Source organism: Pseudochaenichthys georgianus, chromosome 22 (assembly GCF_902827115.2).
Source record: "Pseudochaenichthys georgianus chromosome 22, fPseGeo1.2, whole genome shotgun sequence".
In the NCBI taxonomy this organism is placed as follows: Eukaryota; Metazoa; Chordata; class Actinopteri; order Perciformes; family Channichthyidae; genus Pseudochaenichthys; species Pseudochaenichthys georgianus.
Window position 1 is genome coordinate 22,930,768 of NC_047524.1, and position 71,925 is coordinate 23,002,692.

The 71,925-nt window shown below is 41.3% G+C and overlaps 3 protein-coding genes and 4 long non-coding RNA genes across 10 annotated transcripts in view; 1 reads left to right on the forward strand and 6 right to left on the reverse strand.

Annotated features, from left to right (window-relative positions):
- Positions 1-5,726: 5,726 nt before the first annotated feature.
- On the reverse strand, positions 5,727-6,571 carry LOC139436069 (uncharacterized). Its single transcript, XR_011645280.1, has 3 exons — positions 6,430-6,571; positions 5,980-6,040; positions 5,727-5,860 (listed from the first exon to the last, which is right to left on the reverse strand). It is a non-coding gene; the product is annotated as an uncharacterized lncRNA (long non-coding RNA).
- A 2,031-nt stretch (positions 6,572-8,602) lies between these two features.
- On the reverse strand, positions 8,603-13,504 carry LOC117467502 (tubulin beta-1 chain-like). The gene is made up of 7 exons (XM_034111142.2): positions 13,367-13,504; positions 13,052-13,160; positions 11,896-12,006; positions 10,465-10,709; positions 10,048-10,370; positions 9,330-9,674; positions 8,603-9,224 (listed from the first exon to the last, which is right to left on the reverse strand). Exons 1-7 carry the CDS (start codon positions 13,421-13,423, stop codon positions 9,077-9,079), a joined length of 1,338 nt encoding a protein of 445 aa, XP_033967033.1. The 5' UTR covers positions 13,424-13,504; the 3' UTR covers positions 8,603-9,076.
- A 3,689-nt stretch (positions 13,505-17,193) lies between these two features.
- Positions 17,194-17,986, forward strand: LOC139432913 (uncharacterized). Its single transcript, XR_011642491.1, has 3 exons — positions 17,194-17,290; positions 17,680-17,740; positions 17,853-17,986. It is a non-coding gene; the product is annotated as an uncharacterized lncRNA (long non-coding RNA).
- A 1,045-nt stretch (positions 17,987-19,031) lies between these two features.
- LOC139432924 (uncharacterized) lies at positions 19,032-21,055 on the reverse strand. The gene is made up of 3 exons (XR_011642494.1): positions 20,968-21,055; positions 20,189-20,315; positions 19,032-20,106 (listed from the first exon to the last, which is right to left on the reverse strand). It is a non-coding gene; the product is annotated as an uncharacterized lncRNA (long non-coding RNA).
- A 5-nt stretch (positions 21,056-21,060) lies between these two features.
- On the reverse strand, positions 21,061-22,030 carry LOC139432925 (uncharacterized). Its single transcript, XR_011642495.1, has 3 exons — positions 21,904-22,030; positions 21,440-21,627; positions 21,061-21,075 (listed from the first exon to the last, which is right to left on the reverse strand). It is a non-coding gene; the product is annotated as an uncharacterized lncRNA (long non-coding RNA).
- Positions 22,031-23,367: 1,337 nt separating this feature from the next.
- Positions 23,368-31,852, reverse strand: fosl2 (FOS like 2, AP-1 transcription factor subunit). 2 transcript variants are annotated; one of them, XM_034111391.2, is made up of 5 exons: positions 31,245-31,328; positions 31,038-31,123; positions 28,663-28,917; positions 27,654-27,761; positions 23,368-26,008 (listed from the first exon to the last, which is right to left on the reverse strand). In XM_034111391.2, exons 2-5 carry the CDS (start codon positions 31,080-31,082, stop codon positions 25,454-25,456), a joined length of 963 nt encoding a protein of 320 aa, XP_033967282.1. In that variant the 5' UTR covers positions 31,083-31,123; positions 31,245-31,328; the 3' UTR covers positions 23,368-25,453. The 2 variants fall into 2 exon arrangements, with proteins under 2 accessions (XP_033967282.1, XP_033967281.1); XM_034111390.2 differs by lacking the exon at positions 31,038-31,123 and having other exon boundaries at positions 31,245-31,852.
- Positions 31,853-54,775: 22,923 nt separating this feature from the next.
- Positions 54,776-71,925, reverse strand: part of babam2 (BRISC and BRCA1 A complex member 2) — a 109,988-nt gene continuing 92,838 nt past the window's right edge. For all 3 annotated transcript variants that reach the window (XM_034111342.2, XM_034111343.2, XM_034111344.2), the window contains exons 9-12: positions 58,495-58,565; positions 58,260-58,342; positions 57,994-58,147; positions 54,776-54,957 (exon numbers count right to left, since the gene is read on the reverse strand). In XM_034111342.2, coding sequence (XP_033967233.1) covers positions 54,894-54,957; positions 57,994-58,147; positions 58,260-58,342; positions 58,495-58,565 — 372 coding nt within the window. In that variant the 3' untranslated portion in view covers positions 54,776-54,893. The remainder of the gene's footprint in view (positions 54,958-57,993; positions 58,148-58,259; positions 58,343-58,494; positions 58,566-71,925) is intronic.

Below are 71,925 nucleotides of genomic sequence, written 5' to 3' on the forward strand. Positions count from 1 at the left end.
CCCCCACACTATTCAGGCCGGCTGCCATTAATCCATTGATTAAAAGGCAGCAGGATTTGTTGCATAATCCCTCTGCTTTTAACCTGTCAATAGACAGAGGGACTCGCCGTTTGAGCCAGCGGTTTCTAATCTGTCGGTTAGCAAACAGCTAGGCTCGCTGTATAAGCCTGCGGTATTTAGCCAGTCGGTTATAAGACAGCAGGGCTTGACATATAAATCGGCCGCTTCTATCCTTTCGGGTAACAAGCAGCGCGGTTTTTCCTCTGTCTCAGTTGTGCATACACACAGTCGTATAGCGCGGCTATTACGCACGAGGTGAAAAGCACTGCACACACCTCCGCGAGTTGGAGCATAAATCCGCCTCAGGGTCCTGTTTATGAGCTTTTTTTCTAAACAGAGACAGGATGAGAGTCGGTGTGTGATGCAGCGTGTGGAGACCCAGACCCGGCGTCATGGGCGGGCCCCATGGCCATGGGGCCGGGCCCACCCAGAGCCATATAATAGAAGAGTTACGACATCTCCGTTCACTCCAATGGACCACTTTTTTACAGCAATGGCGGATCGTGGAGCCTCTCAATCGTTCCCCGGAAGTTAGCGCCAAGGCTAGCAGAGCTGTCGAGTTGCAGCATAATAGACCGTTCGTGACGGACTTTTAAAGGTAAGAAGAAGTTTAAAGATTTATATTGCGGATATTATCAGTACATCTGATTCAAATTAACATGTGTATTAAAGGATGTCAGTGGATTATTCCTAAATTAGTAGATTTAGGGAACGTTTACAGATAACAGATTAAGCTAGCATACCGAAGCAAGTTAGCAACACACGTTGAACAGCCTTTTAATTGTAAATTCCGTTCTCTTAATGTCATTTCGTCCAACGTGTTGAATTAGAGAAGAGGGGCTTCTAAACGGGATTGTATGCGGGGGTGGAGGGAGTTAAATATTAGATAAATATAACTTTGGTGCGTGTAAGAGTGAGTGTTTTTAGCAGAGCCATATTGTGTCCTTGTGATTATGTTGATTATTACCTGTCTGTATAATGTTGCAGCTCAGCTGATTTTGGATTGATGGCAAAGGGAGAGGGACTTAAGTGAGAGTGAAAACACAAGGTAAGTTTAATACTACTGTTTTATATAAGTAAACACCTTATCTCCCCAAGGCATTTCCCATCTAATAGGTGTGCTGTGTGTATAACCCTTTCTCCTGTCTGTTACTCCCTCTTTCAGCACAAGAACCAGAGGGGGATTCAATGGAGCCTGAATACCTGCACTGAGACCCTCACCCTGCACCCTGAGTCTCAACTCTCAGTGTTTTTCAAGCCTTTCCCTGTTTTTTTGTATTAAACAAAACATTAAGCTTTCCCAATGGTGTGGTTTTCGTTTTGTGAAAAAGTGCAAATGCAGTGTTTGTATATAATTACATCACATATTTTGTTGCTGTTGGTCGTGAAATTGCTCCTGCTGACTTGAGCCAGCCATTTTTTCCTCCGCTCTGTGTCAGTGGGGAAGCCGTACATTCGTACTCCTTTCTCTGAGCGATTTGTCCAGCCAGAGCGATTTGCCATCCCCAGGCAGCACAGCAAACCATGGTGGCGACTAGGAGGCAGCACAGCAAACCAGGACAACACGGAGGAAAAGGCACCGACAAACTGCATGATATGCTATTCAATGTTTATTGAATTCCATGTATTTGCAATGGATGTTCCTAAAGCAACACATTTAACATCATCATCATCATCATATGCTGCTGCTGCTGCTGCTGCTGCTGCTGCTGCTGCTGCTGCTGCTTTGATAGTCACCTGTCGGTCTCCTGTCCTTTCTGAAAGCCATAAAGATGACATTAGTCATTTAGATAACTTGTGTCCTCAATTACCATGGGATTACTGAAACTACCATGAATTTAAGAAAATGGTAGAAATTAATCTAATCTGAATTTTAAAGCATTACTTTAGATCCCCTCCCGCTAAATATATCAATAAACATTAGAAAGTGATGCTCCTGACTACCATACAAGTTTAAGAAGATAATATTGGTTTGAAAGAATTCAAAGCTATAAATAAACAGCAACAGGCTCTTTAACCAAGGCACTGTTAGCCTAACAAGTAAACTAGTTGTTCACACTAATCCTAATTTTATCACTTAATATTAGCAAATTCGATTTTATTTTTTAAAACATATTGATGTAAATACATACACATATCGATTTGTTGTATAAATATTGCAAATCAAAACCTTTATTCACTAATAATTACCAAAAATCCTAGTTCTATCTCCTGTTATCAATGCATTCACATTGCCCGCCATGAACTTCCGGGGAACGATCCTCGTCTACATGAACCACGTGACGATAACCGTTTTTGGACTTCCGTTGTCGTAACTCTTCTATCTATATGGCGCTGGGCCCACCCATCCAGGATTTGGGCCCGCTGTTTTAATCAGGGCTGAATACAACATTTTAATTGTTTTATTATATGTTCAGTGGCGGGGCCAGGGTATACTGGGGTAGGCTACAGCCATACCAAGAAATGGCTTAGCCCCACCATGAAAACTGATTTTAAAGTAAGCTAAATAAAGTCCGCCAACTCGCGGAGTAAATTGCACAGACAGCAGTTAGTAAGATTGATTTCAGCAGTCACTTGTCTGGAAATACCGAAGACTAGAAACGGTTTGAAAACTTTTGTCACGTAGTGATCATCTTCTCAATAGAACATCTTTGATCATGTCTTCTGGCCAATCAGAATCAAGATAACAACGTGGTGTTGTTGCAGGAAGTCCCGACGGAGAATACTTTTGCTGTAGTACATCTCTATATACATCGATACAACATTACGTGTTGATAGAAATCAACACGTAATTAAATAAGACCCCACGGTTTGATGATTGATGTGTGGGCTGTCTTTCATTTTGACACACAGAACAATGGGGGCTATCCACCCTTATCCACCATTTAAAGTAATTCACAGCCTCTTCCCTCTTCTCTCTGTGAGGAGCAGCAGGTTCAGCTTTCAGAACAAAGTAACAACAAACTGAAATGGCATTCATTTTTTTAAATATGTTGTGTAGTAATAGATTTATTTATTTTTCTTCTCAAGAAAGTTCGAGGGGGATTCAGGAAACACTTCTGTCATCCCGAGAACAGTGTCTTGCGCTCCAGTCAGAGCTGCGGAAACTCCTGTTAAAAAGAGCAATCTCCAGGGTTCCGCAAGGGGAAGAAAATCAGGGGTTTTACTCCCGTTATTTTCTTATCCCAAAAAAGACCGGGGGGATGAGACCCATCCTAGCTAGATCTGTCAGCATTCAACAAAGTGATACAGAAAAGGCCGTTTCACATGCTGACAATCAAACAGGTAATGGAGTGTGTGCACCAGGGAGATTGGTGCATTTCCATAGACCTAAAGGATGCTTACTTCCACATAACCATCATCCCAAAACACAGGAAATTCCTGCAATTTTCATTCCAGGGAATAGCGTACCAGTTCAATCGACTGCCGTTCGGATATTCCCTGGCTCCAGGCACTTTTTCAAAGTGTGTAGAGACGGCGCTGGAGCCGCTACGCAGAGGAGGGATGAGTGTTATTTTATCTGGACGACCTGCCTTGACAGCCTACCTTCGTCCCTGATGGAGAAATATTCATTTTTTTAAATGCTATATTCCCTGGGAATGGGATGCTCCATTTACGCACAGCGAAATGGACATGGGTTATTAACTGAGTAGGTGTGTTTTGTGCTTCTGGTAACGGACGGAACCAGTGGGGCGTGGACTACATCTTGCTTCGCCCTTAACCCAATAGCGATAGCCTTAGAGGACGAAGCCTTATACGATATAGACTGGGGTTACATAATGTAACCCAGCTTCTATGAGTATAGGCGCAGCCAGTGGTGTAGTGGGCGTTGGACGCGGGGGTACGCCGTACCCCCACTTATTTGGAGCATGATCTTTTTTTCAATAGTCTAATAAATATAAAATCATTGCCAGTCTTATCAGTTGCAAGTGTGTATTTCTTGTAATAATGGCAAAAACATAATACATTTCATAGTAATTATAATAAAAAATAAAAACGATTTCCTTAAATAATTATGATTAGTCATCAGGCTCGTGACCCCGCGGCGAGCTGGGGGTGTGTCAGTGACACACCCACGGCCAGCTTACCGCCCGCCGATTTTGCGGCAGCTCTTTCCCTCAAGAACGCTAACGAAAAAGCTCTATAATGGCAGGCAAACATTTTTTTACTTGACTTCCTTTCTAAAAAGAATATAATTCACAAGAAGAAAGAGTCTAGCAGCACCGAAGCTACAAGTGAAGCTGCTACTAGTACTACAGTACATCATCACAAGAGCCGCCTAAAGACGTGGATAATGCTAGCTAACGTGCACGTTCCCCTGGCTAGCTCAAGCTCACCTTTCCCAGAGGTATGGACGGAGGAGATGTGGCGGAGGAAACAAGAGACATACCCGTGGATACACTGCAAAGCTGGGACACTGGGCTGCAAAGTTTGTTCATCCATATCTGATGTATCAGTCTTCAAAACGCAAGGCGTGTGTGTGTGTGTGTGTGTGTGTGTGTGTGTGTGTGTGTGTGTGTGTGTGTGTGTGTGTGTGTGTGTGTGTGTGTGTGTGTGTGTGTGTGTGTGTGTGTGTGTGTGTGTGTGTGTGTGTGTGTGTGTGTGTGTGTGTGTGTGAAAAAAGCAGCGCTGTCTGCTTATTTGCAATGTAGGCTAGGCCCAGCGCCATATAGATAGAAGAGTTACGACACCGGAAGTCCAAAAACGGTTATCGTCACGTGGTTCATGTAGAAGAGGATCGTTCCCCCGAAGTTCATGGCGGGCAATGTGAATGCATTGATAACAGGAGATAGAACTACGATTTTTGTTAATTATTAGTGAATAAAGGTTTTGATTTGCAATATTTATACAACAAATCGATATGTGTATGTATTTACATCAATATGTTTTAAAAAATAAAATCGAATTTGCTAATATTAAGTGATAATATTAGGATTAGTGTGAACAACTAGTTTACATGTTACTAACAGTGCCTTGTTAAAGAGCCTGTTGCTGTTTATTTATAGCTTTGAATTCTTTCAAACCAATATTATCTTCTTAAACTTGTATGGTAGTCAGGAGGATCACTTTCTAATGTTTATTGATACATTTAGAGGGAGGGGATCTAAAGTAATGCTTTAAAATTCAGATTGGATTCATTTCTACCATTTTCTTAAATTCATGGTAGTTTCAGTAATCCCCTGGTAATTGAGGACACAAGTTATCTAAATGACTAATGTCATCTTTATGGCTTTCAGAAAGGACAGGAGACCGACAGGTGACTATCAAAGGACTAGCAGCAGCAGCAGCAGGACTAGCAGCATATGATGATAATGATGATGTTAAATGTGTTGTTTTAGGAACATCCATTACAAATACATGGAATTCAATAAACATTGAATAGCATATCATGCAGTTTGTCGGTGCCTTTTCCTCCGTGTTGTCCTGGTTTGCTGTGCTGCCTCCTAGTAGCCACCATGGTTTGATGTGCTGCCTGGGGATGCTCAAATTGCTCAGAGAAAGGAGTACGAATGTACGGCTTCCCCACTGACACAGAGCGGAGGAAAAAATGGCTGGCTCAAGTCAGCAGGAGCAATTTCACGACCAACAGCAACAAAATATGTGATGTAATTATATACAAACACTGCATTTGCACTTTTTCACAAAACGAAAACCACACCATTGGGAAAGCTTAATGTTTTGTTTAATACAAAAAAACAGGGAAAGGCTTGAAAAACACTGAGAGTTGAGACTCAGGGTGCAGGGTGAGGGTCTCAGTGCAGGTATTCAGGCTCCATTGAATCCCCCTCTGGTTCTTGTGCTGAAAGAGGGAGTAACAGACAGGAGAAAGGGTTATACACACACAGCACACCTATTGGATGGGAAATGCCTTGGGGAGATAAGGTGTTTACTTATATAAAACAGTAGTATTAAACGTACTTTGTGTTTTCACTCTCACTTAAGTGCCTCTCCCTTTGCCATCAATCCAGAATCAGCTGAGCTGCAACATTATACAGACAGGTAATAATCAACAGAATCACAAGGACACAATATGGCTCTGCTAAAAACACTCACTCTTACACGCACCAAAGTTATATTTATCTAATATTTAACTCCCTCCACCCCCGCATACAATCCCGTTTAGAAGCCCCTCTTCTCTAATTCAACATGTTGGACGAAATGACATTAAGAGAACGGAATTTACAATTAAAAGGCTGTTCAACGTGTGTTGCTAACTTGCTTCGGTATGCTAGCTTAATCTGTTATCTGTAAACGTTCCTTAAATCTACTAATTTAGGGATAATCCACTGACATCCTTTAATACACATGTTCATTTGAATCAGATGTACTGATAATATCCGCAATATAAATCTTTAAACTTCTTCTTACCTTTAAAAGTCCGTCACGAACGGTGTATTATGCTGCAACTCCACAGCTCTGCCAGCCTTGGCGCTAACTTCCGGGGAACGATTGAGAGGCTCCACGATCCGCCATTGCTGTAAAAAAGTGGTCCATTGGAGTGAACGGAGATGTCGTAACTCTTCTATTAAATAGCTCTGGCTAGGCCTAATCAGAATAATTTCCAGTCCAGATTCAATGTTTGCATTAGTAGGCTATATACATTTTTCGTTTTGTTTATTTAATAAGTTAATTTCAGGACAACTTTGGGAATTTTGTTTGTTTGTTATGAATTGTTTGTTTTAAATATATTTTGAAAGTGGAGATAGAGAGAGAGAAAAGCAGCGCTGTCTGCTTAGTTGCAATACTGTAGTTTATGCAATTTAGGCCTCTACATTGTTATGTGCCAGTGTGTCCATGGTTTTGAGTCTGTGTGTGTCTGTTGAGCACAGCGCCGTCTGCTTTTTGCGGTACAGTAAGTAAAGTAGGACTAAGCATACCGGTAGTTTCTGTGGACCTGTCTGCCCGTTTTGTGAGTGCACTGCGCGTGTGCGCACTTGTTTGGCATTGTTTGGGATGACCTAATTTAAAATAGCATCCCCCCAGTAAAAAAATCTCCACTACACCACTGGGCGCAGCCCTCTAAGGTTCGGGCCCCACTGGTTCCGCGAACAGCTGAAGAAAAGCTGTTGGAGTGGATTGTAGGGCCTACTTCCTATTTATACGGAAGTGAGCCTGGAGGTGGGGCCCACATCATAGGTGGGCGTGGAATAAGTCTGTCAGTGCTGCACACGTGCAGAGGGGATTACCCAATAGCGATAGCCTTAGAGGGCTGCGCCTATATAGAGGCTGGGTTACATTATGTAACCCCAGATACTCATTGTGGTCTGGTAAGTAAAAATGTTTACAAAAAAACGTTTTTTGCTTGTCAAAGTACATTTTCTAGATGTCAGCTATATCGGCTGTCATGTCAAAAAAAAAGTATCCAGGTTTAAACACATATTGTATAGTTGATGTGTTGGCAGCGTATTAAACCATGTGAATCATTAAGCTAAAGATGACTCTGAATTGTAATGCTTGGCTATTTTTTCTAAAATGGTGGCTATGGGTAAAGTGAACCATGGGCCTTGGGGTAAATTGAGCCAGTTTTTCAATGGAGAAATTAATGAAAGTAGGCCAAGTTGATAAGAAGAGCTCATTGTAGGCTACATTTATAGTTGAATTTACCCTGTGTTTGATTGGTAAGATGTATGAAATTGTATCACCATTTGTATGATTACTTTTTCTTTTAACATGTTAAAAATTCAATCGAAATTTATATTAAAAATATTTGAAAAACTAAGCTTGTATTTGGTTTGTTATTTATTGTTTATAGTTACCTTTAAGATTTGTTGTAGGTATGCCCAGGTTTGAACCGTGGTTCAATATACCTCCTGACCTGGATCAACTTACCCCTACACTGGGGCAAGTTGAGCCACAAGACTTTCCTTTTTTAAGAAGTAATATTTTCACTGCCCTTGATCAAATATTAATTATTATCATTGCCATTGATAGGAGACTTCCTGAATTATAGGTGTGTGTTTTCATTTTTACTGTGTCATTTATCCTTGCTTAGAGGACAGCATAACTAAAAAATGGCTCAATTTACCCCACTCTCCCCTATTTATAATGTGGAATGATCATCTTTTGATGCGTCGTCGGAGGCTTGAATAATTGCAGCAGCAAATCACTAGCTTAACGTTAGCTAGGATAGCAGTTGGTATTCAGCAACAGACATCACGTATCACTTTAAAACATTCTGAAAGATATAACCCAATATCTTCTATCCGGTTCTGGCGCCATTTTGTCTATTGTTTTACAGCCCATCCATTTAGCTATGTAGGAAAAATGCCAACTATGAAGGTAAGAAAACATTGATAGCGACACCTCTTTTAATCCTGAGTTGCTCAGTGGGCATGAAGCCAAAATGGCTGACTTCAGAACACTTTCTTACTATTTTTATATCCCATGTCATTATTTTGGGATTGTTCTTAATTGTACTTATATCTTTTTCAGTGACAGAAATGCGCATACATACCGTTTAACTCAGGCTAATAAATGAAAGCACTAAATAATTTCATAAAATACAACATTGGTCATAGTTCAGTTCAGGAACAATACGATGTAGCACCAAATCATAACTCTTTTATTAAAATCTATCTTCACATTTGATGTTATAACATCTCAGTACACGCATTGTAACAGTGAACAATTCCTTCAAAACAATTAAGCTCCATGTCAAAAACAGGATTTGTCAAATTCAGTGCCTTTAACTGGTCACTGTTATGTTCTGTTTCATAACAAATGAACCGCAACTTGAAAAAAAGAGTGAACAAAATACACAAGATAAGAACATTGATATCCAAAGCAGGAAGGAAGAACAGAACGTGTAAGAACACAACAGACATTTAAAGAACAAGGCGGGACAGGAACTGTTATCATTGTGTGACATTCAGAGGAACTACTGTGCGATTCTTTAAAACTGTTGTTTTATTGAACAAAAGCAAATTGTCAATAATTCTACAATGATGCTTTTGAAGAATGTTGACCACGCCCTAACTAACTGTTGAATATGGGGAGAAAACGTTGGAGTGGGCATCTAGGCCAGGTCCTCTTCGCCTTCATCCTCAAACTCGCCCTCCTCCTCAGCAGTGGCATCCTGGTACTGCTGGTACTCAGACACCAGGTCGTTCATGTTGCTCTCAGCCTCTGTGAACTCCATCTCATCCATGCCCTCGCCGGTGTACCTGAAACAAGGAAATGTTACTCTCATGCATATAACATTCACTCTTTCCTGACATTTATTTGTCCAAACTATTCATCTTGAAATACATAAACCCTCTATCACTCACCAGTGGAGGAAGGCCTTGCGGCGGAACATGGCGGTGAACTGCTCTGAGATGCGCTTGAACAGCTCCTGAATGGCCGTGCTGTTGCCGATGAAGGTGGCGGCCATCTTGAGGCCACGGGGAGGGATGTCGCAGACGGCAGTCTTCACGTTGTTTGGGATCCATTCTACGAAGTAGCTGCTGTTTTTGTTCTGCACATTCAACATCTGCTCGTCTACTTCCTTCATGGACATGCGGCCTCTGAAGATGGCTGCAACCGTGAGGTAGCGGCCATGGCGTGGGTCACAGGCTGCCATCATGTTCTTGGAGTCGAACATCTGCTGGGTGAGCTCAGGAACCGTCAGAGCCCTGGGGAGGACACACCACCCGATAAATATTTATTTCAAAATGCATTTGTTAATGTGTTGTTTTAAGTGAAAAATATATATAATCGTCTTAATTGCATTTACATGTATTTTGGGGGGGGGGGGATAAAAAACAAACCGTGTGGTGCTGTTATTCATGACAAACTGGTCTAAGAACGCAATACATTTAGCTTGTTCCAATTTCTCCCTTTGTTTGCCTTTTCAAGGCGAGGCAATAAAAAAAAAAAAAAAAATCAACAATGGAAGTACGGAAGGTAATTGAGGCCAAACCTGCTTTACATTTGCATTCATTTTATATGTTCTCTAGAAAAATTAAAATCCTTAATGCTTTTGTATATATATATATATATATCTACCTGTACTGCTGGCTGCCACGGCTGGTCAATGGGGCGAAGCCGGGCATGAAGAAGTGTAGCCTGGGGAAGGGCACCATGTTGACGGCCAGTTTCCTCAGATCAGCATTGAGCTGGCCCGGGAAGCGCAGACAGGTGGTGACACCGCTCATGGTGGCTGACACGAGGTGGTTGAGGTCTCCGTAGGTGGGGGTGGTGAGCTTCAGTGTGCGGAAGCAGATGTCATACAGCGCCTCATTATCAATGCAGAAGGTCTCATCTGTGTTCTCCACAAGCTGGTGGACGGAGAGGGTGGCGTTGTATGGCTCCACAACTGTGTCTGAAACCTGAGGTCGGGGGAGGGAGAAGGATTTACATTAAGGCAAGAAATAAGACAAGGAACATAGTTAATGTTGTAGTATTTTGGTGTATTATAAGCACCTTGGGGGAAGGCACCACGCTGAAAGTGTTCATGATGCGGTCCGGATACTCCTCTCGGATTTTGCTGATAAGCAGCGTGCCCATGCCCGAGCCGGTTCCTCCACCCAGGGAGTGTGTGAGCTGGAAGCCCTGCAGGCAGTCGCAGCTCTCCGCCTCCTTCCTCACCACATCCAGGACCGAGTCCACCAGCTCGGCTCCCTCAGTGTAGTGACCCTTTGCCCAGTTATTACCAGCTCCGCTCTGGCCTGTGTCACATGCAAACACACAACTCTTATCAAAGCTGTGACATGCTAGCACATCTTGGGTCTACATTAAAATAGGACTTCATTGGTCAAATGTTAAATAGTAGGGATGGGTATCGAGAACGGTACTAAGTCAGTACCGGTACCTGATTGGACGGTATTGGTATACCGTTAAGCCGCTGGACAAACGGTGCCGCTATCGACATATGAATTACGCTACTTCCTTAGTTTAAACAATTCTGGTTGGTTCAGAACTCTCACCCCGTGTGACGTATCCGGTTTGATTACCACTCTGAATGCCACTCGTCATCTCTCCTAACAGCGCTCTTATTATTGTGAGACTCCCGGGGGCAGACCATAGGGTCAGAGGCAACATCTTGCAAGAAACGGCATCTCAAGGCTTCTTAACATTTAACAAGTTATTAATGATGCATACCCACTTAACGGGAAGAAACTCAGCTAACAGACGATATTAACCATTTTACCTACATGGAACAGAATTCCAACACCAAGAGTCTAAATCAACACTTAGCAAAGCGGGCTAACGGCTGCCTTAGCATAGAACTGGCAAAAGCTTCCGGTTTAGGAGGTCTCGTCTCGTTTTAACTGAATAATGGTCATTTACATGGATTTATGAACTGCCCCTAATTACCACCACCCTTTCAGAGACACACTGTCAAACACTCATACCTGCTTGGTATGACATTGAAAGAAGTTACATTAAATAAATAAAAATTGCAATAAAATTAGTGTCATTTAATCTTCACATCTTTTAATCATGTCTATAATTTTGAGCACCAAATTATTGAAAAGTATAGAAAAATACCGGTATCGATAAAATCCTAACGATACCCACCCCTAGTGAAAAGTGACTGTAGATCAGGGCTGCACAATATGCGGAAAACATACGATGCCATGGCTTATGTAAAACTTAATAAATGTAAGTTAAAAAATTAAGCAGCAATAAAAAAAATAATGATAGTTGCATTTTCAAATGCAGTTTTATGTTCAAAGTCTGTGAACTCATTCAAAAATACTTATAAATGCAACAATTCAGCCTTTCATAATGTGTATATCGCAAAAGACGACAAATTATTTTTTGGAATATATTGTTCAGCCCTAATCCAGTTGCTTAATCACAGTATGGCAACTTCAATAACCCAAGTTAAAGACATTTTCATATTCTCACCAAAGACAAAATTGTCTGGTCTAAAGATCTGGCCGAAGGGACCGGACCTCACCGAGTCCATCGTGCCGGGCTCCAAGTCCACCAGCACGGCCCGGGGGACATACTTCCCACCTGGTGATTCAAACACAAGAAGGCATTATTTATATTAAGCAATTTTCTTCTTCTTAAATCGCTGCATTATAATTACTCAAGCAAAACCACGTTTATCTTTATTCATCAAAGACTTTGCTTTCTTTAAAGTATGACCAAACACAGTAAAAAGCATATTGTACGCTCAATTATATTTTATAATAGTTTGTCTGGCATGCCAATAGAGTCCAGTCTTCTTACAGCACAAGGTTAGCCAGGGGTTAAATTGGGATTGTGTTGGTGGGGGGTCTCTGTGTCGAGGTGCAGGCGTGGTCGCACATCACATAATCTGCTACTGTATCAAATGCGCACATTGATGCCACCAAATAGGACCGTCTTTCTAATAGTGACATTAAACTTGAATTAATATACATCTTAAATTATTAATATATACACCAAAATGTGTACGTGCTTTGTATTGGTCGGCGTAGCTTAAAAATATTTCTTCGGAAATCTCAGCATTTACAGTATGATGTAAATCCCACGATGCACAATTTGATCATAACTCAGCTTTAAGCACAGGCATACATATAGCATGGTGTAAGAAACGGGCTCCGTGTTACCAGACGGGCGGGGTGGTTTGGTGCAGAGCCTTTGCACCACCCGCCCGCAGCGGAGTCTGGGCGGTGCTGCAGCTCCAACGCAGAGACACACATTCACCACGGCCGATTTTAAAATAAAGTCAACCCATATCGACCCTAAATATAGTATAGTTAAGAACGAGAAACGTTTTTAAATATCTTTTTTTTATATCTTCTGACAACGGTACGGGGGTGATGACGTCAAAGCATCGCCCTATTTGCCGGGCTCAGCCTCGGCCCAAATTAACCCCTTGTTACACCGAATATATAATAATACAAAAATAACCGAAGTGACTGGCTAATATATGTCGACAGAATATTATAATAAGTTACAGCTGTATTGTTGTTTGGGAAAGCATAATTATCTTGACGTTTTGTTGACTTGTTGCCGTATCCTAGAAACGGCTGCGCTAGCAACAGTAGCTAGGAGCTAAAGCAAAGCTAACCTGAAGCCTCATTATAATAGACGTTGATGCGATCCAGCTGCAGGTCGCTGTCCCCCTGGTATGAGCCGGTTGGGTCAATACCATGTTCGTCGCTTATGACTTCCCAAAACTAGAAGAGAATAAAACACAACAACGGTCAAATTACCTGCTAACCAGCATGACTTAGCTTAACGATTCGAACAGGTTGAACCCGTAGGTAGCTTTCATTAGCATTGCTGCTAAGTAGGCTAATCAACCCGCCCAAACGAACATTAACATCCACGCACTTAATGAATGAGTTAAGAATTCAAATGTAAATCTAAACTACTCGCTTACCTTAGCTCCAATTTGATTTCCACATTGGCCTGCCTGCAGATGCACGATTTCCCTCATTTTGGTTGAATTCAAATTTTCCAACCGACTGATAAAGACAAAGGTTTGAATCTGTACTGATGCAGCAACGAACTAACCAGAGAAGATGGGAGTGCTGCTATCAACCGTTACCCGATTAACGCCATTGGTCCAAATTCATGTCACCCAGCCTCAGCAGACATCTCATTGGTCAAAAAGACTTAAGGGAGTGTCAATTGCGGTTTGCATACAATTTGTAGGTGCCTTTACCGCCACCTTCTGGAATGGAGTGTAGATGAGCACTGTAAAACCTCAAATCCTACATTATAATCCTTGTCCATTTTTAAGACCTAAATACTGCCTTGTAGGCCTACGCCACATCCCCTGAACTCCGTCGCAAAAATATATTTAATTCTATGTGGTTTCTGTTCAGTATTTGCTTCAGTTCTTAGAAATTGCAAAAAAAACGTCAGCAATTGTTTTGTCATTGCTAGCTTGCTACAATATTCACATCTGCCGTATTTTTTTCCACTATGAATAACGTGCTATTATGCCCTGACCAATCTCATTCTGATAATGATGTCCTCTTTTTTTTTTTACATGTGTTGACTTCTCTTGTTTCTCCAATATACCTGTAAACATTAAAACAATGTATGTCCTTTACTCCTCTATTACACTCATCCTGCCATTTCTTTTTCATTTGGGATTTCATGATGTGATTGTGATCTTAGCCTTGCAATATTTCACACTCATACTAATTTGTCTCCAACTTTGCATATACCAGATAATTTCCCTCCACCCCAATGTGTGCAGGAATCCAGATGAAATAGGTGACTGCTCCTGCCCTTCAAATTTGTTGAAGTGTTTGTGCTATTTCCGGTAGGCCTACTATGTCTTGTCTTGTTTCTAAAGGCCTATATGTAATGCTTTCCAGTGCACTGCTGGAGTCAGAGCCTATCAATACCTTCCTTGTCCGGACTTCTTCCACTCAATTCAAAGCCAGAAGAATAGCCAAAATATAAGAATCCTTTATCAATCAATCAATCAATGTTTATTTATATAGCCCAATATCACAAATGTTACATTTGTCTCAGTGGTCTTCACAGTGTGTACAGAATATCAGTATGACAATATGACACCCTCTGTCCTTAGACCCTCACATCGTACAAGGAAAAACTTCCGGAGAAAACCCACAGTTTAAAGGGAAAAAATGGGAGGACCTATGATCCAGGACCACAGCCACGACTCAAGATCCAGGGCTCGCGATCCAGGACACAGGACCGCAGGATCATCCATGACTCCGGATCCCGGCGTAGGCTATATAGACACCAACAAGAAAGAAATTTGGGGAAGCTGGGTTAATCGGAACATGAGAGTACACAGGTATAGACAGAGAGAAGGAAGAAGTAAGATGTCCCCCGACAAACTAAGCCTATATCAGCTGAATCTAATCAGCCCTAACTATAAGCTTTATCAAAAAGGAAGGTCTTAAGCGCACTCTTAAAAACGGAGGGTGTCTTCCGCCCGAACACAAACTGGAAGCTGATTCGACAAATGTGGAGCTTGATAAGAAAAGGCTCTGGCTCCCATTGTACTTTTAGAGACTCTAGGAACAACCAACAACCCTGCATTTGCACATTTGTTATTTACTTTATTACAACAACAGACAGTGCAGTACATACAGTATGTATGTACTTTACCACACCATCACCATCACTAACCAAATTATGAACAACGTTTTTTATTATGTTTTCCACTTACTATATAGAATATAATTGGAGGGATGACACCCTCTTTTATGGTCACACAAGCACACACAGTGAAATGTGGCCTCTGCATTGAACCCATCCTTAGTGGGCAGCTATTGTACAGCGCCCGGGGAGCAATGGGAAGGGGGATGTACAGTGCCTTGCTCAAGGGCACCACAGCAGGGCAGGAGGTGAACTGGGACCTCTCCAAGTAGCAATCCACACTCCATATTTAGGTCTGGTCGGGGACTTGAACCGGCGACCCTACGGCTCCCAGTCCAAGCCCCTACTGACTGAATGCTCTGTTGTCTTTTCCAACTATTTCGACATACTAGACTTTATCATTTTTTCCCCAACATACTAAACTATTATACTATTTTTTACTAAGATGACACACGATACTATTTTTATTTTTTATTAAGTTTTTTGTGATATTTTCTGACTTACTATATGTTGTTTTTCTCATATTGTCGACATACTGTACTACACATTTTTGTCATGAAATATTTAACATGCTCTACCATTATGTTTCAACATGCAATACTATGACTCATTTCAAGATATTTTTACAATTACTGTTTTGAACATATTACATTTTTATACACTTGTAAATTGGAAAACCTTTTTATTTTATTTTAATTTTATGTGCCATACTATAATACTCAATTTTGTCATTAAACTTCCCTTATAGTATTTTAAACATACAGTACAGAGAGCCTCGTTCACCAGGCAAACCAACAAAGCATGTCGATAAATCATTCCCATTCTAACCTAGTGTTGTTATTCCCTTCTGTGACCATTTGAGGGCAGTAAACACTAATCAGATCTGTTTTACTACAATAGGCACAATATAATTTATCCTTAGTAACCATTGGTTTCTGGATGTAACTTTTTCAAAATATAAACTGGGGTGACTTCAATTAAAGGTCCCCTATTATACTCTTTTTCAACAATATATTATATCTATATACAGAACATGTGTTTGTCTCGAAATACCAAACACATCATGCATTGAAGCAACCCTATGTTTCAGCCCTGTTCCAAAAGTGTGGATTCTGTGTCTGAAGCTTTAAATGCAAATGAACTACGCTGAAATGTTGACTCTAATTAAATGTATTATTTCAACAGAGTTAACATAACTGTATTAGGTTAGTTTAAAGCAGTGATATTAAGTTTGACCTTATGTTTTGAATTCAAACTTTTTTTATATTAATATTTTTGCTTTCAACTAACCTAATACAGTTATGTGAAATCTGTTAACATAATACATTTCATTAAAACTGCGGTCACAGTCGTGCGCGCAGTGATGAGCGGGCCCTCGCATCTATGCGCCTGTCGAGGAGAGGTGCCGGTCGACCCGGCGTCAAGTCGATGCACGTGAGTCCTCCGAAATGAGCCGTTTGTCATTTCTCTAATTTTCGCGCCCTCGAGTCCTCGGTCCTCCGGCAGCGACCCGGAAACGGATGTCGGCGAGCCGTCTCGAAGGAAAACACATTTCTCTCAAGGCTCGTCGAGGATCAATTATCGAGGAGGCTGTCTGGAGGAGCCAAGCGATCGACTATTCCTTCGCAATGTGTCACATTGGATATGTTTAAAGGGTTTAAAGGGCAGGAAGAAGAAAAAATCCACCAATTACAATAGGTTCCTCGCACTTTGTGCTAGGACACCGTTGGGTCCTAGCACTCTCTGGCTCGGGCCCTAATTAAGGTCAACATTTCAGTTTATCAGTGTACCTCTCCCCACGCCCCTCTGCCAGATGTTTGGTTTTAAAAAACACAATGGTGCTCTAGCAGATTCAGGTGATAAGGTTGGTTATTGGCTAATGCTTGCACAACCCAAAAAAAATACCAAAACATTGTGACATCACAAAGTGATGTAAAAAATATTAAAGCATATCCAAGTATCAAGCATAATTTACTTTTGATTGATCTTTCTAACTTATAACTTAACTTATGAGACAATATACCTCACCTCTATTGGCTGGCCCAGACCAGAGCCATTTAATAGAAGAGTTACGACATCTCCGTTCACCCCAATGGACCACTTTTTTACAGCAATGGCGGATCGTGGAGCCTCTCAATCGTTCCCCGGAAGTTAGCGCCAAGGCTGGCAGAGCTGTGGAGTTTCTGCATAATAGACCGTTCGTGACGGACTTTTAAAGGTAAGAAGAAGTTTAAAGATGTATATTGCGGATATTATCAGTACATCTGATTCAAATGAACATGTGTATTAAAGGATGTCAGTGGATTATCCCTAAATTAGTAGATTTAGGGAACGTTTACAGATAACAGATTAAGCTAGCATACCGAAGCAAGTTAGCAACACACGTTGAACAGCCTTTTAATTGTAAATTCCGTTCTCTCTATGTCATTTCGTCCAACATGTTGAATTAGAGAAGAGGGGCTTCTAAACGGGATTGTATGCGGGGGTGGAGGGAGTTAAATATTAGATAAATATAACTTTGGTGCGTGTAAGAGTGAGTGTTTTTAGCAGAGCCATATTGTGTCCTTGTGATTCTGTTGATTATTACCTGTCTGTATAATGTTGCAGCCCAGCTGATTCTGGATTGATGGCAAAGGGAGAGGGACTTAAGTGAGAGTGAAAACACAAAGTACGTTTAATACTACTGTTTTATATAAGTAAACACGTTATCTCCCCAAGGCAATAGGTGTGCTATATAGGTGTGTATAACCCTTTCTCCTGTCTGTTACTCCCTCTTTCAGCACAAGAACCAGAGGGGGGTTCAATGGAGCCTGAATACCTGCACTGAGACCCTCACCCTGCACCCTGAGTCTCAACTCTCAGTGTTTTTCAAGCCTTTCCCTGTTTTTTTGTATTAAACAAAACATTAAGCTTTCCCAATGGTGTGGTTTTCGTTTTGTGAAAAAGTGCAAATGCAGTGTTTGTATATAAATCACATATTTTGTTGCTGTTGGTCGTGAAATTGCTCCTGCTGACTTGAGCCATCCATTTTTTCCTCCGCTCTGTGTCAGTGGGGAAGCCGTACATTCGTACTCCTTTCTCTGAGCGATTTGAGCATCCCCAGGCAGCACAGCAAACCATGGTGGCGACTAGGAGGCAGCACAGCAAACCAGGACAACACGGAGGAAAAGGCACCGACAAACTGCATGATATGCTATTCAATGTTTATTGAATTCCATGTATTTGCAATGGATGTTCCTAAAACAACACATTTAACATCATCATCATCATATCCTGTCGGTCTCCTGTCCTTTCTGAAAGCCATAAAGACGACATTAGTCATTTAGATAACTTGTGTCCTCAATTACCAGGGGATTACTGAAACTACCATGAATTTAAGAAAATGGTAGAAATGAATCCAATCTGAATTTTAAAGCATTACTTTAGATCCCCTCCCTCTAAATGTATCAATAAACATTAGAAAGTGATCCTCCTGACTACCATACAAGTTTAAGAAGATACTATTGGTTTGAAAGAATTCAAAGCTATAAATAAACAGCAACAGGCTCTTTAACCAAGGCACTGTTAGTAACATGTAAACTAGTTGTTCACACTAATCCTAATATTATCACTTAATATTAGCAAATTCGATTTTATTTTTGAAAACATATTGATGTAAATACATACACATATCGATTTGTTGTATAAATATTGCAAATCAAAACCTTTATTCACTAATAATTACCAAAAATCGTAGTTCTATCTCCTGTTATCAATGCATTCACATTGCCCGCCATGAACTTCCGGGGAACGATCCCTCGTCTACATGAACCACGTGACGATAACCGTTTTTGGACTTCCGGTGTCGTAACTCTTCTATTAAATAGCTCTGGCCCAGACCATCGTATATTTTCTATAGTTTCGACCATAGACATATAAAGAGTAGACGCCGCATCGACCGCTGCTGCCTATTGGCGCTGACGAGCCGTGGGGCCGCCATCTTGGACCGGTCAGCCGCTCCACTCAGTGTAATCTGTCTGGCAGGCGCAATGAAGTGTCAGCGCATTTTATCAATCATAACTCGCTGAATACAAAACTGATTTTCACGGGGGGGGGGGGGTTCTGCAAACGTCATATATGTAGGCATGATACCGGACACATGATTCGGCGTATTTTAATATTCATAGTAGGCTTAACAGCAATAGAATATTCTGGTATTTGATAGCCTATGTTATGTATGATAGGTATTTTGCAAAAGACACACGATATATAATATATACACACACATAAAAAACCACTAATGGTCTATATATGATAGAGAAGCATATTGTGTAGGCCTATACTCAGCTATTTTAATAAGTTTAAAAATGAAGAAACAATAATACATTATACATAGACAGAAGTTATATATCAGTAAAAATGAATATCTATGTCATAAAAAATGAAAATGTACTTCTACATAAAAAATGTAAATGTTCAAGTTAAACACAAGAACATGACACCACCCCGCCCAAACCATATTTACACAAAGTTGCTCATGACACTCGAATGCCCCGTGCATGCGGCTCCTCCAAAGCATGACTGAGAACCTCTTTCTCATATCTTTGTCTTTGGGAAACCATCAAAATAAAAACGGGAGATTTGAGAGTCAACACAAAAACATTTTAAGAAGGAGGTCAAGCTTATTTTCTTCCTTCTTCTTCCTAGATAGATTAGATTAGATTTTAGATTTAGATTAGGACCCTTTGTGTTTCAGGTGACAAAGACTTCGTCAGGTAATATGCAATGGGAGCCTTCCAATGTCCGTGTAGGCCAACCACCATGAACACAAGAGCCTCAGTAGCAGCATCGGTCTCATTGTTTCCATCACCCATGTCTACAAAAGCAGACATTGACTGGTTATGTGGATTATATTGCACATGTTTTCTGATGGCCATGTCATCCAACATGAGTGAAACACATCCATATTTAGCCTGGTCGTCCTGGCATCTTCTCTCCAGCATATCCAGCATCATCTTGTTCAGGCCAGGCTTGCCATCCACCGAACACAGCCACCTGTAAAAAAATTGAGAAGTAGCTATTTAACGTACTTGCAACCGTAATTTCCAAAAATGAAATTGAACAACATTAAGACTACCTTTTTGTTGTAGTCTCTCTGAGGTATTTGTATGCCTTTGGACCATGTAGATGGAGTGTGAGGGCACATTCTCTGTGGTCCTTTGAGTACTCATGGCCCTGCTTTGCCTTCAAGTCTATTTGAAGATCTGAAATTGTATGAGAAAAAATTAATAAGTCCCCTTCATATAATAGAGTTTAATAAAGAGTGTAAGAGTAAGATGTACATGAATCTCAAAGTGCTACTTTCATCTTCCCTGAGTAGAAATCAAGCCTCTTTGAGTTCTTCATTAATGAGGTTCTTTTCCCTCAAATCCCCCAAAAGAGTCCTCACTGTGGTCTCTGCCCTCTTTTCTCTAGCCATGGCATTCTTCCTCTCTCGCTCGAGACTCTCCACTCTTGCTAAAGCTTCATTGAGTCTGGCCTTAAGAGCAGTAGGAGAAGCAGGCGAGACATAGCTATGATCCCAGTAGAAAGAGGGATGAACATGGTTTGAGTGATGTTTCACTTCACACACAACACTTTGACACAACTAGAGTATGGCCCACATTCTTTCTTATAGTCATCACCTGTCAAAGCCACTCCCAGCATCATGCGTGTGTGTGTGTGTGTGTGTGTGTGTGTGTGTGTGTGTGTGTGTGTGTGTGTGTGTGCCAGGAATGCATGTTCAACATGTCTTCAATTGTGTGTGTATGTGTTTATTTGTGAGTGTGTTTAATATGAGTGGCAGCAAACAAGAGAGATGAGATTTGACTTTGTCTAGGACCATTATGATATGATGTTGAAAATAGAAATACTCACATCATTAGGCTGAGGTTGTGAGTGTGAGGTTGAAGCTTCTGGGTCGTCCTGAGGGGCCACAGACAGGCTCTCTTCAGCTTTTCTGGAAGTAGACCTGCCCTTTTCTGGCTAAAATGAAAAAGCAGAATCACACACACACACACACACACACACACACACACACACACACACACACACACACACACACACACACACACACACACACACACACACACACACACACACACACACACACACACACACACACACACACACACACACACACACACACACACACACACACACACACACACACACACACACACACACACACACACACACACACACACACACACACACACACACACACACACACACACACACACACACACACACACACACACACACACACACACACACACACACACACACACTATTGATAATAGAATATTTACATTTATGAATGCTAATAACCGTATGATGATACACCTACTCTTTGGAGGTGAACCGGGAAGCTGAAGATGGAGGGAATAACACCATCTCTGAGTCGGACAATCTGTCCTGTCAAACTCGTCCTGCTTACAATGCTCACTGCAAATCACGGATGACTCGCTTGCAGTGAACCCTTCCCTCCTCAAAGCAACTTCCCACTTCTTTCTCATATCTTTGTCTTTGGGAAACCTTCAAAATAAAAACGGGAGATTTGAGAGTCAACACAAAAACATTTTAAGAAGGAGGTCAAGCTTATTTTCTTCCTTCTTCTTCCTAGATAGATTAGATTAGATTTTACTGTATTCATCCCACAACGGGGACATTCACTTGTTACAGCAGCGATTTATAAAGTCTCAGTTGGCCATGAACATAATGTTTGCTGGCTACGATTTCGCTGGCGGACATCAATACAGTACAATAATATTCTATTTACAAAATACAACCAATTATAATGTTGAATCTTACTTGTGAAAAGTAATCCCCCGACCCCTGTTCGCAATCGTCCGCCGATTTGCACAGCAATATGCTGCACAGTGCTCTGGCATCTTGAAACCTCTGCTGTCTATGGGTAGAATGTCTGTAGGATGACCGGTCCAAGATGGCGGCCGTATTTCTTGCGCCCCAGCAGCCAATGCGGCGTCTACTCTTTATATGTCTATGGTTTCGACACCCCTGAGCTAGTGTAAATTGACTACTGCCTCCTAGTGGTTTGATATCAGCACTACACTAAATGTACATTAACGCTTTCTAGCAAACTATAGGCTGCTTTTTCATTGGTTTCTCTGCAGTGCAGATTTTACAAGATTTTTTAAGAAAGTCTTTACCAAAATACAAATACAAAAAAGAGAGGACAAAAATAAAAAGTACTTCACGACCCTGGTATGGTGGAAACTTCTCCCACGTTCACAATATCAAAAGGGAAAATATTCAACAAATACTTCCTAATGATTATAATAAGGTTGTAATGTATGTTGACAAAGTCTATGTTACAACTTTAGGAAGGACATTTAAGGAGGAAACAATACTTTTCCAGCCCAGGGGGTGTGACGATGGAAAGACCAGAAGAGACTGTGGGGTTTTCTCTGGAAGTTTTTCCTTGTACGATGTGAGGGTCTAAGGACAGAGGGTGTCGTATTGTCATACTGATATTCTGTACACACTGTGAAGACCACTGAGACAAATGTAACATTTGTGATATTGGGCTATATACATAAACATTGATTGATTGATTGAGAAGAGAACCACTGTTTTTCATACTTTGCTCCCCACACTATAAAATAAAATAAAATAAAATAAAATATTTAGTACTAAATATTTTCTTTACAGGACGGACATTACAATTTATTCGACAAGTTACGATTTAAGTTTTTTTAAAAAACCACTTTATCCCCAAGCTGTGCCAGCGAGTAACACGAACAATTTCTTAATTTTTATAATAATTCACAATACGTTTTTGGGAGTCTCCCAATTTTCAGACTCTAGGGTTAACTTTTAATTGTATTATCTCAAGGTATTCCTAAGATGTTTTTCCAATAGTCTCCCAAAAAGGAAAACTCCAAAGCATTTATTTCCCTCTATTAATCTCTGGGAATTGGTAGAAACATTCTGTAATATTTTCCGCAATCTATGTGTAAAATTGAAATTGGTAAAATGTCTCTGTCTATGTTGGCTCTCAATATGATAGCTGTTCCTTTTTGTGTCCCAGCTTTTCCCCTGGCTTTTATTGCTTTATCTTGTTGTCTTTCAATACCTCCAATAAAAGGCAAACATATTTTCAAATTATCTTATTTTCAAATGTTTAGAATGATGGATAAGGGATGGTTATATCAAGAACAAGAGGACTGAATTAAAACACAATAGGAATAACCAAAAAAGTGTATTTTCTAAGCTGAAAGTGCATTCCCATGAACGAAAAAAAACAATTTCAGGTTGAAAATTATTATTTTTTTATTATTATTCATTTAAATTAACAAACACTGCTATACATATTGCTGTTTTTTTTAATTAATTTTGAATCATTTTGAACAGTTAAAGCATTTGGAAAAGAAGTAATAGTAGTTGAAAACAGGCGACAGACAGTAGATAATATGTACAGCAGATCTACAGTCAATGGCTTTCCTATGTGTGTCCAGAATATTTCAACGTACAGACATTAACAGTAATGTTTTTGGTTATCTTTTCACCTCTTTTAGTCATCATACGGGAACAAATATTCCACATCCGTGCGATGTTAAACCCATCAAAAAGATAAACAGCCGATCTTTCCCATGTAGCAGCAGCTTGTATTGAATTGCAAAGTCCGTTTTCTGCATCCAGCACAACAAAATTCTTCCATCCACAACTTTTAATCATCTGATAACAAAAAGGATTGGAAAATATGACACCCCCATTTGACCCTTGACATTAAATTCATTAGGAATGTTTGAAGTAAACAAAAAAAGTCCCAAATATCGCTGTTGCGTCTTTCTCAGTGCACAGTTTTGAAAACCCTCATCCCTTTGAGATACACACACGTAATACAAAATAATGAAAAAGAAGTGCTTCATAGAACTTCAAAAGGTGTCCCCTCTTTCATCCCAGGCCAGCTGTAAAAAGAGTTTTCCTATTTTTCCCTTCCTTTTTTTCAAAAAGTGAACCACGTCTGGCCCGTTTGTTTAAAGCCAACACGGCTTCCACTAAGTCTCCACAGAGTACCTCGATGTTGGCATATGTTCATACACCCGTAAATCAGCACATCTGACTTAAATTTAAACATAATTTCTTTACTAAAAGTGACAGATTTACAAACACAGTATAAACAGGGTTGACATCATTGGCAGCTGGCGACAGTCTAGACCACAGTGGCTTTTTTCGATTTGAGCAAAAAACCCTCCTTTCAGACAAAGACGGACGAATTACAGGATGTATCAAACACAACTTTTTTGGCTTTTTGAAACCTGACCTGCCCTGAGAGGCGGTGTTGAAAAATAGGTAAGACCTTTTATTTAGAGAAACACAGAAACAAGGTCAGAAAGAATCCAGCGTAGGAGGGGTTCGTTCAGAGACGTTCTGGATGTGACACAATGTGCAACGTTCTTCACGATGGGGTTCTACTACACATAAGAGATATCCCTGACATCAATGTCAATCACATACACTTTGCCATTAACAGGTTGCAAAGTTCAGGTACAGAATCACTGAGGAAAAGCACACCAATACTGTAAAGTCAAGCCACCATGGCAACATAGAAGGTATAGAAGAGTATTGAAGAACTGTTCATTGATTGAAAGTTGGCTCGTATCCTTTGCAACACTGAGGAGGGCTTTGGCCACCGTGAGGATGACCGTTTTGCTTTTCTACAGGCAGATTAAGGAGAGGACAATGTCTCAACAAAACACTATGTCAAATGTTATCAGCACAGGCCATAAATACAATAAAAAGATGGATATAGCGTCAGAAATGTGTACACACTAAGTAGTGATTCCTGAATCAAGGTCCAAGTTACGAACTGACAAATCTAAATGGAAAAGGAGATGAGAGGAAGTCTCTTTCTCTCCTCAAGTAGAAATTCCAGTGGAACACTGACCTCGTTTAGTGATTTATTGATTCGTCTTGGCAGAGTGCAAGTGTCGGACACATGGCTTTTTAAACATTTTCAAAAAAATATATTACGAACGCGCTCTCACGATTCCGAGATTTAGGCAAGTCCTTCTTTATTTTCGTCTTCCCAGTAAACAAGCCGACACTCTGGAGTTGAAATGGCAAAGAGATGACACTTTTATGGGGTTGATGCACACACTTTTTACAAATATATTTTTTTTTTACAGCGAAGCAAAAAAAGAAGAAACACGTGGCGTAGCCCTTGTGGGAATCCATGCGGAGAACGGCTCACATGGTCATCTTGGTCTGGACTTTTGAATGTGCTTATGGGTCTTTAAAAGACACTGAAAGGGGGGAGGAGGGGCGCCAGTTGATTCTCATGTTGCCGTCAGCCACAGTGTTTGTTTCTCAGCTGAGCCGAGCAAAACCCCCCCGCTCAGAGGGCCAGGAGGGTGGGGGAGTTGAGGGAGTCTGAGGACTGATCCCCGCTGCTGCTGCTCCGCCGGTGGGCCTTGGAGCAGGACTCGGAGGAGGGCGAGGGGCTCTCGGGTTCCAGCATGCTCGGGTAGGTGAATATGAGGCTGGGCGCGTTGGGCGTGGCGGCCGGGGTGGACGCCCCCACCACCGGCGTGTTCAGGCTGTCTCCATCTGTGCAATACATGCCTCCGCTGATGACGCCTCCGCCCAGGCAGATGGGCTTGATGACGGAGCGCTGGGGCTTGTCCACATGGTCGTCCGGCTCCTGCTTCACTACCACGTGATTGTTATGAGCCCGGGGGCCCATGTTGGAGCGCATGGTCAGCGGGAGGGGGGCGCACTGCTGGTGATGCGAGTGCTGCTGGTGCCCCGACGACGGGTGGCAATCGTCGATGGAGACCTTGCACACGGGGTTGTGGGCGACCAGCATGAACTCCAGCTTGTCCTTCTCCTTCTGCAGGCCCTCGATCTCCTTCTGCAAGTCGGCTTTCTCCTCCTCCAGCTTCTCAGTCTCCTGCGAGGAGAAGAGGACATATGGTTCAGTATTCACTCTAATGTTTATTTTTTATTTTCGGTGGGGAACTTTTTAGTAGTTTATTCCATAGGCCAGGACTTTTCTATTGGTGACCCTTTATAAATATCAGTCTGACCCTTTCTCTCTCTAAATATCTAAACAAATATTTCAATACGAATAGAAGTCCATTGTTTTCCCTTTAAATTCCTAGTTTAACTTTTATAAAACAATATCCTCTGCTAACACTCTGAGTATATGATATATAGCGTGGGATTAATAATATTTGTTATATAAAGAAATTATATTTTTAGGTTTTACCCAGGCTGTTTAAACAGAGGGAATTTAGGATAATCACTAATAAAAAAACAAAAAAACAACAACTACCACTTATTTCAAGATTAAAAATGTGCAATGTTTACACGTTTATATTCCTAGCTTTAAAGGTCAGACGTCCTTTGGGACTTCAATCGGGCCCTTAAAAATATATTGAATGTGCCTGCCCTAGGGTATAAGCAGGATAGTTATAAATTGATAAAAGCGAATATTGCAACAATAGGTTTTTACAAATGTTCAGAGACTTAATCCCAATACATTGTGATCAAGGCTGCAAAAGATGTTCAACAACCAGGCAGTCAGATGTATGAGTGTTTCTCCAAAGCAACCAAAAGAGGGCACTGTTTGTTTGCTAGAGTTTTACTCACACACAGACAATAAAAGCAAAACTAACAACTTGTCATGGACAATTCAGACACTTAATCTGGAAGCCTTCTGCTGGAATTCGAGTTTCCCATAATGACTGTGCGTTGTTTGTGTCTCGGAGATATAATCTGCATCAGTAGCGTGTCATTAATGTGTCACGGAACAAGACAAAGACAGATCCCTTAAAAGCCGCTTGGCAGAAGAAGATAAGCTGACATGCTGTCTGAGAACTTTGACTCATGGGCAAAGGTATGAGGAAGTGTTTGCAAGGAGCCTGTACCACACTTGTAAATAAAGGATATCAGTAAATCAAAGAGTTTTACAGTTTATGAATACTGCTTTTTATTTTCACTTGGAAGCGACACTTCCTTATTGGGAATTTTTATTTTAAACATCCGTGAGAAGACGGAAAGGTGTTTTTTTTCCCTCGGAGCAATGGCTGTTTGTATAAGTGCACGCAGCATGTCTGTATGTAGGGTTGTGAGACAAGCAATTGGCCCCTTTTTACAAAACGTCCTTCATTCATGCAGACAGCTGCCGACAGCAAATTCCTTTCCTGGGTTTTTTTTAAGGCCTGACAAGCTCAACCTCACTGTAATTCGGCTAATGAGTCCATTTAGATGCTGCGAGACAGCCCTACCTCTGTCTGCAGCGGGCAGAGACAAACAGCTTTTCATCGCCTGTCAGAGACACAGCCGGAGTCAAACCAGTAATGCAAGGTTGTACATTTAGGTGTGGAGATCAATCACTCATCAGAAAAAAAAAGTCTGGACTCCTGCCAAACTTATGCACTAGTGTGACTTCTCTGTGTGAATAAACATCTCCTTTTTATTTATACGTCAACTATACGCATGGCAAATTTGGCAGAGAAACAGGGAGAATGCGAGTTTAGTTGCTTCAGAAACAAAACTGACTCGTGGTTGTTTAGTGCGCTTGTTTTGCTCACCCCTTGCAGCATGTCTGTGAGCTCCCGTCTGCGATTGCGGCATTTGGCGGCGGCTAACTTATTCCTCTCACGCCTTACTCTCCGTTTCTCCTCTTCCTCCGGGGTGAGCTGAGGGCAGCAGAAGGAACACGGCAGGTCAAATACGCTGTCTGACAGGCATGCACCACCATGATCAATATGAAGCGGAGAGCAGCAGTATACACAGGGGCTGACTGAGGACAGTAATGATACCATGATGTAGAATTCATTGGCCTGATAAATTAACTCAATGTTGAATAAATATGATTTATAATGGAAATGTTCCAGGAATTTCTATGACACCCATGACTATGATGCATTATAATCTGCCATTAGCACTGTATAGATAAGCACTTATTTACAACAATAATTAGGACATATTATAAAGTATTTTATAAAGACTTATTAGGTAAAGCATCATAAACTTTATAATAATTGCTGGTCACTCATTTACTTTTTTCTGTACTGATGTTATTGAATTGTAATATCCATAGTTGTTACAATACTATTTGTATAATGCATTAATGTGGGGATTGTTTTTCTTCAAGCAAAGAACAACAGTTAGAAACAATTCTAATCATATTTAAATGTATAAAAAACATTATGTGGAATAATTATGACAATAATAAGACACTACGATTCCTTGCAAATAAAGTCAATGTATGAGAGGAGATATCAAATATTATGATAATTGACCTTATAAGTCATTCAAATGCTCTATAATATGTTGTGAATATTGAATATATATGAGTGTTTGTAAATATATTACACAATGCCTTGAGCAGATGATAGTGAGTTTATAATGCATATAGACAAGGGAATCATAGAAAGTGTTCCAGAAAAAGATAATGGATGCTTTATTTTTAGACAAACCCTTAAAACAGCTATGGAAAATGTAGCTTTATTAATGTTTTATTAAAACCGAAAAATCCCCCTATAGTGGTGTCTTTGTAGTCCTGTGACCCCCATTGTATCAGCCCGGGCCCCTCACCTGTTCATCTCTCTTGCGTCGGCCCCTGGCGTCCCCGATGGAGCGGATGACCCCGGGCCGGGCCAACGTGTTGTGTCCCAGCATCCCCGGGCCGTTGGGCATGTGATGGCCGTACGGGTGGGAGCGGGAGTACGGGTTGGACATGGAGGTGATGACGGTGGGCTGCACCATCCACTGCAGGTCCTGGCTGGTGGTGATTGCATTGATGGTGGGGATGAAGGCACTGTTAGAGCCGGGCATGTCGACCCTGTACTTCTAGAAAAGGAGCAGAAAAAAGAGACATTTCATGAGCATGAGCACATTTAAGGAGGTTTTCCAGTAGGAGTCAACGCATAATCTCATAAGCATCTTAGTTTCTGTGTACGAGCCCTGCATCGTTCTGCCAACAGCACAATCACAGACACACACACCACCCACCATTATCAAATTCACACACTTTCCACATTACGAGCTGGTAGTAATGATTCAATCCACATGGGCAAAGCACTGCGTTCGTAACCCCTGGAGTGGAACAGTGACACATGCTGTGAATCATGTGGGAAAGCCCAAGGTGTCCGCTGCATCTCACTTTACTATAACATGAGACAAATACTGCGAGAGCTACACACGTCTGGACTGGCAGGTGAGATTACATACATGTTACTGTGGACTTCATAGACACACTATGTAATGGGTCATATGGATGCATTTAACTTTCGTTGTCCAGATGGAGAACATTTCCAGATGGAATTTTACGGGATCTGATAAAAATGTAATAAATGTAGAAGTTGGAATCAACTTTGAGTCAACCAAAAACAATATTTATTTCTTGATCTGGGGTATGTCTAAACCCAAACTATTTCTGGTCTGAGGACAAGATAATAATTTTGGCACAAGCCCCTTAAATTAAGGATAAAATCCTTTTAGAAGATGAAATATATCTAGAATTGACATGCATATGTTAGCTAACTATAGTCATAATCACCAATAACATGTCAGATCATGTTACTTCATGCCTTAAGAGTCCAAAAACAAACGGGCTGCTTCTCTGTCTGTGTGCGTAAATTACGCACCCATATTCCCGACTATCCGTCGGATATCCCTGCAGTCCATTGGAACTTTGTTTATCTGGTGACTCATTGTGTATGGGATATGTTAAGCACATGAGGAACGCGGTGAGTTCCAGTAAAGGGGGGGGGGGGGGGGGGGGTGAAGCAGCCAGCTGTAAAGCCAGACACTTAGCCAGACTTATGAGAGCGGAATCTTTTGGCAAGTTTAGCTTCACGATAAGAGCAAAAAACCTATTAAAAAATCCCATTAAAACATAAAGTGATATATTGTATGCAGTAGTGTGTAAGGGAACATTCCTCGAGTCGTTATAGGGAAGACCCAGTGTATAACTCCTGATCTGACACGATATATCTGTCTAATACAATCTGAATTTGTTTTGATGTCCTAATAAAGAGGTCATGTTCCTGCCCGCTTTAATAGGAAACAGGCAGCCAGTGTGAGATTACAGGGAACCGGAGCCATGATGGATAGGGGCCAAAAGTCGTTAACCGTAAAATGTTGCGTGAGCTTGACGAAGTTTTTCCACAGAAATGCTCTCTACGCAAGAGTTGTTTGCGAGGAAGCAACCTCCTCTTCCCGGATTTATAACCAAATATGTATGGAAATATAGGCATGGCGTCCTCATAGCGTCACATACACAGTAGAATATCAGTATGTACGGTGTATATCACTAATGCGTTTTCATTTTTTTGGTTTGGAAATGCAGGCTTTTCATTGCCCTGCGCTCCCGGTCTGTGCCATGTGCAGCGAGACCGTCTAAAAAAAGACTACAATCTAAACCATTTCATTTCAGAGTCCAATAACATAAACATCTGCCACAAATGTCAACTTAACACATTTTGATAAAGTAATCGTCTTTGGTGCTTTCCAACATGGATCATCACCCCTGTGTCAATGCCTGTATGTGGCAGTACTCGCCTGTTGCCTTCTCCTTAGGCTCCATCTTTACCCAGTACATTGCTGTGTAAATAGCTGAAGATATGGCATGTTCTACAGGAATTATCATAACTATTATCTGCGTAAAATACGGTTTCCAACGCGCAACAATCCCACAAATATGACAGTTTTGCGCACGGATATGAGAGATGAGAGGACATCACATTCAATTCGTCTCGTTACACCAAATCACATCTAACCTTTACGTATAGAAGTCGTGTTTAATGGAAAATAAGGAAATAATATGTATTTGTGCAAAATCTACATTTCTGTGCCCTTTATCGCGCGCCATGCCAGTGCGCACATTATATATGTAACCAAAGGTGCATCACCCGGTAGCCTACTAGATAAGCTTAAGGTAGATTTAATAGATAATGAGTCCAACATACTTGTGAATACATCGAGTGTTGTATTTGTTGAGTCACCGATGTCATTGGGTTCAAACGTTTTCCCCCCAAGAGTATGCAATTACAATCTATAAACGCGGAAAAAACAAATTCACATACAACCTGTAGGATAAGATGTTTCGCACTTTACACCGTATTAAAGGCTAGGTTATCATGTTCAGGTAATGTCGCGGTGTTTCCTGCTGGTACCTGGTAGCTTGAGGTAGAGATCGGACTTCCGATCGTGCTGCTGCCGCTCGTGAAGGACTCCTGTTGGGCCGGAGAGGTGCTGCTGCCGCGGGACGACGTGTCGTAGTTCCCGGAGTAGTCCTGGTACATGGTCCAGGGAGGAGGGAAGATTTCAGCAGACTGTTTGAATCTGAAACCCTCCCTTTTTTTAAATCCTCGCAGAAAAAAGGCACCAACAGAAGAAGAAAAAAATCCTCTGACTTGTTGTTAATTTGGGATATCCAGAGAATAGTTGGAAATAGGTGCTCCTCTAAACTCACCTACAACATCGTTCAGATATTGCTATTTAGATATTTTCTCCTGCGCTTCCTGTTTCTTATTTTTATTCAGGTAAACTACGCTATAAATTCTCTCAGGTGCGCAAACTTGAACCTAAAGTCAAATCCAGTTGAGACAAGTGAGCCTGTATTAAGAGTGACTCACGCAGGTTAACAGTCGCTAATCTGCGGAATACTTCGCTACTCTATCTGAGCTCTGTGCTGTTTACGGAACAGTTCTAACTTTTTTTTCTCTTTTCCTTTTTACCACACTTCCTACAGATGACTCACTTCAATGGCACTATGAAGAACTGCAACGGCTTTTCAACACCAACGAAAGAGCCTACGTCACAGCCTGGGCGTTGCGACTTGTGCGCGGGGAGGGGTCGTGTCCGGATAAGGCAGTGAAAAAGAAAAGTTCCGCTGTGACCGCCTCGCGCGGAGCACACTGGAGATATAAAGGAGGAGAGGGATGCGGGAGAAGTAGCTCGGATATTTGCGGGGAGGTTTATTTTTTCGTTTCGAACGTCAGTGCCTGCTGCGGAGTTCACGATTTGTCTGACTTGCTTCGGTCCATTGACGCATGTTTTCTAAAATGGACAGTTGCGTCAGAGAGCGCGTGTGGGTTTCCTTGGTAAAGGAAGCGTCAGACACTGGAGGGATTCCCTCCCCTCGCGCGCTGCACTTCGGACTCCGGAGCTCTGAGCGCGCGGGTCTCGGTCCGGTTACTGATTTCAAAGCTTTAAGTGTGAGGATAATGAGCACTTGGACACACGATTGGTTAAAGTCGCAACAAACATGTACACTCACGTAGTAAGAGTGAGTTTAAAGCAGTAAAAGCAACAGTTGTTTTGCTCCAGAATTCGACATTTGTCATCATCATACAATTCCTAATAAGAGCAGACAGCGTTATTTCATCTGTTTAAGTCTCGCGAGCTCAAATCCACCGCCTTTTATCCGTCCCTGTTAATAAAGACCAATGAAAATGATTGGACATGGACAATTATGCACAATTGCGTCTGTGTGTTATTTGTGCGTCAATTGGAGAGCGTGCAAAAGGATGGCAGCAAGACCATGCAGATGGTCAAATTAACGTGGCCCACTGCTCAGGTTTAGATTAATGTTATTACTAGGCCTACTACTACTACTACTACTAATAATAATAATAACAGCTTCAAAGGAATCTCAGTGAAATGTGGGCTAATTGTAACTCGGACGCAGCGTATAAACAAGGGCACGGCGCCCGGAATGTGACACACGATATGAAATGGCGTATTAAGCATAATCCAATCTGCCATGGTTCCTATTTTAATCTGTATAGCCTAACTGGTTACATTGAGCTCTCTTAAAACTGTGTGCCAGAAAGAGTAGCTCCATCAAAAAAGTTTCAGAAGGGGGAAGTTGTGTCGAGGGGAAATCATCTGCGGGGGGGTTTATGAGGTGACCACGTCAATTACACTACTCCAGTTCCTCCAATATGTCACCCTTTCCAAAGTGGGTGTCATTTTCGCTGCATTGCCTTTTGACCTGTGATCTGTGTGGAAAGCTTCTGAAAGCACCCAGATGTTCAACAATTTGAATGATATTAATTCATGATTAATGTTTATCATGGAGCCAACGACACACGCTCTTCACCCGCGACGGTGTTGCTAAGCGACACAGTTTCATCTAAATAGCTTGGGGGAAATCTAATCTGCCATAGTCCTATAATTAATGCCGTAATATCGTTTGAGATGCGCCCATCGGCGTCAATTTGGGGCTGGCAAGGTATGGCACTGTGACAGGTTCTGTTCCCGTATGAGTCCAATTTAGTTTTTTAAGTAGGCCTAGGCTACACAATGAGATATCACGCACACATTGGAACACACAGCGTTCAGTGATGCCTGTCAGTCAGACGGTGCTGCTCCAATTTGTCATTCGTCTCACGGATGTTGTTAGTGACAGATTCAGGGATTTATTAAAAAGCTGAGGGGCTGACCTGGGATGATCTGCAGGTCGCGAGCCTCATCTCACATCAGAAGGAATCAGCTCCAAGTAGAATATATTAGCAGCGGATCTGATGGACAGAGAGGCTGACCTGACGCGCTACAGGTGTCCGTGACGTCAGATGGGTCGATGGCCCTAATGCTGCTTTCAAGAACCCGTCTGAATTTGAAAGGCAGTCAAAGACGTAGAGAGTAATGTCAAAAATATGTCTATATGAAAATGAAGGTTTGGTGACACATGCATGGTACAGATAGTTGCAGCATTATGTTGAATACATTTGGTAAAGAAAAAACTACTTTGTCTAAAAAATTGCGAAAAATAATGCAATAAAAAAGGTTTTCAGTTGGTGCCATCAGTGGAGGAGGACACATTCATATCTTATAAATAAGTAGACTACTAATATTACAAAATAAAAATACTTGTCCTGCAATGAAAATGTTAACGTGAAAAAGTATAATTAGGTACATGTACTTATTAAGGACAGTTAGGGTAAAAGTAGTAAATGCAAAAATATCTCTCGTGATAATTCAATTATATGTTTTATTATTATAACTTAAGCATTAATGTAAACACATGATTTTACTGTTGTGCCAGTTGAAGTACAGCTCATATTAAAGCTATTTTGTATAGGACAGCAACTAAGGATTTTTGACCATTATGCAATAATCTGCTGATTATTTTCTTTGTTAATTGATCGATTGTTTTGTTTGTAAAAAATCGGAAAAAAGTCAAAATTATGTCACTATTATTATGATTATTATTATAACATATTTGTATTTATTATGTAAAAATGATTAAGCCTTCAGAAATGTTAAGGGAGGTCAGAGCTATTGTCCTCAACAGTTTTGTGGAGAATAAAAAAAAGATGTAAAAAACGGTAGACCCTAACCCTAAAATGAATCAATTGCAGTGTTATTGAGTTCGTTTTTTCAAAATAAAAAGCAGGGAAAAAGTCAGCGGAACAGAGACTGCCTGAGTCAGCATTTTCAGATCTCACAATAATCATTGTGTTTTCCTTTGACACTTTTACTTTCTCCTTCTTTCTTGCCCTTGCCCTCCATTGTTTCCTCCCCCTGAGCGTCACTCAGCTGTCATGTTGCAATACGTTAACCTGGATAATAAAAGCTTGCATGATCAGCGTGGCTAATCTCACGGCTCAGGTGCGCAGGACACACGCAGGCAGCAAAGTGCTGACTCGGGGCACAGACAGTGCGTTCATGAACTCTCAGTGTGACTGACAGTAGGATTCATTGTGATGCTAGTGGTGCATTAACACACTTTCCATAAGGTAAAGGTATTATGATGCAACACAGCAGAGACGCAGCAATGCATGTCTGCTACAAGTCCACTACATGGTACAGGAAGCAGGCCAACACACTCCTTTTCTTTTTCCCACACTGTTGAGAATAAAATAAAATAAATCCCATATGGCTCGGTTTCCTCTGACAATGCAGAGGCAAAACCTGTGACTTTTTAAATAGAAACCCAATCAGCAGTTTCATCAGCATGCCCACTGTGCAAGAAGATAGCTTTTTCCCCTCTAAAGAGTCTGGATGCCAGACTAACCGACAGCTTCTGTGAATTAAAGTAACCATGCTTCAGTGATTTAATCTACTGGTTGCCTTGGTGACTCATGTAAAGCAGTCAAACACAACAGCACAGAGGGATAATTTGATCGCTCTTGACCTCTGGAGTGTGGGATTGTGGAGAGAAGAATATTATTTCATTGGCTGCATTATCCTCCAATGAGGCCAATCACATTCAGGTATGCAGGCAGCGCCGCAGCTGCTGCTCAGCATCTTCCTCTTGTTCACATGCAGTGTATCCGGACTGCATATTCAGACACGCTCACACATTCATGTCAACATCCTCCGGCTGCTTGAATTCCTTATGTGAAAGCAATTCATTAACGCAAACGCGAGCATTCAGTGTTTCGACTGGGAAAGGATGAAGATTAGAAGAGTTAGAGAACTAATGACCACAAGTGTTCACAAGGCTGTGCATGGGGTATCTTCAGATTTTTCACAAATGTGATCATATTAGACTAGACAATCATAAAAAGACATGTTACTCAAGCCACGATTCATTCTATTAATTCCAAGCAGGTTGAAACTTAATCGATCCAAGTTGATCCACTTCCTTTGAACCAATTCGAAATCATCCAATCAAATTGCAGAGAGACAACCATATAGGACTAATGTTACGTAACTGAGGATCACTTATAAAAAGTATGTGGTGGTCAACCAAAAAACAAATTACATGCAAAAACGCAGATTGAAATTGGTCAAGAGCACATTATGAGCTGTTTAGGACTTGGGACACAAAGACTTGAGTCTTACTTGTCACTCGCAAAACAGTGACTTTGTTTTCAGTGATTCATTGTCACAAGAATTGCAGGTCTGCATATTCAATAGGGTTATGCTTGAGGCTAAATATTTCATTTGCAGACCAGAGGCGGATTTAGGATTGTAGGAGATCCGGGGCTTAGCCCAGGAGTTGTTGGGGGGGGGGTAAAGTGCTATTTTTTTTACAAGTGGGGGGTGGACCAAACATCCTTTAGGGGGGGTCGTCACCTCCTCTAGGGGGGTCCGGGGGCATGCTCCCCCGGGAAGATTTTTTTTTTTTTAAATATTGAAGTTAAAAGTATCAATCTGGTGCACTTCGAGAGCAACATTAACCCTACCTTAATAATACCTTAAAGGGGACATATCATGCTATATTTGAACAATATATTGTAGGGCCATACCTATATAAAGTATATAAATAGTTTTTCTTTCAAAATACCAAACAGATCCTGCATTTTAGCCATGCCTCATTTAGCTCTATTTGCTCTTTCCAGTGCTGTTTTTGCAGGGGCTGATTCTGTGAGCTGCACCACGCCCCCCTGCAGGAGAGGGGAGCGTGCTTTGAGATCAGCTGCTAGGCTGCAGCGGGGAGAAGAGGGGGAGAAAAAGAGATCTCCGTCCTCCGTGTCTTATTCTTATATTATTATATAGAGTCGTTATTCATTTGTTTTAAAGCTCAATAAATAACAAAGAAGACCTTTGACCGGCACTTTTCTAATTTTGTCCGGAAGATTTACACTTTAACGGACATGTTGAGCGGCGAAATAAAAATCTAACTGAAACTCTGCCGCACGGTCCCCTCGTTCCTTGGAAGAGCCGGAGAGGAGGGTGTTTGTCATCTACTGGTGGACTACCGGAGAGAATTACAGCGAGGGAGCAAACGCTTCCCTCGGGGAGGGAGAAAAAGAGCCAGAGCAGAGTATAAAGGGCAACCATGCGCGGGAAGTCTTCTTCGCTACTTTTGTGGCAGACTACAGCGCCACTTACAGGCCTGGCATATGTACTACAGCGTCTCCAGCGCAATGGCCGGCCGTGGCCCAACCCCACATTCCCCTGATAGGTGGAGAATTGACCAATAAGCGGAGCACCACTTCTGTGACGTAGAAAATAATTCAAGATCAGTCTGTATCAGATCCGTTGCAGCCCCGTTTTTAGAGATTTGGGTATGGAGGAAAAGAGAGAGGGTTGTGTTTTCTGACACTTGGTGAGTTCCCTGGAACACCGGGGACTAGGGGTGTAACGGTTCACAGAAGTCACGGTTCGGTTCGTACCTCGGTTTGGGGGTCACGGTTCGGTACGGTTCGGTACAACAAGAAAAAGCAAAAAAAAGTCCCAAATGCATAATTCCAGGTTTTCTGTTATTTATTTTTGAACAGTAGTGCAAGTGTCAGTTTAAAAATAAGGAACTCTGACATTTTAAATAATTAACTGTATTAAACAGTTAAAAACAAACCACAAACAGTACCACACACACTCAGATGGCCATATTATCTATAATGGTTGATGTCAAACAAAAAGGTTTCATCAAGCTGTAAAACTAAAAAGAATGTCTTGAAAATATGACATCATAAATAATAAGAAAGTGTTTCAAGAACGCAAAGTCGTTGAAAAAATATGCCAAAAGCTTCCGTTATTTATTTTGGTCTCTCGGCTTTCATGTCTATTGGTTTATTAAAAACAGCGGGGATCAGCTGTTGAACTGCTGTTGTCTTTTGCCGGGCTCCGGTGATTGGCAAATCTGGGTGATGCCTTCTGATGTGATTTAGCATGTTTGGCGTGTGTTCCCATTAGCATACCGCACCGCTATCGAACAACGCCGACACACCGTCCTCTTCCGATCCACTGCACATTGCTTATCGTTTTATAGATCTATTCTCATCCACCATCTTTGTTTGTGACGTAAAGAGTGTAAGAGTCACGTTTCTGAATCGGGCACTCTGAGTGGATGCAGTCACAGCCAATCGGATTTAGAGTGTTGCCTGTCAGTTCCGTTGCCTGTCAGTTCCGTTGCTATGGTTCCGTTGTTATGTGTACTGAAACGAGAGCCGGTATAATTCCACGCGCGAAAACAAAATAAAAATTGGAATACGTTATTTTAGTGTCTTAAAAGTAGACTGAGGTATGAAGGGTTAACGTTACATCTTAGAATAATTTGTAGTCATGTTCTGTATACATACTAACATATAAGGGTATTGACTTAGTGTGGTTTATCTTTTTGTCGCTGCTTTTAATTTAAACTGAGCTGTTGTGTTCATCAGTAAAGTGGAACTTCTGTGTGAACTATTCATATCTTAAACTGCACTGTAACTTTTTATTAATGTACTTTTTCTTTTAATGTTTCTTTTATTATCTTTTACTGTTTTTAAATGCCTTTGTCTGAATGTCTTTCATTTTTGTAAAGCACCTTGAATTGCCTTGTGTTGAAAGGTGCTATATAAATAAACTTGCCTTGCCTTGGTTACTCCATGTTTACTAACTATAACATTAACGTTACATCACTCTTTTTCACTTCTTACTCAGTCAGCCAGAGTGCAGATATCACCATTAGATTCACAAACCTGAAACATCATCCATTTCTTCACTGCTGGTGATGACATTGTTGTCAGCTGCTGATACTGCTGCTGCTGCTGCTGCTGCTGCTGCAGCTTGTGGAGCCTGCTTCGATGAAAATAACTTTCTAATATCCATAACTTTATAGGCTATTAGCTTAAAACTCGTCAGGCACTAGGAAGGATCACTTCTTCTTCAGGGCAGGGAAGGCTACGCAGTACGCAGGCTAATGTCCCGCAGCGGCTGCCTCTCTGGTGGACTCCGGTGCTGCACATTACTCCCGAGACATTTTCACAAAAAAAAACAAAAAACATTTTTTTAATTTAAGTGAAACATCCGGGGCTTTTCGGAAAACATCCGGGGCTTGAGCCCAAGTAGCCACCCCCTAGCGCCGCCCCTGTTGCAGACTATTAAGTACCTCAACAGGTTCCACTTACATCTGTCAGAATTGGTAGGACTTCCTTCATGGGGCTGATGTGTGGTTAGGTGATGCAACTTTAAAAAACCATCAGCACTGCTGGAGCTGAATCTCTTCTTACAGTGAGGCATTTCAGTCATTTTAATTACTGAGACACATTTCAGACAGACAAATCCTTTGCCAGTATTGTGTGCTGGACCTTAAACAGAAAGAATAGCGGTGCAGGAATTGCCGCGAGGTGGAAATTAGAGGGTGGGAGCGTCTTATTAAATGCCACCATGTAGCAACCGACTGTTTTCATGCTTGTTTGCGGCTGGAAACAAATCAAGTGACCTCATGACACAACTTGTTTTCATGCCATTGTGCAGATCCACTATAGCTGACGAACCCTACAAATATGTTTTGTCACAGGAGATTGCGGTGAAGCAAGGTGCTCCATTCTGTAATTTACCAGGCAGTTCTGTTTAATCAGGTAACCACAGGGAACTATAGCAAAGTGGAGACCCACATAATCACCTGCACTGAGAGCACAGTGCCGTCCAATCACCACGCTCTTGACAGTAACTTTACAAGGTATCAGTTCCTGGTACAATGGAAGGAAGTGCGTCACAGTACCTCGAGACAAAGAAGAATGGAACGCCGCTCGGGCAAAAACAGCAGAGAAGACAGAAGGGGAAATGTTGGAACATGTGGTGGAAGAAGTGAACAAATAACAGGGTCTGAGAGGAGAACAAGGGGGCGAGTGGTCGGCGGACTTCTAAAGGGCGCAGCCACCTGCAGCTCGCAAATAAACAGGAGCTCGCTTCCACTCTTACGGGAAAGCTTATTTTCAGTGGAGGAAAACAAAAGCCCCCACTCGATACTAGAAAGGAAAATATATTGGCAGCCTGACAAGAATGGGCTTCGTACCGGCGTGTTATATTGTTTTTGTCCCCACTGCGTATTGTTTTCCTCGACATTGGCACAAATAAAATAGTCTCAATGCACACACAATGGGAAGTTTATCTCACTCCGCCAACAAGTTTGTCAGCGTAATTTACGAGTGTGCTGGTCTGAGAGCAGGCTGATGGCTGAGCGGCTTGGAATGTTGATGGGTTTTGGTCGTCCGACTTTAGTTTGACCCCAGCCAGAAAAAATAAATCATCCACCTTTCTGTGACTTAAAACTCAAAACAAACCAATCTGAAATTCTAAGAAAGATGCTGACGTGATGTGATTTTGGTTTTTCCTGCACACTTCCCAGAAACCACCTGTTGAAACAAAATGTGGGTGGTATGTTTGAGTTTCAACGATTTTGACGTGCTCAAGGAACAAATCAAATTGTTTCTGGAAGTCCGGAAACACAATTGCATGTTTTAATGTTTAAGATTGTAAGAGTGGAACAATGATGATGTCTATTACCGTGAAGGTGTGAAGAAAGTCACCTCTGGAAAAATGATCATATTCAAATCAAAAATCAAAACCTACCTTTTCAGAACTGCTTTTAATCTGTAATTAGTGTTGTGTTTTATATATTTTAAGTGTGGTGTTTTAATTATGTTTTTATGAATTTTTACTCTGGAAAGTATCTTCAGGAAAGTGCTCTATAAATAAAATGCATTTTTATTATTAGTATTATTATTATTATTATATAATAGACCTTCGTACGACTTAAAATACAAAACAAACGAATAGTTTAAATGTAAGGAAAGCATATCAATTTAAATCTAACATACGTAATACATGATGTTCCCTTTTGAGAGCAAGCTCAGCACTTTATAGCCTTTGTCTTTTCTGCACTACACTTCCCAGAAACCACCTGTTGAACTACAATGTGGGTGGTGCATTTGAGTTTCAACGGTTTTGACAGTCTCAGCAAACAATCATAGCCTATTCATGTTTTTATGGAAGTCTGGAAACACAAACGCATCATTACAGGTTTAAAAGTGTAAGAGTGGAACAATCATGCTGTTTATTTCCGTAAAGGCAGAAAGAAAGTCACCTCTGGAAAAAGACGTGGATTTTAAATACGCTTGCTATTCAGTCTCTTCATCGAGCATGTGCTGTATAGGAAAACTTTACCCCGCGTCATGTTAAACCTTATGGAAGATTATCAACGGCTTATCTTTACATGCACTCTTGCATCACTCGCTTGTGTTAACATACACACTTCTCTGTGTTCAGCTCAATGTGTGCCAATATCTGGCTCAGTCCCTCCAATGCCACTCTGAGGCTTATCTTCACACAGTTTTAGCTCCGTTTCTCCTCAGTGGATCATCTATTGTGGAATCAGATGGGAGGATATCAGTTTTGTAAGCTCTCCGATTGGCTGTGATATCTAACCCCTGTCACATGTCTGACAACTTCATTTCAACCATAGGTAAGCAGACTAAATATGGCGACTTTTAATACAATTTTGACCTTACATTTCCATTAAGTTGATCAATTTCTTCAGCTTACATATATTTGGTCTGCTTTCTAAAATATTCCTATTATGACATAAGTATATGGCTTATTCTTTGTTCATAATGACCGACAAAACAAGGTAATATACAACCCTACTGAACACAATGCAGGTCCAAAACCCAATTGGTATTGAACTTACCAACCCTTACAGGAGGGCACAATACAATATTCACTTTGCTTGTTGGTAATTTTACTCATCAGCATTTTAGCCGTGCTGTAATGACAGGCTGTGGTCTGGGATTGAGGAGAAAAGCAGCCCCTTCCTGTGGCTGACATCCCAACAGGCCAATTGATAATGATTGTAATGATAGGGCACTGGGTCAAAGGTTAAAGGATCAGCAGAGATGGAGTGTCATGAGTGTCAGTTTTGCAGTCCATCTAATATTTGTTGATGTATTTAAGTCTAGTGTGGCTCAAAGTAATAGATTATCTCATATTCCTGATGTCTAGAGATGATGCAGGAGATGTTCCCTAACATTTTTCCCATGAAGAATAATATTTCAAGTTACTAAGTCAAAATGTTTCCAAATTAACGACAGAAAAAGTGGAGAGACATGGCGACAGTGTACCAGTGTGTCTCTGCAGGGATGTGTTGAAGTATGACTTGTAGTCAGTCGGTTAGAGCGTGAAAAAGACAAATCTGGCTGGGTGGATCCTGAGTGGAGATGGAAGCAGCATATCCTGTGGGACACCTGTCAATCAAGGAAGACACATTAAGACATAGCTCTCTTTAAAGGGAGACGCAACAGGCAACATCATCTGATTTTCATGCACTGGTCGAGAAAGCATCACAATATACATTCAGGTATTCATTCTTCCTCAGTTTGTCATTTTAAGTCTGTATACAAGAAGTTAGTATTAGACAATGCCTCATTTGCATATTTAAACATTTCAGAAAACCACAATTTGTTTATGTAAGATTAATGGAAATATATATGAAATATATATGTTCTTCCACTCTTCACCTAGTTCTAATGTATGGGATTTTACAATACATATATTTAAGGCCATTTTCTCAAATGCCAGAAACTCTCCTTTTTCATTCCTATCTATATTCTGAAAGCTTTAACAGCTTTTATATATCATTCAGAGCCTAATTTTATATATACATTTAACAAGTCAAAACATGGCTAATTTCTTTTTTTGATGGTTGATTTTTGAATTTATAATTTAGATAATGCCGCATTTGCATACTTAAACATAGATTTCCAGGAAACCTGTAATACAAAAAAAATATTGTTTTAAAGTAAGTAATAAACTGGGGAAATGTCATGCTGATATCTATTCGTACATTTATTTATTATTTTAATTTGTAGACTATTATTCACATGTCTTGTCTCCCTTAAGCTTTCTGCTAGTAAGTAAATGTAAGTAAATGACACAAAGAGACATATTGAAATAAAGGAAGTTATCAATTGAGTGTCTTGTGGTTGAAAAGTCATTGATCGAACAGAAATGTGGAATTGCAGGGAAGGATGGGGGGAAAAAAAGGAGGGGGGGGGGCGGTTGATCTTCTTCCTGGGGTCGACTCCTCTGGTGCGTCCATTCCTTCCGGCTCGATGGAGGCTTAATGTGAGTGTGGAAAAGTGGAAAATGTAATTAGGCTGCCAAGGGGGGTTTGTGTCACTTGGTATGAGCCATCCCGCATCCTTCCACCCCCACCCAGTAGCACCATCAGCTCCCTCTCTCCGTCCCCCCAACCCCCCCACCCTCCCTCACCCTTCGCTCTTATCTCATTTGCGGCAACAACGCAGGAGTTTGCGCCTCTTCTTTCGTATTTTTACCTATAGTCCTTCAGGACTTGACCCCCCGGTCCAGAGGAGCAGATAGAGGGCAACAGTTTACATCTGCACAGGGGGGGGGGGGGGGGGGGGGAGACCTGATGTGGTGGAGCAGCCACTGATGTGAAGATACAGTGTGGACGAAGCATGCAGGGAGGCAAACACACTGATGGCCATTTTTATCTTGCTGCCTGTGTGACATTATAATAAACCGTCACAGTGTTTGACTTCAGATTGTTGCTCCGCTTTAATAAAGGTTTATCTAATCACAGTGATTCAACTGTCAAACTGACAGGGTGTGACATAAGTGTGGAGAAGATAGCAGCACAGAGCGGGACATTTGGGTCTATTCTCTCTCTTTTATTCACTTTTAGTTATCAATTTGGGTTGTCTTTTATTACCGTACTCAGAAGGAAATGCCCACAATTAAACATTACATTTGATCTTTGACAATATTTAAATCATGTTCTTGTTATTTCATTCTACACTGAAAACATACACTGAACAAAAATATAAATGCAACACTTTTGTTTTTGCTCCCATTTTTCATGGGATGAACTCAAAGATCTAAAACATTTTCTATATACACAAAATAACCATTTCTCTCAAATATTGTTCACAAATCTGAAAACATCTGTGCTAGTGAGCACTTCTCCTTTCTCCATTCCACAGGCCACAATCAACAACCTGATCAACTCTATGCGAAGGAGATGTGTTGCACTGCGTGAGGCAAATGGTGGTCACACCAGATACTGACTGGTTTTCGGACCCCCCCCATAAAGCAAAACTGCACGTTTCAGAGTGGCCTTTTATTGTGGCCAGCCAAAGGCACACCTGTGCAATAATCATGCTGTCTGATCAGCATCTTGATATGCCACACCTGTGAGGTGGGATGGATTATCTCGGCAAAGGAGAAGTGCTCACTATCACAGATGTTTTCAGATTTGTGAACAATATTTGAGGGAAATGGTTATTTTGTGTATATAGAAAATGTTTTAGATCTTTGAGTTCATCTCATGAAAAATGGGAGCAAAAACAAAAGTGTTGCATTTATATTTTTGTTCAGTGTATATACGTTTACTTGAATGTGTGTCATTAATTATTAGTTTAGTTGAAAGCGATAATATTAAGTTGAACCCAATATGTTTTATTTAAAATGAATATTATTGCTTTCAACTAACCTAATGCAGTTGAGTGAAATCTGTTGACAAAATACATTTAATTTAAGTCAACGTTTCAGTTCTTCCAGTGTACAAGACTAGACTGCATGTGACACACAAGAGATTCATGGTGTATCATCTTCTGTAATCTGTTTCTCTGGTTCAGTCTCATAAAAGTGTTTTATTCAACTTGACTTTTTCTTGATAGATATTGTTTTTATTTATAGTTCCAAATTGAGATTTGGTTTCTGGTTAGGAAAGATATGTGGTTGGGCCCCTCCCCTCCACCCTACCAGTCTCTGTGCCCCGTGTACATTTTGCTTGTATAATGCAAACATTTGCAGATAACTAAATTATTAAAACCAATTTGAAACGCAGGAACTGGTCTGTGCTTTGAAACTCTTTTTTAGTGATGCATACAATTCCAATTAGTAAACACTTAATTTAACATTGCAAAGATGGCAAAATCCAACCAAAACAAATTAAAGCAAGCTACCAAATAGTAGCTCATGTCAGTATGTAATTATCTGCATGGAAATCTGCAGCATTTTGCATCTTTTGGCAAGATCTCACAAAAACTTGTTTTATCAAAATTGTAGAAAGGAACACAGATACACTCTTCTGCAATGCAAAGTCTCAATTTTGAGGAAATCGAATAGTCTCAGTAGGTGTCTCGATATTAATTGGAAGATGCTTAACATAAAGAGAGAGTTTTTTAAATCTTTAATTCCATGCAGTCCATGTGCAGAAACAACACGTTCTTCATCACATGTCTGCATCACATCCGCTCAGGCTCAAAGGAAAAGTTTCCCTCAACTCGTCAACATCCAATGCATGGATATTTATTTTTCGGAAGGGGGGTGTGGGGGGCTGAGGGAAAGCAGGAAGGGCGGTGGTGTTGGTGGAGGAGGGATGAAGGAGTCTTGTCACATTACATGTACCTGTCTGTGCGCGTCTTCACTTGCAGCTGTCATCCCACCTGACAGGTCTATCAGTGTCCACGGCTGATCAGAACGCGTCCCTCAGCATGACAGCAGGAACCGACAGCGCCCAATCCAGACTGACAGCTCCTCAGGTAGCTGGGGGGGGGGGGGGGGGAAAGAGGGAGGAATCTGAGGGCGAGAGGCGAGACAAAGGCCGCTGAGGAGTAAAAGAGCACCCACACAACAAGAGGAGTAAATTAAAGTCTCGGAAATAATCCACCCGGCATGACTGATCTCCATTTCCTGAATTCCATGAACCCATCTGATACTAAAGTGATTCTTACTCATTGCTACACATTACCTTTAACAACCTCCATTAAAGCCCAGAATCTTGTTTCTCGTGAAGAAGCAGTGTGAGTATTTTTAAGCAAATTGAGGCTAATCTTTTACGACAATCAAGCACATTGAACCAAGGCCAAACTGCTAGCTTAACGCAGGGGAGCCGAGAGATGTGTTCCAAGAAAAACCAAAACACCTGCGGGATGTGCTTTGGTTAACCCATGAAAGATTTAAATGGTGTTTCTATGATCGCACCTTAGGGGGAAATGAGGAGGGAGTCCCCCTCCGCTCCTTCCTCGACAAAAATCTGTCTTTATCTTGTCAAAAGCCATCGAGAACAAGCCCTTTCCAGAACGCCTCGACAACGCGCAGTCGAGACAAAACGGGCAAACCTACGAGCTGCAGAGCGAAGACTCCGTTGATCAGCTTAGCTACGCTCTCCTGGCTTCTCGTGTACCAGGAGTAATTAGCAATTAACAATCAGGGTTTAACTAGATCCAGTTATTATCTCTAAGCAAGTGGGGGGGAGAAAATGATCTTCCGCTTTGACTTGGAAGTGCGTTAGAATTCCCGTGTTACTCGAGTTTGGTGCAGAAAAGAAGAGTGAGGGACCGGAGCAGTAATTATCTCATGTTCACGACATCTCTGGGCCATTTTTAAAAAAAATTCCCAGATCAAACAGGCTGTAACAAAAGGCCCCAAATCCCCCCTCCGCTCTCCTCCTCCTGCTCTCTCTTTCCAAAATTAGTTAAGCCTCTCAGCTCCATCATCCTCAACATGGCTCGCATCAACAACCCTACGCTGCATCGCAAATGCTGCATAGCCTCGGAAATCCCCCGCCCCCCTTCCATCACACACACTCCTCTTCAAGCCCCCCCCCAAACACTCTGGAGATGAGTAGGAAGGGGGGGGGGGGGGACAGAACTTCTCATATGTCACTCTGAATTTGTACTTACAGACAAAACACAAAGTACCCCAGAGTCACTGGAGTTTGTGATTTCACCCCCTCCTTCCTCTTTCAGTCGGATAACTGTTTGTCTTTTTGTGGGGGAATATGTGTAGTCAAAAAGGCTGCCATACGAAAAAGAAAACAAGAATCATGCCAGGCAGACAGATTGGGACACGGTGACAGGAGTAAACAATGTGGAATCAGGCTGCTGTCCGCCTCTATCGCTCTCTGACATATTCAGGCCTTTCAGTCGTTCCTCGTTTCCTTCTGATTACCTCACGCTGCCCCGGCGGTGTACCATCGCGCTTCACAAGGTGATGATTCAGGATTTTCAATAACTTTCACTCCTTTCCCATTACCTTCTTCTTTCACATTTACACTTTGTCGCTCTTCCGCATACTTTCCTACTCTTGAAAAGTTTTCCGTCGACTAGCCCAACTTCTGAGGTGAAGTGGGGTGAGTGATGCCAAGCGCTAACTCCGGGTTATTGCCCTGGAAGGTGCTGAGCTTTAAGTGATCCTGTTTTACACACTTGTCAGTTCTCCAGGCTGGCAGGTCCTCGCTGCCTCGGAGCTAGCTGCTTATAGGGTTGTCACCAGAGCAATTAACGTTAATCTAATGCTAATATTCATGTTTGCCAGCTCCTTTGAGCTAAAGATACCTGCTTGTCTGTTAGCATCCACTTCGTTAGCTTGCATCAGGCTAGCTGTCCTGCCACCTGCAAGGCTAGGGCGGAGATTGAATTCTTCTCACCTCAAGCTATAGCGGGGTCAAAAAAGGTTTGGACAAAGCCAAAACGCCACTCAATTGCACATTCATCCTTCAAGGGAGAAATGACCATTGCATCTTCAAACATTTCGGAAATGGAGTCGCAGTCCAGCAAAGCGTGAACCAAAAAAAACCTCATCAATTTAATCATCCCCCGTCAACAGATTCCAAGCTAATTATTCCAGCCTGTAATTATTCCATCCGACTGCCGTTGAGGACTCTTAAAGGCGGCTGGATTAGTGGATTTGGAGTATTAGCTGCGAGGGTTGGCAGACCTCTGCACTGTGATTCAGGGGGCTGAGAAACACATCTTCAAAAGGTACCTTGATCAGCACCTTCACAGGATCATTACACAGGATAAATCCGTGTTAAGTTGCTTAAAAGCGTGTAAAGGTGAGCCATGTTTAGGCGCAGACACTTTTAAAGGTAAGTAAATGTGATTTTAACAGTGACAGTTTAAACCACTTTGGAAGGGTTATTGTTTACAACTCACTTAAAGGGCTTATGTCAACTTGAGTCAACGTCAAGACCTGAGGGTAACTTCAACAGGTTGACAATTTAAATTGGTACACTTCATTCATTGCAATGTCATGGCCTGTATTCAACTGTATTATTTAAGCTATACTTCTTCCTTACTTTGTTACTTGATCCAATGTAAACTCTGGGATCAGATTTGGCAGGCTACGGTTCACACGCAAGGCTAAGGCCCAATCCCAAATCACCCCCTCGACCCTACTCCTCCGTGACGGAGTGAACTCCGTCTGTAGCCACACTCGCAGCTGAATGAAGTTCCCTCCATTAAGGGTTAAGGGTATAAATACAGCGGCAAGCTTTGGGACAAACTCTCCTCTCTCCGGCAGAAACAGGAAATGCCGTAACTGTATACAACGGTTTCAAATCAGCATCTCTTAGACAAAAAAATGTAAATTAATAACTTAAATAAAACTCCAAACATCTTTAATTGTGTTACTTTTTTGTAAAGCTCTTTTAGTTTTAAAGCTTCTTAGTTTTTGCAACAGACTGTAAATATACATAACTTTATAATAAAATGCACACATTTACCTTTTTCTAGACTAAACACAGGTATGATCCTAAGTCAAAAACACATGAGGTTATCATGAGGTTGTTAACATCGCAGTTCATCAGTGGATGTTTGCTGGAACTACTTGTTAACAGCGTGTTTCCTGACGGACACACACAGCCAGGGGCGCCGCCAGGGATTTTGGGCCCCATGAAAATATATCACAATGGGCCCCACCACCAGGCACAGGCCACGCCAACCAAGCACAATTGCTGTAACCACAGCTCCAGAACCCAACCGACTCATTTAAAATAACTCTACCTGTACATGCTTCCATCTATCTTGTAGTCCAATACTAACTGCACAGTATTTATTGACACTGAGCGGTGAACATATAACACTGTGCAGACGTGCAACATTCTACTGCAGTAGAATTCACTATTTGATATAACACTAACATTCCTGACAATAGACCTCAATAGTCATCTTTTATGGTGTACATGCCTTTTTAATAACATTTTTGAATGGAACATTCATAAATCAAAATAAATATAACTTAAATATACATGACATCTTAAATTAAAATAAAGTGAACATTAACACCAATATTATCATTTATAAAATGCTATAACAAAAAAAACAACATAAGCAGCAGATTGTTTAATTAAATATACATACCAACTACAAAATAAGCGGGTATTAAAGTGTAAATGGACATCAAAACGGAAATGGAGCCTATTACCTGTTCTCAGTCTTTTTCTCATCATGCATCATCTTCTGTGTAGTGATCCAATATCGTTACCATAGCCTTGCCCTTTAACCATTATTACGAGCCCTTGCTCAGCCTTACTCACCAAGAGCCCAGCGCCTAGCCTTCTTACAGGCAAAGTCACTGATCAAGTCCTTGAAGTCCAGCTTTCTAGCCAACTGGCTTTCAATGGACAGCATGGCAAGACTGCAAAGCCTTATGGGGGGTCAGGGCTGCTGAGCCTAAATATGGATTTGTTGGTCCTGGCACGAGGGGAGGGACAACTGATTTAGTATGAATAGCTGCTAAAAATCTACCTGCATTTATTAAATGTCAGCTAAAAGAGGAATGAAATGAAAAACCTCTGAATTTTCTGTGAAGATATTAACAGTACTTAATGTCAGCAAAAAAATTACAATTATTATTTACAATGGACTACGCTTGGCTAACAGACTCATTTCCACCACTCATAGAACACACCCACCTTTTCTTTTGAAAAACTGGGTGACATACTGTCGCCCTTTAGTCCCTCTCTTGTTTTTCTCTCCTTTCTTTTCTTTTTTGAAAGCCTGACTTTGTTAGTCGTTGAGACATCATACACACGTAAGTACTAGCATCCCTCCTCACATGCTCTCACTCTCTGCTGCTAGAAAGACCGGTGCCGCACAGCGTTTGGAGGCAGGACCAGTGGCGACTGGTCATTAGGGGCAGCCCCACCTAGTGTCAGCAGAAAGTATTAAAAATAATGATTAAAAAAAAAATGCAAAAAAAAATATAAAATATATTTTAAGATCATGTTTAATCATCTGAGTCGTCTGTACATTGCTGTTTTAGTCTGTGTTCTAATTAGTGTCTACAGTGTGTGATTGAGCTGTTTAGAGCCATGTGGGACAAAACCCGATCATGCCCCTCCCTCTCACTGTCTAAGTGAACGGTGACTATAAAAACTACACTGCGCATGCTCAGAGTATTTTCCTATTTAATGTGTGTGGCAAAAAAATAATGACCCTAGGGGCAAAGTGCTGCCATCCCCACCATACGTCATCTCACATAATTCAGAGCTGATTGGCTGCAAGTACGTGTGCCGCGAAAAGTGTGGTGTTTGAAGAGGAGACGAGAGAGCTGCAGAGACGCGTCCTAAAACCAGGAAGTAAGCTGCGCATGGCTTCCCTCCACGAAAAAACAATGAGAATTCTCCATAGGATTTTAGAAAATAGCTCAAAATAAGATCTGTGGTAAACGTACCTGTTAGATACATGCACGTTTTGTTCAGTCGGTTAATATCCACATGTCTACCCTACTTTGATCATTTTCGAATCATAAATCTATCGATTAGATTTATGATAGACTTTTGAAACTACAAGAAGATAAGGAGGACTTTTACAAAAAAGTAAGAGTTATTTGTCCAGAAGGATAGGCAAATGGACTTAATCTTCAAGTCAAGGTAAGACCGCAATTTTATTGAAAATGGGATCTTACCAAGAGAGAACAATTCAATACTTAAATGATAAAATTACATTTTTTGGGTATCTTTTTGTTGAACTGTCTGTTTAAAATTAATTGAAGCATCAGACAAAAAAAGCTTTTGAAAATAATATCATATTTTGATTTAGGTCAAAATATTATATTTGTAAACCTGAAGAGTCAGTGCCAGTGCCTCACCAGCCATGAACCTCACTGCAGAAGCTTATAGACACGTTTTTTGTGCCCCACCACTTTTGTACATATAAAAACGCCACTGGGCAGGACCAAACCATTACATGTAAATAGAGGGGGGTGTACAGAGGCTTTGGGTAATTAACTTTTCGAAGAACAAAAGTGAAATGAATCGTAAGATTAGTGAGTACATTATCTATATAACGCTATATTAATGTTAATTATTGATGATTGGTGAAAGGTTACTTAAATATCTTTTCTTAATGTTCTAATGTTTGGGGCCCCTGTAAGTCACAGGCCCTTAGAATTGTCCTAACTTTTCACCCCCTTACGGCGCCCCTGCACACAGCGTTGAGACCAGTCTATGGTTGAGGTAGAGACCGGTCTCAAGTCAGCACCGCTGTAGACTCGCTGTTTCATGGCTTGATAGCCCACTCCTGAGTGTGTAGGTAGGGTGTAGGGGGTGATTTGGGATTGGGCCTAAATCAAAACTGAAGTTTACCAGCATTGAAAATCAGTTGTTTTGAGAGCAAAGTCGTGATGTCTGGAGTTGCCTGTCAAGTTCAACTATTTCTTGCTCATGCTCGTTAAAGACGCTACCCCTCCTCTGAACTCGCTCCATCTCAAACCACAAAAGTCCAAAATGAGAGAGGCTCGTCCCGCGGCTGACAGCAGAGACGTTCTGAAAGCAGGTCGGGAAAGGTTAGAGCAAGAAACATGGAGCGGGGCAGTGAAAAAGACAAAAATAATCTTGCTTTTTAATTATTTTATTAGGAGCCTTGATGCTATTAAATGCCCCAGATACATTCACCCTATAGTTCTCAATTAGACTTGACAGTTGCTGCATTACCAACAGTAAATATAGCAAAAGGCTGCGCCTTAGGCCAGGAAGGACCCCTAAGTATGACCCTCATATTTAATGATGAAAACAAGCAAGAGCACACTCTGCCTCGCTCAAGCAAATGCATGCACACACACCCACACACACACTGTGCTGTGGCTCCTTATTACACAAGCACATTAGGGGGCTGTAAAAGAACAGCATCTCTAGGGTCTATAAATGCATTACAGATAGTAAGGTGTAATCCTTTACATATTTTGACGGGGAGAGAGTTATTTTAGATTTATCAAGTAAGAAAGGACCGAAATATGAAGATTTTGTGTCCTGCTAAATAAAGTTCCCTTAAAAATGCAATTTATTTCCCAGAACAGCGCCTTATTCAAACATATTTGTGTTCTAGGATATCCTTCGAGGATGGAGCCCTATGATTTGGTGTTCCCCTGACTTTCCCAGCTAGCTCAAAATGTTCACCTATTTCTTTTATTTATTTCACCATATCTTAAGAAAAAAAGGCAATTTTGAAATGTTTTGGTTTCCAGACATTGACAATCCCTACAAGGACACATCTCTTACAAACAGCATGTTGGTGATCTTTCTCCAAGAAGTGTAATACCAACACTTTTTTTTATTTCATTCAACAAAGCACGTTTGCTCATGGCAGCTACAGTATAGCTTCACACTCACGTCATGCCAGAGTCGTGTCCCGGCAGCAGCATCTTCTCCAAATCAGAAGCTGGGTTTGCCAGCTAACTCATTAGTTTGATTGCAAATAACTAAATAAACATTTAGCCAGCGCAGCATTTACGAGACACATAAAGGAAACAACTGCCATTGGTGAATGCCATTTTCAATGAAGAGGCTGATGGCAGTCACCAAAGCAAATATTGGCCATGACTAGGGTTGGGTATCGTTTGAATTTCCACGATTCCGATTCCGATTCTACTTTTCGATTCCGGTTCTTAACGGTTCTCGATTCCGATTCTTAGAGGGGCAGGGTAAAAAAATGATACATGCTTCTTCCACCAAAAAAATTACATTTATTCGAGAAACTTTTACACAGGTTAGTTTAAAGTAATATTCACATTAATCAGTCTGTTTATATTCACTGCTATGTAACTTTAACCTGAGAACCACTGAAGCTACAACAGTGCAACAGTCCAACTTTTAAAAACAGTTCTTGTTGAGAAAAACAAGCATATCTGCCTCTCAGGCATACCGGGAAGAAATGTTTGAACATTTTGAAGTAAAATGCTTCAATCTGGTGCACTTTAAGCAGAATTACTAGAGACTAGATCTAGGGGGTACAACTCTAAACACCCATATGAAAAAGATCGGTTTACATTTTAATAATTAAATAACAAATAGCCTACATGTAATGCATTTTATTTTTGTTGTTCATTCATATCTTATTTTACTATTTTATTTATGCATATTTTTTTATCTCTCCAGTTTAAAACGATATGTCTGGTTTACTGTCCTATAGTATACATTGGAATGATTTCAAACCTGTTTTATCCCAATTATAAAAGAGTGCCTTGGAAATATGTGTTTACATAAATTGTGACCAAACCGTTTGAGACCCACTGAGATAACTTAGACTAAAGTGAACTATCTAAACACTCAGAGTCCTTTACCTCACTGAGCTGAAGTTATCAGCCTCTCAGTCTGACTGGAGAGGACTCTCCCTCCACATCATTGTAGAAACATCTTCTTCTTTCTAGAGCAGCTAGCACCAGATGCTAATAACAACAGCGCCGGTTCCAGTGCACCCTCCCTTTCTCCCTCGCTCACGCGCACTTTGGCTGTGAGCTGCGGTTGCCAGATAAGCCAACATCCCCCATTTTCATCACTTGCAGCGCCCATCGTACAGGGCAAATGAAAAGTGTAACCGGGGTGAAAAGGGTGTTACATTTACTTAATTATGAATGTTGTTACATCAAGGCCGAAAATTAGGATGAGCACCAACAGTCAAAACATTTATTTTTTTCTCCCAGAGCTGTCAGCGCAGCGCCTCCACAGATCTGGCGCCCGAGGCGAACATTTATAATGCCAGTGCGACGGGTCGGCCCTGGTTTCAGGTTACACTGTAGGAAATGTAGATACAACGCTACATTTCCCGCCCCGCTGCAGTCATGCAGTAGGCTACGGAGAGCGGCGAGAAACATTTCCTCAGGAATCGAAAAGCGGAACCGAAATTCACATTTCTAAATGATACCGTTGGAATCGAAATGTTGTGTGTTGGGTACCCAACCCTAGCCATGACCAATGTGTCCGATAAAACGGTGCCTCACTGGTCCTATTTCACTCTTCCCAAGAAATTAAAGTGCTAGCAAGATAAAGATCATTACGAAACGAGGCGTTGCTGCTTATGGAAACAGTACCGTTTTTGTACCGTTAAAATCAACAATAGTTTGAGATTAGATCAAAACAAGTGTCAAATGGCAAAGATGTTTCCAGGCTATAAAATAAGTGAGATTTTTTCAATGATAGAAAACCAGACCACACAGAGCAAGTACAAAACAATGACACATGGTCAGGGGAAACAGAAATCTTTACTGGATGAGATTTTTACCTTCAGTAGTTTACAGTATTGTCAATCTTCACAGGGCTTTATACAGTCAAATAGAACAGACAGACAATTAAAAGGCAACACTTATTTTGAGGTTTTTCTAACGTCAACAGTGGCGCCGTACCTAACAATGGTTAAGACCATCAAACAGGAAAACAAAGGCATTTTGCGTCATCACTGCAGCTCTGATTTGCATGTAGTTACAGTTTACATGTTGTTTACATATCAGCAAAAGTCTCTCACAGCACGGCAGCGAGTGTTGTGAGCGCGGCCTGATCCCACACAATTGTTAAATGTGATGCAATGTTTGCTTTTTGCTATTCTCACTTAATCTCTTGTACCTGGATCATAAATTCACTTTTTCCAGGTACTTCTTTTTGTTCTAGTATGTTCTAGTATGCAGTGACTGGACTTGTCTTTGGAAATCTTCACAAGTGTCTTTTAACTAAACTAAAATAACAAGTGAATAAAATGAGGCAACCATTTCAAGGTCAGACTATGTAAAATTCACAGAGCCATTCTCACCGTACTGTTGCAGTGCTGCACAATGGCGTGCTCGAACACACACACACACACACACACACACACACACACACACACACACACACACACACACACACACACACACACACACACACACACACACACACACACACACACACACACACACACACACACACACACACACACACACACACACACACACACACACACACACACACACACACACACACACACACACACACACACACACACACACACACACACACACACACACACACACACACACACACACACACACACACACACACACACACACAAAACTCTCCAGGCATGTCATTAAGCTAGAGAGTACTAGAGTTTCCCGTTGGCAAAGGCTCCCTCTTGGAACTGAGGGATGAAGCTCTTGAAGTACGCCCTGTTTAGAGAGAGAGCAGAAAGAGAGATATTGAAAAAATAAACATCAAAATGTGACAATAATTGTGCTTCAAAGCAGTTGGGTCAGTCCCAGCCGTGGCGTGTAACAAAGTGCAGATGAAAGGCAGAATGTGTTTACTTGTTACGATTTCAACTGTGCAAGAGATGTGTACGCTCTGTGTTCCTCAGAGAAAAACACACAAGACAAAACTCAACCGCAAGTTAAAAAAACCCTCAAACCAGCAGACTATGAGGTATTTGGCCACAGGTGGTGCGTTCAAGTGGGTGTGTGTGATCGTGTCAGGTTAGACTTCAATATCTTTGGAAAATGCTCTTGCCAAGAGTTAGATCCCTCAAAGATCTCTGGGTTCAATATGTTGGTTAGCTTAGCTTAGCATCAAGACTGGAAGTATGACTCAGATAGTTTGACTCTGTCCAAAGGTGTACAATTGTGCCTACTACTTATAGAGGTTTAATGAGGCTAACAAAAGAGGTAGCTTTTGCTAGCCGTCTGATGCCCTGTAAGTAGTTTAGCATCTCGACTTGATGATGGAGGGCTAAGCTAGCCTGACTGTCCAAATGTGTCAACATCTGTCTACTACTTATTTCTAGTTTTATGGGGAATGAACAGATAAATAGATAGATTTCTAGCTGGCTAAAAAAACAGCTGGCTTTGTTAGTAGTTTTCTAAACAGTTAGCAATAACAGCTAATAATGACACCTAATTTCTTTGTTCTGACAGAAGATAACAAATATGTTTGTGTCTCTGATTTTTGGAAATATTTGAGAATAAGACTCCGGTAAAAAAATACTGTTTTCCTTGAAACATTGTTAGCTGAGCCTGCTGTAGTCAAACTCAGGCTGTAACAGATGGTCATCCAGAGAGGTTTGTCGATTTGTTGGTGGAGACATAGAAATGCACTAAGATAAACAAATGAGTAAAAACAGAAGTACACAGATGAAGAAAACTGATTATGTGTTGCCTTCTGCACCTTCTCTATCCACTCACATCTTTCAAATATGTACAGCTGTTATTAACCCTTGCCGTGCAAAAGCAAACACTTCTCAGGCAGCAGCCGACGCCTATAGATTTACTCCTATGGGCAGTGATGTACCTGAACGCGTTCAATGAACGATCGTTCATGAACGCGTTCATATTTTGGGCGAACGTGAACTGAACGTACTGTATTTCCGCTAGATGAACGTAATTGAGAACGCGTTCATTCTCAGCGCTGTATAACGGCGTTCAAACGTGCGTTCATTCTCAGCACTGTATTATAACGGCGTTCAAAAGTGTGCCAGATTTCATATGCCTTTCAGCCGAAAACCCAGTTAAAACACACCGTAAACAGGCTTCAAAATAATGCGGAAAACCACCCAATCTGGCAACAGCAAGCTGCCTGTGACGCGTACGCGCCTGTCACCCCTGGCTGTCGCACTAAAATATAAATATACTAAATATATCAGACTCCTCACAACAAACAATGTGGAACCGCGGAACCGGCGAGCATTGAATGAATGAATGAATGAATGAATGAATGAATGAATTAGTATGGACGAAGCCGAGAGCAGCTGCAGCAGCACTCGCTCAGAGTGAGACTCTACGGCAGGGGTGGGGAACCTCCGGCCTCCGGCCGTATACGGCCCACGAGACAATTTGGTACGGCCCTCGAGGTAATTTATAAACACACGCAAAAAATAAAAAAATGAAAGAAATCTAGACCGCAAAAAAATTAAACAAGCGAGTACCTGTTTTTCCTGGCCAAGGTCAGGGTCCTTGAACACAACACGAGCCTAACGTGTCATCACGTGGTATATGTCTTGACTGACAGGGGTGCAGTTCTGACGGAGAGCACCAGAACGCCACTCCAGCACTTCAGAAATTGCAGTACCGATAAGTCCATACACATGCCGCAGTTTCTGCGTGTCTGTGTCTTTAGTTGAAAGCCCAGTGGCGATCTGCTCATCTGTCATACTATAATAACTGTGTTGTTGTCATTAGCATCTGGTTAGCTAGCTATGCTAACGAATATAAGAAGCTTTGTCTACAACCAGTGAGGTAAAGGCACATCTTTATATGATCATTATAGTTATAAAAAAAATAAGAGAATAAAGTAAACAGGTATAAAATACTATAAGACAGTTATTAATAAAGAAGAATACAGTTTGAAAGGGTAGTGATTTGTCAAATATCCATAAATTAAAAGAAAATCTGCTTACAGTTGTGTTTGGGTGTTGAGAGATGTGTCCATAGATCTCCTAATGTTGCTCTCAAAGTGCAACACATCTTGCCAGGGGAGCATGCCCCCCGGACCCCCCTAGAGGAGGTTAGGTCCCCCCCACTTAAACCATGTTCACATGGATAGGAAACTAAATACATTTGCACACATCTTGTGTCCATAAATTATCTTTCTGTTTAGGTGGTCACGCCACACCCTGCACGTGCATGCATACGCGAGTCATGGTGAGATATCTGGATTAGGAGGTTGCTTTTTCTTTGCACAGAATGAAATGAATGAGCTGTGATTTTAGTTTTTTTAAGCAGAGGTCAATAACTTGTACGGCCCTCTGAGGATATTGTAAAAATTGAAATGGCCCATTAACATCGTACAGGAGACAAATAATAGCTCGCAGCAACGTATTGAAAAAAGAACTATGAACTATAAATTAGTTCATTTTTGAAACCATGAACTTTAGTTCAAAATGTTGAATTATGAACTATGAACTGAACTAGTTCATTTTAAAATATGTGAACTGTGAACTGAACTAGTTCATGTAGAAAGTGAACTTTCCCAACACTGCCTATGGGATCATACCAGGTTATGTTTATCGTAGGTGGAATAAGATCCACAAACCAAACAAAAGGGGCTGGGTGTAGGCAATGAAGCCCTATTGTACCATAAATCTAATGTACATCATACATGCCATTTAAAATAACTGTCTCGTATGACCTCTCTGTGCAACATTGTTTTAGGTTTAAAAATCTTTAAAAAATCAAGTAGAATTTTGAGGATTTAATGAGACAAAATATACTCACTTGGCCCTCTTTGCCATTTCATTGCCATCCCAGCGAGGGCTGTAGGGATATGACTTCTGCACCTGAGAATAGAGCTGTCCGCTGTTGGTGAAGTGGTACACAGACTGGAAGGTGAGGGTGGGCTGGTCCCTGGGGAAGTACAGTGGGAGATCCACTACGAGGAGCAGAGGGACAGAGAGAGAAGTAGTAAGAGTGAGTAAGGTCGCTGAATCCAACTCGAGCCACGGGAGATCAGAAACAGACTCCAGTATGAATGTGTTTCCTACCATGTACAAGGAAGCAAAAGTCCTTCCACATTAGTAGAAGGGTCAGTTTTGTGAATCCCACTGCATCATACTCGACGACGCCCCTGTAATACACACATATTCATTTCTCACTGAGTCTTATTTTATAGCAACAATATTTCTTTGTAAAAGACAGGGTCAGTGAGTAAATGAATGGCTGCTGAACACATGCTGTGGTGACTTCAGTGGAGGATGTGGTCCTCTGCAGCCGACTCACATTCCAAAGTGGCTGAGGAAGGCAGCGATGTACTCTCTCCGCTTGTGATAGCCCTGGATGATATACTGCACCTAGAGAGAACAACGAGAAAGGTATCTTTGTTTTTAAATTGGAATTGCAACCTGTTCACTCAAATCTACATTGAAACGCACAACATGTGGAATTCTGCCACTAACGGTGTCTCAATCCAACGATAACCAAAGACTCAGTTTGGTGGCGTCCATTGCTTTTTAGCTTTTTCTTTTATTGTTCAATGTTCAAGAGGTTTCTACTGGAAGCCAAATTATCCGGAGTTATCATTCTCTCCAAAACAAACAGACAAGGTTATCAAAGCCGGTTTGACATCAGTATTTCTCCGATGCAGTCTGGCTGACGCGAACACTTGAACAGTTTGTTTATCTGAAACTCAAGAACCAAATGCTGTTGAGTGAAATTCTTCATCTGGTTAAAATACATAGTTAAAAACAACAAAGACCGTACAAATGTTGCGTAAAACTGGAAGTAATTTTATGACAATTTATTGCAGATAGCCACAATGCTAATACAATAATAAAGGGACTACATCGCCAATACAGGATACACAATGAAACCAGAATAAAAAAGACCGTATCGATCTTGATCTAAAGACACAATTACAAAATTGTTGGAAACATTTGTTAGAATATAAAATAACAAAATAAATATATAGCTCAAGTTTTTTTTACATTATTATCTTGATATTCAGGTCAAACCAAGAGACACATATCTGTTGAACCTCAGAGAAGTCGCTGTAAAACGTTAGCAGATATTTGTTTTATGGTTATGAAAGAAGTTCCAAAGAAGTTGCTCCAGTTGGGCCAAAAGCCAAATAATTAAGATACTATTGTGCATTCAAATCTATCCGGCGACACACCCAGAACTAAGATTGCACTGTAGATGAATATGTGCCAAAGGTCTATGCTTTTTTCCACTATGTATCCATGGGGATTCCAAAGAGATTAATACCATTCTGTTTATATACATTTGTCAGCATTTGTCATCAATTTGTAAAGATTTGAACACAATTTGATATTGTTTTATTGGTAGAAAGTGACGAAAGACATCAGCAGAAGGGGAGGTGACTGTTTTTATTACATGATTATGGGTCTTCGCCTGGAAGAATTCCCCTGCAGCAACAGCATTTATGCAAACCAAACAAGAATATTGTTTTCAATCTCATCAAATGCATCCCCCCTTTTCCCCCTTCAGCCTTTTACACATGGTTTCAGGGTCGGTCTTGCCCTGAATTAGGCCATTTAGAGCCAGAGCTAACTCAGTGTGTGTCCAGCCTGAGAGCAAATGTACATACTCGCTGAGAGGTTTTCTGAAAGAACCTACCCAGAATGTAAACAATGGCTCGGCCTGTACAGAGATTAAGAGAGGTGAACTTTTTAATGCTTGCTTTAACTTTAAAACCAAACGGCTCAGAGCACAAAAGTAGAATTATATGCAATTTTTGTACAGGCACATTTAAATGTCACAGTACAAAGTACAAAGTCTTTAGCTTACCACTTGACAGCCAAATAAGCTGGTGTTAACAGCTCTACCATAGAGTCTGTCAAATGCAACAAGAAAAGACTGTCTGCTCAAGGTACTGTGTTCCATTTTTATGCCTTTCTCCATTTCAGTCAACGTCTACATTGAGGTTTTATGTAATTTTTTTAAAATCTCAACAAAAGACAGGCAACCTTTCAGAACTATGTGTATTTTTTGAAACTGTGTGCATCTCATTAGAAAAGGGCAAACACGTTGTTAGGCTTTTATTAAAGGTCACATGTCATGGCCATTTCCACTGATCATAATTCCATTGTTGAGTTCTACTAGAATAGATGTATACTGTGCAATTTTCCAAACTCACATTGGTTTCGCATACAGCATCTCTGTAAAGTATGTGTATTCACTCTCTCCACTAAACGGCTCGTTGCAGCTCTTGCCCCCCCCCCCCCCTCCCTGTGAGCCCAGTGTGCTCCGATTGGTCGGGACCAGTCGGGACGTTGTGAATCGCGCTAAGCTCCGTGGAGGTGTGATTTCCTCGTTTAGCGATACACAGCGAAACACAGCCAAACTCACCCTGAGCACACACAAAGTCACAGCCGAAGTAAAAACAATAAGTGTGGCTTGATATTGAGTAAGAAAAAGGTTGATAAACGCTGTGAGAATGGGTCTGCAGAGAGAATTTTGCCGTGATCCCAACTGTCTGTTATCAGCCTGCAGCCAGGGAGGAGAAATCAGCTGAGCTGCATGCACTGAGTGTGTGAGGAAGTCCGTGGATTGGTCAATTTGGACCAATCAGCGGGGGCTTAACGTAACGGCTGCGCGGACATAACGTAACGGCTCCACGGATTGGTCCATTTCGTTCCGGGGACCACATGACATCATGATGTACCCGGAAGAATCAAATGGACAATGACGTATCTCCAACGAGGCGTTTTGGGGAGGTATTTTCTGTGTTAGAGTTTTACTCCCTACAGTGTGTACTTTGAGGGTTTTGACTCTGCACACCGTTTACATGCATAAAAACCTTCATAACACACAAGGGGACGGGCAATAACCGGAAAAGCATGACATGTCACCTTTAAGGTTGATTGTCTTTGTAGTACACAAGTCTAACTGCCCAAAGCAACTGATACTTATCAGCCATGGTATTATGAACATACTAAAAAAAACATGGCACCAGCTGGCTCAAAAGCATGTACAACAACCACCAATGAGCAAGTTCGTGGACCATCAATCCAAGAAGAAGGTTCGCCTCTTGTCAGATCATAACTGTGTTTTGACAGGTGTGATTAAGTATTATCTTTAAGTCCAAAGAGGAGAAGCTAAGGGCTTTGGTTGACTGCTGAGCATCCTGGGCAGGTGAGAAGGCATGCAGTCAGCCAGCCAGCCATGAAGGTGACCTCTTCCATTCACCTAGCAAGACTTAGCACCATGGCTATAAACATGGGTAATGCAGGCAAAGCTGAAACATCCGAACAATGAAAGAGCCCTAAAGCAGAATTCCCTCAGTGTTCAAATTAGACATACATTTCCACTACAAATAGCAATAGACTATTATTTTTCTGTTTTCAAGTTGGATGAGTTTTATTTTCTGTCAAGTTTGATTAATATTTATATATGATCAGCAGCAAGCTAACATGACTGTTTCTGTCAATGGAATCTAGTGGCTTTAAAGAGAGTATATTACATGTATGTTTTGTACATTAATACATTATATAAATCGCTCAAATCCCTGTCGTTTCACTACAATAGTTTGTTAAAAAGTATTCTGTATCATCATGTATGTTTTTACTTCACACTTGCCAGGTGTTTTGCTGGGAATCCAAGTTAGTGTGTACAGTATTGGAAGGATACAACTTGAACGGCATGCTGGGTAAACCTTGCTCTTTGTAAATGTTTGTGTAAGCTTTTGCAGCCAAATGATGCGTTGCTTGAGAATACACTAGCATCGGTAGGGAATGCAGATATGTTACAGCATGTGTATGTTGTGTTTTGCTTGAAGTGCAACGTGGAGTGTAACGTTATTCGGCACGCACTTGTTTCAACAATACGTCATCTAATGAAGGAAAGGTTTTCACTTCCTTTTACCAGCAATAGAAGAGGAAATAGCCTCCTTTAACCAGGAATAGATAAGGACATTATTTATAAAGAATGCACATTTGTAAAGAAGTGCAGTTTCACAGTTCAGATATCTGCACTGCAGGTACAGATAAACTGAGCCTCTGCTCCGTCAATGCAAGAATAATGTAATGGAAGTGCCAGCGCATCTATAATGTATTAGAAAAGTCTGTATTGCTGATATTGATTATTTGAGCCCGCTCTTAGCATGTGTAAAACTGTGTGGTTAATTCAGGCAAAGGACAGATCGTGAATACAGCTAGAGACAGCACTGCCTTCCTGCGGCATGGTTGTGATTACTCATCAACCATGTATGAATGACAGAATTCTTTTTGAAAGAGGAAAGTGGTAATCTGTGATATGCTCAGTTGTGTGTGTGTGACGGGTCTCATATCTGCAAGAGCTCTTAAACAAGGGCGCACATTGTGACTCAGCATCGTGTTCAATTATGTTTACATGGGACAGTGGAGGCGGCAATTGAGCTTTCTCACAGGCTGCAAGGCCACATACTCAATAAGCTGTTTATCTAGTAACACTGTGTGTGTAGAGGGTGGGGGTCTGTTTCAAGGCAACTGCAGTTCACTGAACTCTCACCCCTATACTGAGAAAAAGGATTTCCCTCCCCCGCTGGCACTGGGAGTTAAAGCAAAATGTTTTTATTGGCTGCCTGGAGCTTTGAGTGACGCAAGACAGGTGATGCTGCTCCGCAGGTATTCAAACCGGCTGCATCCATGACTCGCCCCGCTCAACCATTTGTTGTGTGAGTGCATGTGTCTGTGGGGAGGGTGATGCAATAGCGCCGGAAGTGCTTCCTGCTGTGCGATTACTAAATCTCTTCTCTGTTTCTGTCACTCACGCACTCACACCACCCCCTGCTTTCACATTATAAAGAGGGACGGATCTGATGTCTGACGACATTTGAAAAATGTTATGTCTTTTGTTTGTCTGATAAGATCCACATCAAAATATGAATACAATAGGAATATCATAATGGATACACATTTTGTTTTATTGATTTGACTGTAGAGATGAATCCTTCTATTACTTCATGCGATTTGCCATATAGTGCAATTACTGGGGGCAGTACTAAAAGAGGTGAAAAGTACCCTTTTCCTTTTTAGAACAGGGTATATGCAGGAATCCTGAAGTCAAATGTAATACCTGTTAAGACCTTTTTTAAGACCCTTTCCATACATTTTAAGACCTCATCGCCACTTGGAGTTTTAACTCTCACATTGACTACATACAGTATTGATTGTCTTTCCTCCTTATCTTCCAACCATTTGGACACAAACTTGCATTTCCCCATAACGATGTTGTTTAACAACCGGCGTAAACGGACCTTCGCGCTATCAAGCAGTGAGCGTGCGATGTCCTGTTCAGATGACGTCAAATCCAACGGGATTCCATAAATAAACTACACAGAATCACTGTAACCTAACCCTCAGTTTTTTAAGCAGGTTATTGACATGAAGTTTAAAAGAGAGACAATCATCAAGCCAGATACCAAGTTATTTGTAACAGGCAACAACTTCAAGTTTTGTTCCTTGCGTAGTTACAATATCTAAAACAGGCTCTGGTGTCTTTTTTGCTTTTGAAAAGAGCATTACCTTGGTTTTATCCACATTTAAAAGAAGCTTTAATTCAGAGAGCTGAGTCTAAATAGTGTTAAAAACAGCCTGTAATTTAGCAACAGCCTCTTTAATGGAGGGACCTGCACAATACATCACAGTATCATCCGCATACAAATGTAAAGTAGCTTCATCCACATTATCACCTACGCTGTTAATATATATGGAGAATAAAAGTGGTCCTAAAACAGAACCTTGTGGTACACCATTAGAAATGTTTAACCATTCAGAAGACAGTCCATCAAAATGAACACATTGGGACCTTTCAGAGAGGTAGTTCACAAACCACCCCACTGCATGGCTGGATATGCCAATACTGAGTAGCCTCTGCTTTAAAATGCGATGATCAATGGTGTCAAACGCTTTGGAAAGGTCAATAAACAGAGCTGCACAACTCTGCTTATTATCTAAAATACTAGTAATGTCATTTACCACTTTAATTGTCGCAGTGATGGTGCTGTGTTTGAAATACTGATTGACCAGAAGAACATCCAAGACAAAGAAAATATATACTACTTAAGGAGATATGTTAGTGGACAAGCTAAGAAAGCACTTGGTGGTTATTTCCTGCTCGGAACCAAATCTGCCTATGTTGCAGCATGGGAGATTTTGGAGGAGAGATATGGGAATTCATTTACAATTGCAAAAGCCTATAGAGACGAGCTTCAATCGTGGCCCAAGATAGGATCTAAGGACAGCTTTGAGCTCAGAGATTTTGCAGACTTTCTCCGTAGTTGCGAGGCTGCCATGGTCCATATCAAGGCATCCCCGGGCGCTGTTCAAAATGGCAGCCCACTGCTCCTAACACTAGGATGGGTCAAATGCAGAGAAACAATTTCCCCACGGGGATTAATAAAGTATATCAAATAAAAAAAAAAATCAAAATTAGAAATCTTGAATGACTAATGAAAACAGGCAAATACTTTCAAAATTACCAGATTGGCTAACTGCAAGCTGGAATCGGAAGGTTACTGAAGTCCAAGAAGACAGTAAACAATTTCCCTCCTTCAGCCAATTTGTAAAGTTTTTGACAAGAGAAGCAAAGATTGCCTGTAACCCTGTCACATCATTGCAATCACTGAAGCAAGGTGAAGCTGAAAACACCAAATCTCAAAGACAACAAAGCTTTGCAGCAAAGACACTGACCACAAGTTCAGACGAAAACACCGTCTTAACATGTATTCTCTGTAAGAAGAATTGGCATTCCTTGCACAATTGCAGGAAGTTCATGGAGCAAGCTGTTCCAGACAGAATTAAGTACATTCAAGCTCAGAAGCTATGCTTTGGATGTCTCGAGATTGGCCATCAGTCAAGGAGCTGTCATAGTAGGAGTGTATGTGAAGTGTGCAAGAAGCAACATCCTACCTGTCTGCATGAAGAGCGTACAAATCAAGAAAGATACAAAGAAAGACCTCAACCAACACAACAAGAAGAAAGAACCACAGTGGCTACTTCCAACAGAGTAATACTTGGTGAAGGTAACACGCAAACAGCTGCTATAATTCCAGTCTGGCTTTCATCCACATGTCAACCAGCAGAAGAAATCCTTGTATACGCTCTGTTGGATTCTCAAAGTGACACAACATTTGTGCTAAGTGAAGTAGCTGAGGCTTTGGAAGCAAGTAAACAACAAGTCAAGCTCAAGCTATCTACTATGACCTCAAGAACCACAGTTATAAGCGCTCAAAGAGTGAACAACCTACAAGTCAGAGGCTTTTACTCCGGGAAAAAGATTCCCTTACCACCAGTCTATACACGTGACTTCATTCCAGCCAACATAACTCACATACCAGCAGATGAAACTGCAAAAGCTTGGTCTCATCTAGAGCACCTCCAAGGAGAGATTGCACCTCTGCAAGACTGTGAAGTGGGTCTGCTCATAGGGTACAACTGCTCACAAGCTTTACTTCCAAGAGAAGTTGTGTTTGGCAAATAAAATCAACCTTACGCACAACGTACAGACCTTGGATGGAGTATTGTCGGAAACTTGAATCCCTGTCTAGATTACGGAGACGCCATTGGCGTTAGCCATCGCATAGTAGTAAGACAAGTGACACCAGGTGTAGAACCTTCTCACAGTCTCAAAACTGAAGTACACTATGTGAGCCGAAATAAAGTTAAAGACATTACTCCCTCAGAAATCATAAAAATCCTCGAATCAGACATCTCAGAAAGGGTTGGAGAAGAGGATTCTGTGTCCCAAGAATATCTCAAGTTCCTGTCGAAGTTGAGAGAAAGCATCACACACAAAGAGAATGGTCACTACGAAATTCCATTACCATTCAAAGGCGAAAGACCAAAATTACCTAACAACAAGACGTGCGCAGAACACCGCCTAAATTGTCTTGAAAGAAGACTAAAAAAGGATCAGAAGTACTACAAGGACTACGTCAACTTCATGGATGACATAATTTCACGTGGTGACGCAGAGAAGGTCCCTGAGGAAGAAATCAACAACAATCCAGCCTGGTATAATCTTCACCATGGAGTTTATCACCCACAGAAACCAGGAAAAATACGAGTAGTATTCGACTGTTCTGCCAAGTACCAGGAAACATCCCTCAACGACCATCTGCTCACTGGTCCTGATCTGACAAACACGTTGGTGGGTGTACTGTGTCGCTTTCACAAAGGTTCTATTGCAGTCATGTGTGACGTCGAAAGAATGTTCCACCAGTTTCACGTGAAAGGGGAAGATCAAGATTATCTAAGCCGGGAGAGAGTGTGGTGGGAGAGTGGAAACTTAGAAACCAAACCATCCATCTACAGAATGAAGGTCCACTTGTTTGGAGCAGCATCGTCTCCTGGCTGTGCCAACTTCGGCTTAAAACATCTGGCAGCACAAGGGCAGGGTAAGTTCAGTGAAGCTGCTGTGTGCTTCATTCAAGGAAACTTCTACGTCGACGATGGGTTGGTAAGCGTTGAAACTGAGAAAGAAGCCATTCAACTTGTCAAATAATCCAGAGAACTTTGCTGCACTGGGAAGTTAAGACTCCACAAGTTTGTTTCTAACAATGAGAATGTGATGGCGACCATCCCAGAAGAAGAACGTGCAGCAGTTAAAGATCTTGACATGGCTTTAAGTTCACCGCATATGGAGAGAGCTCTAGGAGTAGAGTGGTGTGTCACATCTGACTCATTCAAATTCAGAGTTCAAGTAAAACCCAATCCTCTAACAAGAAGAGGTGTGCTCTCTACCGTAGCCTCCGTGTATGATCCCCTGGGGTTCATGGCACCCTTCATCCTCTTGGGTAAACAGATACTCCAGCAAATGTGTAGAGTCAAGATCGGATGGGATGAAGATCTACCAGAGAACTTAAGACCTCAGTGGGAGTCCTGGATCAGAGATCTACCCAATCTGGCTGAGATGCAAATTAAAAGATGCTTCTTACCTTCAAGTTTCGGTAATGTCAAGACTTATGAACTTCATCACTTTGCGGACGCAAGTGTCTCGGGATATGGTGAATGTACTTACCTTTGAGCCATTAACAAGTCAAATGAAGTCCATTACTGTCTGGTAATGGGAAAGTCTAGAGTTTCACCAACCAAAGTTACAACTATACCAAGACTGGAACTCTCTGCTGTAGTTGTTGCAGTGAGAACCAGCGACATGCTCAGGAAAGACCTTAAAGAATTCTTTTGGACAGATTCAAAAGTTGTTCTTGGCTACATAAACAATGACGCCAGAAGGTTTTAAGTGTTCGTAGCTAACCGCATACAGAGAATCAAGTCCAGCACGAAGCCTGAACAATGGGCTTATGTTGCTTCAGAAGACAATCCAGCAGATCATGCCTCTCGAGGTTTAACTGCAAAGCAACTGAAGACTTCAAACTGGTTCACAGGACCAACGCTTCTTTGGCAAAAGGACCTACCTGTAAGAGAATGCAAGGTGGGAGAAATCAATGAGGATGATCCTGAAATTCGCAAGGCTATCGTGTGCAACACAAAGGCAAAAGAAGACAGGTCATTATTGGATTGCTTACAGAAATTCTCTGATTGGTCAAGGGTAGTAAGAGCAATTGCAAGAATGAAACGACATGCCAAAGAACACCAATGTGCGAAACAAAGAACCAATGAATGTACAACCATCGAAGAAAGGAAAGAAGCAGAACTTTTCATCATCCAGCTAGTTCAAAAGGAGTCCTTCTCAGATGAGCTAAAGAGCTTGAAACAAATGAAAGCAGTTACCAAGGCCAAAGACAGTAACCTGTTCAAGCTGAATCCATTCCTGGATGAAGAAGGTATCCTGAGGGTGGGAGGACGCTTAAAGGGAGGCAATCCTCATGACACGCATTTTTAAATAATTATCATCCGATAAAACAGACCAGTCTCTGCCAGTCTTTTTTTTTTTTTTTTAATCCGATGACGTTATCAGTGATTTTAAGCTGATTAATTACCGAAATACCATCAACCCTGTGGGCGGCACATGACTTATTTTACCGGAAGTGACGTGCACTATGCGTTTGGTGTCGAGGACAAATTGACGTATGTGCTTTGTTCATGTTGTTTACTCTAGTTACTCTCACAATTCTATTGAGATATGCCTCATTGTATCGCGAAACATTGCCACAATTCGGATAGGAACAATCCACGGAATGCTCGGTTCCATCTATTGCCAACGGGTAAGCGTAGGAAGTACGTTCGGAGGCAGTGGCTAGCGGAATGTGCTCGGCCCGAACCGAAAGATCCACAGGCGCATGTATGCAGCGAACATTTCAAGTTTCCGGACGACTACTCTGAGAGTATGATGAAACATAAAATGGGATTTATTAATCAACCATTACTTAATGGGGATGCAGTGCATTGCCAATGCCAGCCAGCGTAAGCCAGGGTTGCCAACTTAGGGTACCTGGCTGGAGTGAGATTTTGATATCATGGGTTTAATTACACATATGCGCACTAAATGACTGCTATCGTGTCAGCAGCGGGACCTTAGCATATATATATAGGATATATATACAATATATAGACTACTGCAACTCCCTCCTGGCTGGTCTACCTGCATGTGCCATCCGACCTCTGCAGCTCATCCAGAATGCAGCGGCTCGTCTGGTCTTCAACCTTCCAAAATTTTCCCACACCACGCCGCTCCTCCGCTCCCTCCACTGGCTTCCGGTAACTGCTAGAATCCACTTCAAGACACTGGTACTTGCGTACCATGCTGCGAATGGATCTGGCCCTTCCTACATCCAGGACATGGTTAAACCGTACACCCCAGCACGTGCACTACGCTCTGCATCAACCAAACGACTCGCTGCACCCTCGCTGCGAGGGGGACCCAAGTTCCCATCAGCAAAAACACGTGGGTTTGCTATCCTGGCTCCAAAATGGTGGAATGAGCTCCCCATTGAAATCAGGACCGCAGAAAGCTTACACACCTTCCGGCGCAGACTGAAAACTCATCTCTTTCGACTCCACTTCGAGCGATAGAATGACTAACAAAGAACTGCTAACAGAGCACTTATATACTAATAAAGGACTGGCTTATCTATAGCCAGTTGAGCAGCACTTGAAACGATTGGCTCTTTGAAACCTGATGTTCTTATATGATTCTGTTTTCCTCAAGGTTGTGTCTTCCTGGTCGAATGTACTTATTGTAAGTCGCTTTGGATAAAAGCGTCAGCTAAATGCAATGTAATGTAATGTAATGTAATATACAAAATACACAATATTGGACACAGACTATAAAGGGCACACAGTTTTATTCACTAATGAATGATCGTATTATTAATGGCCTTCTGGATTTAGATTTGAATTGTATGTTTTTTTTGTTTAATGCCTTTGTTTTATGTTGAAACTTGTTGTGTGCCGTGTTGGTCAGGACTCCCTGGAAGAAGAGATCTTGTATCTCAATGGGACATTCCTGGATAAATAAAGGATAAATAAAATAAAATAAAAAATTATCGTTATCGTTTATCGCAATAATTTCCGGGAAAATGTATCCAACCAAATTAATTATCGTGAGAGGCCTATACATGAAACACACAGACACAAACAAATCTACAGACTTACTCCAAACTGCCAAACATATTAATTAACACACACTCACTCTCATATACTCTTTGACTCTATTTTGGCCTAGTAGAACAATAAGCGGCAGACTTTTACTTTTTTATCATTTCTACTGGTTCTTAGATCATCTGCGCATGCGCAATACGGGTTGGCAGTTGCGAGAGAGTATTTTTGTTGGGTAATCTATGGTAGGGCTAACCCATACAGTGGGGGGGCTCAAGTCAGTATTTGCAATGTAATTACATACACGCTCCCCTTGACAGTGAAACGCCACGCGTGAGGTTTAGATTATTTCCCTGTCTCAATCCAAATTGAACTGTATGAAATAAAAAGGCACATTTGTCATGTAGTAAATAAAAAGGGCGACCTGGAGCCAATCTTGCAATTTCTCTACAGGTGAAAGAGTTGACATGCTGAAAACCCAACCCCTGCAGTGGGGTCTGGGATTCTTCCCCAGGAGATTTTTTGAAATACTAACATAAAATACACATTCTGGTAGTCTCTTGAGAAGAAAAATAAATACATCTATTACTCCACGACATATTTAAGAAAAATGAATGCCATTTTAGTTTGTTGTTACTGTGTTCTGAAAGCTGAACCTGCTGCTCCACACAGAGGGAAGAGGCTGTGTGAATTACTTTACTTTGTGGATAAGGGTGGATAGCCCCCATTGTTCTGTGTGTCAAAATGAAAGACAGCCCACACACCTATCAATCATCAAACCGTGGGGTCTTATTTCATTACGTGTTGATTTCTATCAACACGTAATATTGGATCGATGTATATAGAGATGTACTACAGAAAAAGTATTCTCCCTCGGGACTTCCTGCAACAACACCACGCCGTTATCTTGATTCTGATTGGCCAGAAGACATTATCAAAGATGTTCTATTGAGAATACGATCACTACGTGACAAACGTTTTCAAAACCGTTTCTAGTCTTCGGTATTCTTGTTTTTGGCGTGAGAATAGTTTGGGCAGCGTGAGAGCGTGAGATTGAGAGTGAAAGCGTGTGTCACACGCCAGATGCGTGAGAGTTGGCAACCCTGGCGTAAGCACATTAGGCAGCAGACTTTTACTTATTGTTTACTACGTAAGGAAGCAGGAATTGCAGGACCCAGAGCGCACGGAGCACAGAGCGGACAGCAGATAACGGAATTGCAGTCTTATTGCTTATAGATTATCAGAACATTTCAAAGGGGACACAGTCACATTGGATATTAACCTATGGATTAACTACATCATCGTTTTTATCGTTGTAATGCCATTGAAGACCAGTTTAGACCAGGCAAAGATGAAGGTAAGCCATGTTAGCCTAGCGCATGTTAGTAGGCTACCTAGCGCCACTTGTTTTGATGTACCTTTTTGTTGATAACGTCGTGAGTTTGTATCTTTCAGTGTTGAGGTGAGCACTGTTAGATTCTGTGTCTTTACGATCATAAACGATGTGTTGGATGTGCAGCTAGTAATAAGGGAGCTAGGAGTGATTTTCGGTGCAGTAATAGGTTAGCATTTTTCGCTCGGAGCTAATTCAGAGGCTCACTGTTAGCATTGTGTGTTTTCGTTGAAGAAAAAAAATGAAAAAGATCAGTTAAATTAGTTTTTCTCCCGTTATATGGATATAAAATATTCATAGTTTATTAAATATTAAGGTTCCTTAGACGTTATTTCCTGCAAATGACGCGATTTCGGCCCCGGAACCGGGTCCGTGGGGCCTAAGAGAATAACAGAGTATGTTTTTTATTTTTTTTACAGTTGTATTTGGATGGAATGAATACCTATAGTGATAATTCAAAGTAAGTCCGCCTGGACTTTATTTTTCTAAACTTCTTCCTCGGCTGACGAGTCCGAACTCAAATACTCTGCCATGTTTTCGTCGAATGAGCTGTTCGTGTGTTTACAAAGTGAACGCATAGATGACGTCACAACCTAGTTTTTCGGATCATGTGACTACTGAAAATGGCCAAAATGGCAGCTGCCTGACGGAATATACAGGTTTTGATAAAAAAGAGCTATAAAATCATTATTTACCGGGGAATATCGCTGATTTCTTCAGGGTATGGTTTAAACATAATGTTTCACTAAATACTGAAGTTTTTATTAACTATCTAATGACTGGAGCCTTCCTTTAAGTCAAGCTTCATTACACCCACAT

Excerpts from the sequence above, each read along its gene's own strand:
- LOC117467502 (XM_034111142.2), bottom strand. The coding sequence starts at position 13,423 with ATGAGGGAAATCGTGCATCTGCAGGCAGGCCAATGTGGAAATCAAATT. Across the intron at positions 12,007-13,051 it reads CTATTATAATGAGGCTTCAG|GTGGGAAGTATGTCCCCCGG; the intron begins GTTAGCTTTGCT and ends TTGAATCACCAG. Across the intron at positions 10,371-10,464 it reads GCGTGGTGCCTTCCCCCAAG|GTTTCAGACACAGTTGTGGA; the intron begins GTGCTTATAATA and ends CCCCGACCTCAG.
- fosl2 (XM_034111390.2), bottom strand. The coding sequence starts at position 31,373 with ATGTACCAGGACTACTCCGGGAACTACGACACGTCGTCCCGCGGCAGC. Across the intron at positions 27,762-28,662 it reads GACGCAAGAGAGATGAACAG|CTCACCCCGGAGGAAGAGGA; the intron begins GTGAGGGGCCCG and ends TGCTGCCCTCAG. Across the intron at positions 26,009-27,653 it reads TCACAGACATGCTGCAAGGG|GAGACTGAGAAGCTGGAGGA; the intron begins GTGAGCAAAACA and ends TTCTCCTCGCAG.